General features: G+C 42.5%; 5 protein-coding genes across 22 annotated transcripts; 4 read left to right on the forward strand and 1 right to left on the reverse strand.

Moving 5' to 3' along the window:
• Positions 1–5059: 5059 nt before the first annotated feature.
• Positions 5060–6047, reverse strand: LOC139414969 (rho-related GTP-binding protein RhoB-like). The gene has a single exon (XM_071162648.1). The coding sequence runs from the start codon at positions 5882–5884 to the stop codon at positions 5294–5296; it is 591 nt and encodes a 196-aa protein (XP_071018749.1). The 5' UTR covers positions 5885–6047; the 3' UTR covers positions 5060–5293.
• An 879-nt stretch (positions 6048–6926) lies between these two features.
• LOC139414967 (pumilio homolog 2-like) lies at positions 6927–31397 on the forward strand. 17 transcript variants are annotated; one of them, XM_071162639.1, is made up of 23 exons: positions 6927–7061; positions 8581–8935; positions 9484–9552; positions 9696–9801; positions 14223–14410; positions 14651–14823; positions 15101–15416; positions 17910–18003; positions 18782–18889; positions 19060–19196; positions 19376–19496; positions 20308–20451; positions 20779–21069; positions 21257–21484; positions 21831–22098; positions 22399–22528; positions 24708–24842; positions 25273–25410; positions 26059–26184; positions 26521–26592; positions 27786–27907; positions 28209–28401; positions 28924–31397. In XM_071162639.1, the coding sequence occupies exons 2-23, from the start codon at positions 8594–8596 to the stop codon at positions 29053–29055; spliced, it is 3633 nt and encodes a 1210-aa protein (XP_071018740.1). In that variant the 5' UTR covers positions 6927–7061; positions 8581–8593; the 3' UTR covers positions 29056–31397. The 17 variants fall into 17 exon arrangements, with proteins under 17 accessions (XP_071018740.1, XP_071018748.1, XP_071018732.1 ...); XM_071162647.1 differs by having other exon boundaries at positions 6958–7061; positions 15101–15362; positions 19069–19196; XM_071162631.1 differs by having other exon boundaries at positions 6976–7061; positions 20284–20451.
• A 342-nt stretch (positions 31398–31739) lies between these two features.
• On the forward strand, positions 31740–38681 carry LOC139414970 (syndecan-1-like). Its single transcript, XM_071162649.1, has 5 exons — positions 31740–31919; positions 34705–34786; positions 34892–35034; positions 35138–35252; positions 35363–38681. The coding sequence occupies exons 1-5, from the start codon at positions 31851–31853 to the stop codon at positions 35527–35529; spliced, it is 576 nt and encodes a 191-aa protein (XP_071018750.1). The 5' UTR covers positions 31740–31850; the 3' UTR covers positions 35530–38681.
• A 2271-nt stretch (positions 38682–40952) lies between these two features.
• Positions 40953–55146, forward strand: LOC139414971 (lysosomal-associated transmembrane protein 4A-like). The gene is made up of 7 exons (XM_071162651.1): positions 40953–41194; positions 47512–47650; positions 49908–49984; positions 50908–51030; positions 52476–52571; positions 52897–52995; positions 54152–55146. Exons 1-7 carry the CDS (start codon positions 41066–41068, stop codon positions 54224–54226), a joined length of 738 nt encoding a protein of 245 aa, XP_071018752.1. The 5' UTR covers positions 40953–41065; the 3' UTR covers positions 54227–55146.
• Positions 55147–59223: 4077 nt separating this feature from the next.
• On the forward strand, positions 59224–67244 carry LOC139415521 (matrilin 3a). 2 transcript variants are annotated; one of them, XM_071163627.1, is made up of 5 exons: positions 59224–59389; positions 61679–62254; positions 64259–64384; positions 66732–66833; positions 67189–67244. In XM_071163627.1, exons 1-5 carry the CDS (start codon positions 59224–59226, stop codon positions 67242–67244), a joined length of 1026 nt encoding a protein of 341 aa, XP_071019728.1. The 2 variants fall into 2 exon arrangements, with proteins under 2 accessions (XP_071019728.1, XP_071019729.1); XM_071163628.1 differs by lacking the exon at positions 64259–64384.
• Positions 67245–71258: the final 4014 nt, after the last annotated feature.

The raw sequence follows: 71258 nt of genomic DNA on the forward strand, positions 1-71258 counted from the left end.
ACTGTCTTAGGCGTCTCACAGTACAAACATTGCAATTTGTTGCCCTGGCCACATCTGCAGTTCTCATGCCTCCTTGCCTTATGCCTAAGGCACGTTGACACAGGTGAGTAGGGACCCTGGGCATCTTTCTTTTGGTGTTTTTCAGTCAGTAGAAAGACCTCTTTAGTGTCCTAATTTTTCATAACTGTGACCTTAATGGCCTACCGTCTGTAAGCGGTTTGAGCGGTCTTAACGACCGTTCCACAGGTGCATGTTCATTAATTGTTTATGGTTCATTGAACAAGCATGGGACAGTGTTGAAACTCTTTACAATGAAGATCTGTTTATTTATTTGGATTTTTACGAATTATCTTTGAAAGACAGGGTTCTGAAAAAGGGACGTTTCTTTTTTTGCTGAGTTGAGGTTTTGGTTTAAATCAACCTGGAAATGCACAGATGCACTAATCTATGTATTATTGCAGAGATTATGCAGCGTAATGTTACATACTTTAGTTTGTTTCCTACCAATTTACTTTTGTTGATGAATTTATCTAGGACTGAGATACGAAAAAAAATTGGACAGTCCCTACCAAAAAAGTGTCCTCTACTTTGCATGTTACATTTGGGAAAACCCCATTATTGGAACATTTAAGATCGTAGTATCCGAAGGCAGACTTCCTCAATTTGGAACCAGACCCAATAGCTTTCTTTAAACTTGTTTTAACCATGAAAACCATGTTTTCTGCCTATCCTTCAGGAAGAATTAAATCATACATGATTATATATGGAAAAAGGAGAAAGGAAGAAATGTTTATATGAAAGAGATCCAGTGGGTACATTGTGTCCTTTCCTGAACGTAAACAAAGGGTCCAGCAACAGAACTCTATAGTAAAGAATGTGACTTCTAAGTAATTGCAAATGAAAAAAAGCAACCCTTTGAGAACCCCCCCCCCCCCCCCCAACAAGATCGTTATGTTACACAAAAGAGCCCAGCTGTCCTTGGAGGGGGTCGAGGGAAAGGATAGAAAGAAAATTGTATGTCTCCAATGGATGCTCCAATGCTGTCATCTGTGGAGACCCTCCCAGGCTCCCACCACATACAGCACAGTAATGTCACAGCCATCTGAACACAGCATCATTTAAGTTTTACTGGCCAGTGTGTGTCTCCTATAAAAAATTAAGTACTACTTGGATATACAGTACCAGTCAACATTTTGGGCACACCTACTCATTCAAGGGTTTTTCTTTATTTGTACTATGTTCTACATTGTAGAATAATAGTGAAGACATCAAAACTATGAAATAAATACTGTATGGAATAATGTAGTAACCAACCGTTTTAACAAATCTAAATATATTTTAGATTCTTCAAAGTAGCAACCCTTTGCGTTGATGACAGCTTTGCACACTCTTGGAATTCCTCTCAACCAGCTTCACCTGGAATGCTTTTCCAACAGTCTTGAAGGAGTTACCAACATATGCTGAGCACTGCGGACCAACTCATCCCAAACTATCTCAATTGGGTTGAGGTCAGGTGATCGTGGAGGCCAGGTCAACTGATGCAACACTCCATAACTCTCCTTCTTGGTCAAATAGCCCTTACATAACCTGGAGGTGTTTTGGGTCATTGTCCTGTTGAAAAACAAATGACAGTCCCACTAAGCGCAAACCAGATGGGATGGCGTATCGCTGCAGAATGTTGTGGTAGCCATGCTGGTTAAGTGTGCCTTGAAATCTAAATAAATCAGTGACAGTGTCACCAGCAAAGCACCCCCACACCATCACACCTCCTCCTCCATGCTTCACGGTGGGAACCACACTCGCAGAGATCATCCATTCACCTACTCTGCGTCTCACAAAGACATGGCGGTTGAAACCAAAAATCTCAAATTTGAACTCATCAGACCAAAGGACAGATTTCCACCAGTCTAATGTTCATTGCTCGTGTTTCTTGGCCCAAGCACATCTCCTCTTATTATTGGTGTCCTTTAGTGGTGGTTTCTTTGCAGCAAATCAACCAGGAAGACCTGATTCACACAGTCTCCTCTGAACAGTTGATGTTGAGATGTGTCTATTACTTGAACTCTGTAAAGCATTTATTTGGGCTGCAATTTCTGAGGCTGATAATTTATTTTACCTTTATTTAACTAGGCAAGTCAGTTAAGAACAAATTCCTATTTCAATGACGGCCTAGGAACAGTGGGTTAACTGCCTGTTCAGGGGCAGAACGACACCTTGTCAGCTCGGGGGTTTGAACTTGCAACCTTCCGGTTACTAGTCCAACGCTCTAACCACTAGGCCCCAACTCTAATGAACTTACCCTCTGCAGCAGTCCTTCTGGGACTCCCTTTCCTGTGGCGGTCCTCATGAGAGCCAGTTTCATCATAGTGCTTGATGGTTTCTGCACTTGTAGAAACTTTTAAAGTTCTTGACATTTTACGGATTGACTGACTTAAAGTAATGATAGACTGTCGTTTATCTTTGTTTTTTGAGCTGTTGCCATAATACGGACTTTGTCTTTTGACAAATAGGGCTATCTTCTATATATCACCCCTACCTTGTCACAACACAACTGATTGGCTTAAACGCATTAAGGAAAGAAATTCCACAAATAAACTTTTAACAAGGCACACCTGTTAATTGAAATGCATTCCAGGTGACTACCTCATGAATCTGGTTGAGAGAATGCCAAGAGTGTGCAAAGCTGTCTTCAAGGCAAAGGGTGGCTACTTTGAAGAATCTCAAATATAAGATATATTTAGATTTGTTTAACACTTTTTTGGTTACGACATGATTGCACATGTGTCATTTCATAGTTTTGATGTCTTCTGTTTTATTCTACAATGTAGAAAATAGTAAAAATAAAGAAAAACCCTTGAACGAGTATGTGTGTCCAAACTGTTGACTGGTACTGTACGTGGTTACTAAATTGTAATAACAATGTTTTCTGTGGACATATGACTAGTTGACCCCCAAGTATCATTTCACACATTATACACGTGGATATTTGTACTTTTTAAAGATGTGAATCACAATTTCTTATAGTTCTCAAAAACTAGATTACTGAGAATTAAACAGCTGAAAATAGGTCCCACCCATCACCTGTGTGTTGATTCAAAGGCTATTTTAACATGGTACTGTAAAGGTAGAGCACCAAAAACATCAATAAAACACTGGGTTTGTTGAGACACTGACAAAGACATATCAAGATATCTTGTTAATTAACTGAGCGCCTTCTCAAACATTCACTGTGCAACTCATTTTTGTTGCTTTAAATGTAATTCCTTTCACCTTCCTCTAACCTGGCTGGGCATCTAAGAAGTGTGCTACAAAAGTCCCCCTCGTGTTTTTCATGCGTCATTTTTTTCATCCCTCCTCCACTGCACTGGTTTTTAGACAAAGTAGCTTAAAAATTACAGTGTAATATCCTGACAGTTCTCTTGATAGAAACATCGCAAAATAATCCATTTTAGAAACACACACTTGCTATCTTATCTCCCTGGTTTAAACCAATAATGGAGTCAGAGAATAGAAGGGGACAGAATTGTGTGTCATTATTGTCCTAAACCACTAAGCTGACCGTCACATTTAGCAGGCCTACCAGTGCTTCCAGTCAATTGTGTGTGGTTGGGTTGTGATGGAAAGCAGTCTCCCAGTCTACCTGTTCGCCCAGTTCCCCCATATTACAACAGTGCCTTTGTGTTTTCTGTCCTCATGTCATCCGCTTGTGCTGTAATACTAATTTCCAATATATATTTACTGTATTATAATAGCTGTTAAAATAGCTTTCCATACCACCTAGCCCATTTCTGCATCAGAGGTAGTTTGTGTTGTCCTGAATTGTGATGCTATTTATCCAAAACAAGGCTGTGAAAATATGCAGGATGTGGGTTAACTGCTGCTATCAATAAGCTATAGCTGCATTACATAAGTGGATTGCTTTGTGACCCTGAACAACACCAGACCCATAAGTCAGGGGTGAGAGATCCTTTTCACATTTTAATGCCCCTGTAATGGTGACCTTAAAATGCCTGACTTGCGTTAATTATTTATATGATGATCCACTATGAAATTTCCCATGTGGGACAGATAATTATGCAAAAAGTCAAATAATTAGGTTTTCCCATGTGCATTTACAGTTTACATCCACAGCAGCAGGCCATACAAATACAATTCCATTGGCAGTAGGCTATACACATTCTAATCATATCTTTATTATTTAAAAACATAAAACAATATAAACTGACAAACTTGAAACTAAGACAAAATATTGCACTATGGGGATCTTTTTTGAACCTCCACCATATACAGTATGTGAAATAATAGCATTCATGCTTTACACAGTGCTGCAGTGGTATCCCTGTCATGTTAATGCAATGATGCACAAGGCAGGATGAACAGCCTTTTAAAAACATTAGGAGAGCAACAACAAACAAACAATCATGGAAATGTTCCTTACAAGCCAGAATGTTGAATAAATTAAGTTTGAATTTATTCTACGGGTTGCCTGTGTGGTTGGTCCTTCAGCTGCTTGGAATTTGAGGCAAATAGCTAGACTTTTTAGAGTGCTGGTACTGAAGTTGAAATTTCTATCACCTGGCACATGTACAAAACCATGTAAACACCAGTTATCATGCATACATCACGTGCATGTACTTCGGTCTTGTGCACATGCCTTTGTTCATGAGCAAACATCTTGATTGCCACACACAGACCTGCGTTTTGAAGTTGGTTTAATAATACGTCCCTGTGGATATTTTGTCTCAAATGTCGACCAGCTAAAGGACCAACACCACTCACAATCGGCAGATTAAGTTGAAATATAAATTGTACTCAAAATTCGTGACAGACAAGGGAAGTGTAGGTTTTTGTCCATGTAAATGTGCGTGGAGTTTAAGGCATCACCACGTTTCGTGACTAACTAGTTGCATGTCAACAAGCCTTGACACCCGACACTCAAGTAGGCTCCTTGGAACAATATCCTCAAAGGCTACAGCATCATTTCAGGCAGCATCCGGAATGCTTGGCAAACGAATTTTTTCAGTAAATTAGAATCGCATGGAGTGTCAGTTGTTGGCTACTTGTATTAGAGTATGTATTCGCGTCAATTGAGGGATCAGGTGAATAGATCAAGATGATCCACAATCTGAGGATTATTACATTTCTCATGGCTACCGGCTCAAAAGAAAGTCTTTAGCCTAATGGGAAACAGACTTGGTCATGCATCTTTTCAAGCACAATGACAACAGGTCTTGGTGGTGTTGGCAGCCGTACATTAACGTAAGAGACATTATTGCTCACGTTAGCTGTTCATTCACAACAACAGACAGCAGTTCACACAACCGCTGGAGGGTTTTGATCTCTTCTGTAAAGAAGCACGTGTCGCAGTGTCGAACACCTCCCGAATACCATCCTTCGTTTTAGCAGAACACTCCAAATAGTCATATGCCCCAATGCGCATGGCCATGGCGCGCCCGTCCTCTGTTTTCACTGGTTCCTGTTTCATTCTGGACAGCTCGCTCCTAACATTCTCGTCGTTGCGCAAGTCTCTTTTGTTGGCAACTAAAATAATGGGCACGTTGGGACAAAAGTGCTTTACCTCTGGCACCCATTTCTCGGGGATGTTTTCGAGGGAGTCCGGGCTGTCCACGGAAAAGCACATCAGGATGACATCAGTGTCCGGATAGGATAGCGGGCGAAGGCGATCGTAGTCCTCTTGTCCAGCCGTGTCCCACAGTGCTAGTTGGACTTGCTTGGTGTCCACTTCAATGTCGGCCACATAGTTGTCAAATACAGTTGGCACATAGACCTCAGGAAACTCGTCTTTGCTGAACACAATCAGCAAGCAGGTCTTTCCACAGGCGCCGTCGCCGACTACGACCAGCTTTTTTCGTATCTCTGCCATTTGCTTCTCTTAACCGATACTTTCCCTTGATCCTAACTGTTAAACAAATATGACGTATAAACTGTCTGTGTTAGCTAAGAAGTCAAATTATGGTACGAGCCTGGTTAAACTTCCCTGAACGTAGCCGTCTGCGTTTCTCCGCTGGATTCGATATTTCTCATCTATTTGCTCCCTGTCCAGCCACTGAAGCGCTTCCTTTATAAAGAGCACGGGTGCTTTCCTAATATAGCAATCCAATCGGAAGTAGGGCGGTGAGATCATTATTTCGAAAGAAGGAGGTGATTGGATCCCAGACCTGCTTTGTCGGTAGAGGAGGGTCGTACCACGAGGATCATGTCTCGCCCAGACACTGACCTGGGATCAGCTCTATAAAATCAGAGCTCAACTAATTTGGCAATATGATTTTGGGATATTTCATACACCATAAAAAAAAATTCAGTAAATGTTTCATAATTCATAATCACATAATTTAATTGATGAAAAATAATTTGACATGGGCATATGCCACTAGTTTATCCTTCTGTCAAACACACAGGTACTGTCCTAAACTGTAGACTACAATAGGCTATATAGTACAGTGGGCAGAAAAGGCTTCGACCATACTAATACTAAACTATTTCAACTGGCCATCAACTCCCAAGATAACAATTCCATAGGCCACGTTTTTTTTGTTCAGGGCCTTAGCACGGGCAGATCTATGCTCCTCACAACCCCCCTCTCTCATTTACATAGAGATAGAAGCATAGGAACGTGTGTCTTCGTCGATTTTAGTTACACCTATAGAATTATAACAATCATTGTTATATTCATTAACCACCATGAAACATATTGATCAGCATTTACTGAAACGACTCCCTAGAATACTTTTATTGATACGGATAAATCATGCATATGCTATCACATGTCAACAATTGAGAATTTATGAGTGGGTATTATTTTATATTGTATTATAATTGCAAATAGCGGGTTTAATTGACGTACTATGCGCGGGTCTATTTAACGTACAATATGCATAATAGGCTGCAGGGAGGGCACTAGCGTGATATAGTCAAACTCCTATATATTGCATGTTCAATCCCAAATCATTAAAACACCGATCTCCACGGATACAAAACAATATACATTTATACCCCTGACATTTTGTACAAGCATCGCTCTTCTACCGAAAAGACAGCGCGTGAGTATCTTCTAAATGTCTATAATGCGATGTTGTACGTATTCTCACTATTTTAAACGTGGATTATTGCCGTGGTCGTTGAGAATTTCCCCCTTTTGTTTAGCGGGTAAGGCCCCTCTGGAACTTGGAGGGGGGCCATGTTGTTAGTGAGTGTGTAGTTACCCAGCAGCAATGGTGTTTTGTTAATGCAGCTCACCAGACGGCATTTGTATGGTTCGCTCGGTTAAAAACGTTTGATTACAACTGTTCGGCGGCGTGTGAACAACGGAGAGCTATGTTTTTATTGTATGCACTTATTTAACTACAATAGCTAGCTAGTAATTTTTGGGGGGTATTTTATTTATTTTTATTATCAAACTGAAAAGGTAAGAGGCCTTCCTTAATCTGCCTAGCTAGCCATGGTAGCATCAACAAATCTAGTTATCTGACTAGCTAGTTAAATTAGTTCATTTAACAAATTCAACGTTGAGGCTGGATTTACAGGTGAACTGTTAACGCTAGCTAGCTAGCTAACTTGGCTTCTGTCAGTATAGCTAGCTAACTAACGTCAGGTAGCTAACCGCTAATGATAGCTAGCTAACGTTGTTCACGAACGGTTGTTTTTCCAGTGAACTAGCCCGTTGTCCGGAACAGAGAAATTGTTAACTATCTCTATGTTATGTTGCCAGGAAACGTACGTTGGCGAATGTATACATTTCGCATGATAACTAACATTCAGACAAGTTTTTTTTTAAACTAGCCAAACTAATCCAACGAAGTACAGTACGTTAATTAGCTAGCTACATGCTGCCTGTAATATGTCGAAACACACACCCGACACCGAAGAGTTGAGCACTCGGTGGGCAGACATTCATTGTTCGATTGGCTACGCTAACAAGTTATTTAGCAAGCTAGCTAATTTAGCTAGCTTGGAGAGCTAGTTAACGTTATCGATCTAACGTTACCTAACATTGTTTTGATTATTATCATGAGATTGGTTTCTACGGTCTATAGCTAGTTAGTTAAATTTGACCATGTTAGCGATCGATGTTACCTATTATGGCTAAGAAGGCCAAATTGCGTATTACACGGACTTTCGGACACTGCATATTTATTAGTTTGTTAGCTAGCAACGAGCTCAAGTTTATTAATGTAATAGCTAGCTACTTAATAAGTTAACTAGCAAGCTAGGTAGCCAAGTCAAAGGAAGGGCAGGTAACGTCCCCCGAGAAGATTGTTACCTTAGATTGACACTAGCTGCTAGTGCTTTATGCTGAAGTTCTACAGACCTTTCAGTGTGTCAATTTACAATTGTTATTGTAACTTATGAAACAAAGCAAGGAAACTCTCTGTTAGGGACCAAAGAAAGACTGTGTGTGGTTGGTTCAATAAGCATGCATGGGGGATCCCTAATAAATACAAATACATTCGATATCAGAAACCTCAGGTTAGTGTATGTACATGATGTTTGATAAGTGCTATCCATATGCAATGTAAAGCAACTCTACTCACACATGTTCTGTTATTTCCCCCTCCAAAGGTTTCCCCGTGGAATGAGCGTTCCATGCAGCATCCTAGGTATGAATGACGTGGCCTGGCAGGAGACACGAGGCGGGATGCTGCACACAAACGGTGCTCCTGAAGCCGGGGGCGTCAGAGTTCACGGAGGGGGATCCCTGGCTGCCATGGGGGTTGCAGGTCAGGGTCCCGGAGGGCCACACCGTCTGCAGGGACCCAACCCCATCCCAGGTACCCCACAGCCTCCACTAAGTGGACGCTCTCAGGATGATGCCACAGTGGGCTACTTCTTCCAGAGGCAGCCTGGGGAGCAGCTGGGAGGTTGCACCTCCAGCAAGCACCGTTGGCCCACTGGAGACGGCAACCACGTTGACCAGGTACAATGGTTTTGCCAGAGCCAAACTACTTGGCTACAAGCTTCCTGTTTGATAATAAAATATTTGAATGAAGCAGATCTTATACTTTCTAGAAACTACTTTACCACAAGAGACCCTTGCTGTCTCAGTCCAGAGCATGACATAAATTGCACCAGCCAAAGATTTCCCACTCTTTAGAAATCTACACTTGCTTCTGTTTCATAGAAATTACTTTCAACAAATATTCATTGTAGCAAGCATTAGCCTGTCAAATATCCTAGTGGTTCATTCTAATGGCTTGTTAAACTAATTTTCAAAGTTGCACGTGAAAGTTTGAAGGATATGTTCCATTCCCAGTAAACACCTAGCCTGTTGACAACAACAACAACTGACTTGGGAAGTATGTGTCTGTGTAAAGAGGGGGGGGGGGTCTCTGTCAGTGAATCAATTTGTGTTCCTCCAATTTCAATATGATGTCCAGAACTAGCTTACCATGAATGAGGATACCATTTTTGCCAGGTTGAATTGTGTATGTGCTCTGACTGAAGCCACATTATTATTTTTATCAGGTTCGAACTGTGGATGAGATGAACTATGGTTTTCAAGCCCTTGCTTTGGAGTCCAGGGGCATGGGTGAGGTAGGTTGAGATCCACCACAACATCTCACATTTCCTCCCTTTAAAACTAGGATAGATTCTGTGCTACATCTTCCATTGAAGTTTCCCACGGTGACCCAGAATGTCGAGAATGTCCAAGTAGCCATTTTGCCGTCTCTTTACAGCTCCTGCCAGCAAAAAAACTGTGGGATTCGGATGACTTGTCCAAGGATGGAAGGAAAGGGATGCTCCTTGGAGAGGAATGGCGGGAGAATGCTTGGGGATCTTCTCGTGAGTGGTTTTCTATGCCTCTGCTTGTTTGTCTGTTTGTTTTACCCTCTGGGCTTTTTGAGAACCAATTTTATTTTTATCAACCCCTTGGCTCCCCCATATGCATACATTCTTAGAGGCACTATGCAGAAATTGCACCGCAATTTCCTGGCTGCTAAAATTCTAATAGTTATCATAATTTCTGTTTTTATGTGACAAAACAGTATACTGTAGTGTAGAGCAAGGTTCCTCAACTTTCGCCGGTTGATTTTACCCCCTCCCCCAGGTTTTCTGAGCACAAACAAAAATCTCTATATAGATATATAGTGTGTGTGGAATTTTCATTGTTGGACATAAAATACTGTTAAATTTGGTTTTTTAAACACCAGGAAATCAGCTCCAAGTGATTTTTAATTCAAGAAATCTGTTCCCAAGTATTACCCACGCTTAATAAAGAGATATGACATGATCATATACAAATGTAAGCAAGGTTGAGATTGTTTTAGTCAAATATATCTGTTTGTGCTTTTTGTGGTCAATTTGCAGTCTACACATTATTTGTAATTATGTTCTGACCATCTGCTCAAGAGAGAAATTGGGCTGCGGCTGAATCTAGTTCATTATTCCTGGTGTAGAGCATCATTGTACCATCTAAACTGCTGTAAAATATATTTTTTGAAGCTGGTGTACAAAACCGTAAGTGAAAAAGACGCAAAAGCAAAACTTAAGAGCGGAAGCATAGAAATGGCAAACATTGACCAGATCTACCGCTTCTTAGTCCCGCTTTCAATGAGACACACAGATCTATTCACTATGTGAATTTGGTCAGTCACCCAAAAAGTGACATTTCAGCTTTAACCTCTTGGATGTAATGTCTGTTTAGGGGATCTGCATGGTACTGGTTCCGACTGATATTTTTGTGGACACTATATCCAGTTGGCTGGTTCCTACTGACACCATAGTATATTTGAGCCGGTGTGAAGTAGGATGTGAAATCTGAAACCACTTGAAGCTGGGATAGCCCTCCTACCATTTCTTTCGCTCTTCGACTGTCCAACTCCTGGCTGAACCCTATGTCACAAGCACTGGCAAAGCACATGCCTGCAATCCTTACATCATAGCACAGCAGGAGAGCGTGGCTTCATCGCTGTAGCACATTGAGATCGATTTATAGCCATTAATCTCAAAATTCACAGATACATTTTTTTAAGCATTGTTTGTTTGTCAGACATATGAGATGAAAGGCTAGTTCCTAACAAGTTCAGGTAGCCACGCTACAGCTCTGTGAGACATGAACAGCGACATTTGGATCAAAAGACCTTCAGAAAATATGCCCCCCAAAATTCTTACATTAAACATACAAATATGAATTTTACAGTTTATATGGAAGGTGAAATCTTATAGTTGGTCACTTTATTATTTGGTTATCCTACACTGAACAAAAATATAAATGCAACATGCAAAAAGGAAGAATTTTACTAAGTTACAGTTCATATAAGGAAATCAGTCAATTGAAATTAATTCGTTAGGCCCTAATCTAAGGATTTCACATGACTGGGGAATACAGACAATGCATCCGTTAGTCACATACCTTAAAAAGAATTTGAGCGTGGATCAGAAGCGGTCAGTATCTGGTGTCACCATTTGCCTCATGCAGTGCGACACAACTCCTTTGCATACTTGGGGCTGTGCATTGGCATGTTAAAACATGAGGTGATGGCGGTGGATGACTGGCACGACAATGGGCCTCATGATTTCGTCACAGTATCTCTGCATTCAAATTGTCCCAATTTTGATAATTGTCCTTGGCCTACGCCTGCCCATACCATAGTCCCACCGCCACCATGGGGCACTCCGTTCACAACGTTGACATCAGTAAACCACTCGCCCAGACGACAAAATACAGGTGGTTATGAGACCTGTTGGATGTACTTCCAAATTCTCTAAAACTAAGTTGGAGGCGGCTTATAGTAGAGAAATTAACATTAAATTCTCTGGCAACAGCTCTGGTAGACATTCCTGCAGGAAGCATCTGCCCGGTACAGTTGAAATCGGGTTTCATCTGTGAAGAGCACACTTCTCCATTGTGGCAATCAAAGGTGAGCATTTGCCCACTGACGTCTGTTACGACGCCGCTCTGCAGTCAGGTTAAGACCCTGGTGAGGACGACAAGCATGCAGATGAGCTTCCCTAATATTCTTCAGTTGTGCCAACCCATAGTTTCATCAGCTGTCCGGGTGACTGGTCTCAGGCGATCCTTCAGGTGAATAAGCAAGATGTGGAGGTCCTGGGCTGGCGTGGTCACACGTGGTCTGCGGTTGTGAGGCCGGTTGGACATACTGCCAAATTCTCTAAAACGACATGGGAGATGGCTTGTGGTAGAGAAATGAACATTATATTATCTGGCAACAGCTCTGGTGGACATTCCTGTAATCAGCATGCCAATTTTACACTCCCTCAAAGCTGGGACTGACGTTGTGTGACAACTTCACATTTTAGAGTGGCCTTTTATTTTCCCCAGCACATGGTGCACCTGTGAAATTATCATGCTGTTTAATCAGCTTGATATGTTGATATGCCACACCTGTCAGGTGGGTGGATGGATTGTCCTGGCAAAGGAGAAATGCTCACTAACAAGCATGTAAGCAAATATGTGCACAAATTTTGAGCGAGAATAAGCTTTTTGTCATGCAACTCGGGACCAACTGTTTACATGTTGAATTTTATTTTTAAAAAGCATACTAGTCATTTCAAATTTTAATAGTTAGAGAATACGAAAATATTATAATAAAAATAATATATTTGTATGAACATAACAAGATTCAACAACTGAGACATAAACTGAACAAGTTCCACAGACATGTGACTAACAGAAATTGTCCCTGAACAAAGGGGGGGGGGGTCAAAAGTAACAGTCCGTATCTGGTGTGGCCACCAGCTGCATTAAGTACTGCAGTGCATCTCCTCATGAACTGCACCAGAGTTGCCAGTTCTTGCTGTGAGATGTTACCCCACTCTTCCACCAAGGCACCTGCATGTTCCTGGACATTTCTGGGGGGAATGGCCCTAGCCCTCACCCTTGAGATCCGGCAACAACGTCGCCTATGCGCACAAACCCACCGTCGCTGGACCAGACAGGACTGGCAAAAAGTGCTCTTTGACGAGTCGCGGTTTTGTCTCACCAGGGGTGATGGTCAGATTCGCGTTTATCATCGACGGAATGAGCGTTACACCGAGTACTCTGGAGCGGGATCGAGGTTGAGTGTCCGTCATGGTCTGGGGAAGTGTCACAGCATCATCGGACTGCGTTTGTTGAGATTGCCTGCCATGACAACGCTGTGGTTACAGGGGAGACATCCTCCTTCCTCATGTGGTACCCTTCCTGCAGGCTCATCCTGACATGACCCTCCAGCATGACAATGCAACCAGCCATACAGCTCGTTCTGTGCGTGATTTCCTGCAAGACAGGAATGTCAGTGTTCTGCCATGGCCAACGAAGAGCACTTTTTGCCAGTCTTGTCTTGTCCAGCGACGGTGGGTTTGTGCCTATAGGTGACGTTGTTGATGGTGATGTCTGGTGAGGACCTTCCTTACAACAGGCCTACGAGCCCTCAGTCCAGCCTCTCTCAGCCTATTGCGAACAGTCTCGAGCACTGATGGAGGGATCGTGCGTTCCTGGTGTAACTTGGGCAGTTGTTGTTGCCATCCTGTACCTGTCCCGCAGGTGTGATGTTCAGATGTACCGATCCTGTGCAGGTGTTACACGTGGTCTGCCACTGTGAGGACGATCAGCTGTTTGTCCTGTCTTCCTATAGCGCTGTCGTAGGCGTCTTACTGTACGGACATTGCAATTTATTGCCCTGGCCACATCTGCAGTCCTCATGCCTAAGGCACTTGCAGCATGCCTAAGGCACATTCACACAGATGAGCAGGGACCCTGGGCATCTTTCTTTTGGTGTTTTTCAGAGTCAGTAGACAGGCCTCTTTAGGGGTCTAAGTTTTCATAACTGTGATCTTAATTGCCTACCGTCTGTAAGCTGTTCGTGTCTTAACGAGCAACGTGCATGTTCATGAATTTATGGTTCATTGAACAAGCATGGAAACAGTGTTTAAACCCTTTACAATGAAGATCTGTTTAGTTATTTGGATTTTTACAAATTATCTTAGACAGGGCCCTGAAAAAAGGATATTATTTTTTGCTGAGTTTAGTTATTGTTTATGGCCCTCTCGTGATGAATAATTACTTTTGGGGATTACTTTTAGTTATGTAGAGATAATACATAGTTGAACTGGTACCATGAAGACCATGCAAATAGCTTTTTAAAAATGTTTTTTTTAAATCTGCTGAAACTCCTATTCTTTGAGAAGGGTTGTCTCTGCATTGACCCAGGACAATCTCCATGTCTCACCTTCCTGGCTGTCTATTATTTTCCTCTGAGCAGATCACTCTGTGTCCCAACCAATCATGGTGCAGCGACGACCCGGACAGGGTTTCCATGGGAACGGCGACGCCAACTCCGTGCTCTCCCCTCGCTCCGAGGGCGGAGGCCTGGGCGTGAGCATGGTGGAGTACGTCCTGAGCTCCTCCCCCGGGGACAAGATGGATGGCCGCTACAGGAACGGTGGCTACGTAAGTCTTTCTGCCAAGGTCTCTTTCGCTCTCTGCCCTTTACGCCAATCCACTCAGAACCAACAGAAGATCTACATCGGCTTCAGTAGTGATACAAAAATTGTCAGGTCTAGAGTTATTCCAGAAATCCAACATCAAATTCTTATTGCTTAGGGCCTAGCCTCTTGTTCTCTGATGGAGCGTTGCGTCTGTTTGGAGGAACAAGCCTTCTGAATGTTTGATTTTTTTTTGCTTTTGTAGGGCGGCGGGGACGCTGACCCGGACGGGAGGGAGAAAGGTAACGCCCAAGACCAGACGTCTCCGTTTGAGGAGGACAAGAGCCCAGAAATGAAAGTGGGAGAGGAGAGTGATGCGGCCAAGGCCAATGGGAGAGGCCTGCTCAATGGCATGGACAGAGACTGCAAAGACTTCAAGTATGGGCCATTTTTAGTGGTTATTTGGGGGTGAATGGGGGGCCATGAAATTATCATTGAGATATTTTATTTACCAATCCGTCACCGCACATAGAGACCTTTATGAAAAATGAAAGTTATTTGAATTATGTCGATTTAGACATTTTAATCCTTTTGCTTCAAAGAGAAACCGATCTTGTAAGGCAGACTTTGCAGGGAGATAGTTGTGAACAAAGCCTCAAAGACCATATCGTCACATGTACTGCTCCCGTCACCCCCCCCCCCCCCCCCCCCCCAGTCCCACCCCAGGAAGTCGCCAGGCCTCCCCCACCGAGGCGGTGGAGAGGATGGGCCCTGGCCAGGCCGGATTGGAGATGATGGTCCAGCACCAGCAGCACCAACATCAGCAACACCACCTCCAGCACCAGACCATGCAGCCCCAGAGCAAGCCCCAGCAGCAGGAGGACTTCCAGAGCCAGGAGGCCCAGAACATGGGCAACATGGAGCAGCAGCAGGGTGTGGAGTCACTCCAGTTCGACTACGCCGGCAACCAGATCCAGGTAGACTCTTCCGGCACCCCCGTCGGCCTGTTTGACTACAACTCCCAGCAGCAGGTGGGTTGAACCAAGAAGTAGTAACGAGGGACTACATTTCTCTCTAGTGCATAGATTGATGTAAACCTGTCACTTTTTGGTGATATGAGCCGTTTTGATCTCCGATAGACCTGGAGATCTGAAGGAACAATGTTTTTTGGGTGGGTGGGGGTCTGTGTCCTATCAATCATTGACTGAGCACAGAAAGTTAAATGTGTTGAACTTATTAGAAAATAAGTTGTGTTGCAGTAGTTTCTCACAATTCATGAACATGTTAGGGTTTGTTTCTTCTTCGTCCTTGTCAATCATTGGTTCATTGCTGAAATTAGCATTATGACTTTTCTTTACTTAAATCATTCAAAAACCTTTAATGCAATTGCAGACAAAAGTTGACAAACAGGAACATAGCACACATGTTTCTGAGTAAGTTCTGCATCAAACAAAAGGTCTCACATTGTTTTATTAAACTGAAGTCCCGCCTTAGTGATGTCACTGACTACGTCATTACCTTTTTACTCCTGAGACCAAAACCCTGCATCCACAGCTATACAAACATAAGAGTTTCAGTGTTTATCTAAAAGCTAGGCAATAAATGTCCCCTCCCCAAAGTTGATTTATTGTGGAATGTCTGAGTAGTCTCTTATCTTCCACACTCCCCTGCAGAGTTCTGCCTGTCACACATTATAAGAGAGCGAGCAAACAACTGTGGAACAATTATAAAACTATATAATGAATATATATATTGTTAATCTGTAGTCAAGGACCCTATACATGTGAGGGAGGGGTCTTATAACCCTCTCCTTCTATTAATATAACATAAGCATAATCAATTATTCTAATACATCAAACATTTTGGTACAACCCTTTTCACGACCCCTTGGTGAACCCGACAAACAATGCATCAGTGATTCTTATTTCCTGCAACTTTCCTAAGTACCGCCTGTTTCTGTGCACCTCTGTGTTGTGTAGCCAGTTAGCATGACTTTAATGTCTGCATAATCTAGTGGCTTTCCCCAAAAAAACTTCCCAATTAAATGTTGACTGCAAAGTAGGTCTACCTTACAGAATGATATCATAAAGATTTCTATCAATCGATTTGCAAACACCGCTGCAGAAACACTGCTAGCCGAACACAACTCTTTCTGGTGTGCAATGTTTTAGTTTTTTTTAAACTTTTATTTAACCAGGTAGGCTAGTTCAGAAGTTCTCATTTGCAATTGCGACCTGGCCAAGATAAAGCAAACCATCACAACACTGAAGTGTAGGAGGTCTCCAATTTTTTTAATGGACTGGATCTTTATATATACCACTTGGGTCCTGGTTCAGTAATAATGATATCAGACCTTCTTGTTGCTTGTCTGATAATCTACCATCTATATACGAGTGGTTAGAACATGCTAATAATGGTCCTTTGAGTATATCAAAAGTTAAAAAAAAATGTTTTATATGCCATCCAGCCCTGGAGTTTTCCCATCCTTAAAGGCCCCAATTGCATCAAGTAGTTCCTCCTCTGTAATTTAGTCCTTCAATTTCCTTTATTAATATGGACTCTTGATCTAAATTGCTTTTGTTTTATAGATGAGTACTGAATTGCATGGCCTCTAAAGGCACACTTAAAAGTGTCCTATGTTATGTCTGAAAAAGTCAGTTATAAATTAATCTGTCCTAGTTCTAAACAATTTATCATCTAGTAGGCTTTGATTAAATTTCCAATATCCTCGCCCACGTGGAAATTCTGTAAGAGTAATATATATGTAAATTATGTGATGATCCGACCGCATTCTGTCCCCTATCAACACTTTTTAAACATTTGGTGCCAGAGAGAATGGCATAAGAAAGTAATCAAGACGACTAGCTTGATTAAGCCTCCGCCAAGTATATCTCACTAGGTCAGGGTATTTAAGTCTCCATATATCCACTAATTCCAATATATCCATGACATTCATGATTTCCTTAAGTGCCTGAGGGTGTTAGTTTGTAGTGTGATTTCCTTTCCGGTCCATAGAGCTATTTAAGACCGTATTAAAATCTCCCACCATAATAATACAGTCTAGTGTTAAATTCTTATATTTTCAAAGAAGCTTGGATCATCATTATTCGGACCGTATAGGTTAATAAGCCATATCTGTTTATTGTCCAATAACATATTTAAAATAATCCATCTACCTTGAGGATCTGCTTCTTGGACCTGCTTTTAATGAGTGACAGATCTATAGCTCACTTTTTCTTTGTGTCGACTCTTCCAAAAAGTGACGTACTGTAGCTTTAAACCCAGACCAAAGAGTCCAACACCCCCCCCCCCCCCAACCCCAGGACAATAAAGTTTATTGTGGTTTGGATAGTTAGGAATATTGAGATTGATCAAATGTGTATTATTTAAAAAAAATCTGAAATGCATGTTTCTGTGCAAGTAGTTTGTCACCTTTTTGGGTCCTTACCAGTTTGCTTCCCTGTCCCTGAGAGTAGTGGAAGCTTGGGTATTAATGTGTCTAACTTGTTCTGTTTGTTGTCCAGTTGTTCCAGAGGTCCAACCATCTGACTGTCCAGCAGCTCACTGCTGCCCAGCAGCAACAGTATGCCCTGGCTGCTGCCCAGCAACAACACCTTGGTAGGTTCTAGATGTTCTACCCTGGCTGCTGCCCAGCAACAACACCTTGGTAGGTTCTAGATGTTCTACCCTGGCTGCTGCCCAGCAACAACACCTTGGTAGGTTCTAGATGTTCTACCCTGGCTGCTGCCCAGCAACAACACCTTGGTAGGTTCTAGATCTTCTACCCTGGCTGCTGCCCAGCAACAACACCTTGGTAGGTTCTAGATGTTCTACCCTGGCTGCTGCCCAGCAACAACACCTTGGTAGGTTCTAGATCTTCTACCCTGGCTGCTGCCCAGCATCAACACCTTGGTAGGTTCTAGATGTTCTACCCTGGCTGCTGCCCAGCATCAACACCTTGGTAGGTTCTAGATGTTCTACCCTGGCTGCTGCCCAGCAACAACACCTTGGTAGGTTCTAGATGTTCTACCCTGGCTGCTGCCCAGCAACAACACCTTGGTAGGTTCTAGATGTTCTACCCTGGCTGCTGCCCAGCAACAATACAAGCACCCCCTGAATTATGATTGTAGTTTTGATTACTATATACAGTAATGTACTGTGGATTTATTCATTATTTGGCTCCAAACTGCACACACGCATATTTGTGCCAGATTGGGTAGTATTACCTTTTATTGGTGTGGTATTACGTCTGAATGTTTTGTACGTAAAAATGTCCTGAATGCCATACTTAAAAATATATATTAAAAAAAAATGTCATTGTGGTTTTGATGGCAATTTGATATCGGATGATGTGTTATTCGATTTGAACACACTGCTAACTGGAGGTTTTCTTCAGCCGGCCTTGCTCCCGCGTTCGTGCCAAACCCATACATCATCAACACTGGACCCCCCGGAACCGACCCTTACACCGCTGCAGGACTGGCCGCAGCAGCTACACTTGCCGGTTAGCACACACACACACACACAAACTGTATTCATACATAGCACCTCTTTCACAGTGGGTACTGTCATCAAAAGCTGCTTTACTGCTTCGTGAGTGTATAATATTCTGTATTGAATTGCAAGTTCATACCACAGGTTTGGTAGTAGTAACTGAGGACTCCCTTCCCTTAGGGCCTACAGTGGTTCCTCCCCAGTACTATGGTGTTCCTTGGGGCGTGTACCCTGCCAACCTCTTCCAGCAACAGGCTGCCAGTCACAACGCTAACCAGCAGGGATCCAATCAGGGACCGGGGCCAGGACAGCAACAGGTAGGCATTTCACCAATTAACAGCAGCTAACTAGAGAATTAATTTAAGGGTTAGGTGTATTGGAAGTGACCATGATATATCTTGTACATTTTCCCTCAGATGACTCAAGTCATTTTAAGTTCGGTTGTGGTGTAACCCCTTGATCTTCTCTCTCCCTCTCTCTCTCTCTCTCTCTCCAGGTGATGCGCCCCGGGAACAACCAGCGCCCTCTCACCCCTGGTCAGGGCCAGCAGAGCCAGCAGGAGTCTCTGGCAGCAGCTGCCGCCGCCAAACCTGCCCTCGCCTACGCTGGTATGCCAGGTCAGTGACTGAGTAGTGTTAGTTGAGCACACACAGGTTTTTACCTACATTTACAAATAATCTCGACTAACCGGTGCCACCGCACATTGACTCTGTACCCCCTGGTAACAATAACATTGCTATTGTTATTTTACTGATGCTCTTTATTTGTTGTTTTTCTTTATTGCGTTGTTGGTTAAGGGCTTGTAAGTAAGCATTTCACTGTAAGGTTGTATTCGGCGCATGTGTATTTGGAGCAAAAAAAAATTGATTTGAACACTACTGAGCCAAACCAAGCTCTACTGAGCAGGCCTGGTTAAGCAGCCACATAATTGCAGGAACAAAGGACAATGTCAAAAGAGGATATCCGAGCAGGCAGCGTTTGGTTTGGGTCGGTGCGGTAGTGTGAAAAGTACAATACAGCCAGTCGTGTACAGGTCTGGAGTTTACCCAAGGGGTGAGAGGTGAAGAGTAGCATGTGAATATATTATACTGGCTCTCAGCATTATGTGCATCTATGCCACTCTTGAAGCCTTCCAAGGCATGTTGAGGTTTCCCTTTAGCCCCTTCTAACAGGCTTAACAGGTCTGTGTAGTGCTTTAGTTGGGGGGGGGGGGTAATTTGATATGAAAGCGTGTCTCATATTCCCTCTGGAATACGTTTGTGTACATACTCTTTCAAACTGCCTTTCCCTTCTGATTCTGGTGCAGTAAGATAACACGTCTTCAGCCCTTTCGTAGACCACACGCAACTTCATAGACCAAACACACACTTGCCAGGCTGGTTTTCACAGTGTGTTTCCCCTCAGTTTGTCTGTCTCCTGCCCACCCAGGTTACCAGATGCTGGCCCCCGCCGCTTACTACGACCAGAACGGAACCCTGGTGATGGCCCCTGGGGCCCGCGGAGGTCTGGGAGGGCCCGTCCGCCTGGTCCAAACCCCGCTCCTCATCAACCCACAGGCCGCAGCGCAGGCTGGTGAGTACCACTGGCTGTCTGGCCCAGTGTTCTCCTAATGTTTGTGGGAAATTGTGTTTTGGGAGGCGGCTTAGCAGCTAGTGGAATGAGTGCCATGTTGATAGTGTGAACACAATATTACTGTACTTTGCTTGTGAAAGTTGAGCAAGGCTTTATAATCGAATCTCAATCTTACAATGATGTGGATGAATTGCTCATACCAACAGGGCTATCCAGCAGTTTTAATAGTGCTCACCCCACCCCATGTCTACTCCAAATAGGCACCACACTGAACCGTGGTGACCTGGTTTTTCTTTCCATCCCTCTTTCTCCCCTCTGTCTATATAGCGGCTGCGGCGTCAGCGTCCGGCTCGGGCAACAACATGTCAGGCCCCCAGCCCAACGGCCTGTACCGCTCCATGTCCCAACCCCAGCAGCAGCCCCAGCAGCAGCAGAACCAGGGCCTACCCTCCAGCTCCTTCTACGGCTCTGGGTCGGTGCCGGCCAGCTCCCAGAGCAGCTCCCTGTTCTCCCACACCTCCCAGGCTCCACCGCCCACCTCGTCTCTTGGATTCAGCGGTGCCGGCGGCTCCCTGGGCGTGGGACTGGGCTCGGCGCTCGGAGGCTTCGGCTCCTCAGGTTAGTGGAGAAGGAACCTTCAGGTTCATTGTTCATATGGCAAAAAGCATACATAAGATGTGATGTCATGCACTCTTGACAATTAATTGCATTTTCCAAAGATTCTGTACCCCCCTCCTTGGATGCCCTGCTGTCCTCTTTCTCTCCCGTCTCCTTATTTCCCCGTCTTCATCTCTCTCTCCCATAGTGTCGAGCTCCACCAGCAGCAGTGTCTCTCGCCGGGACTCCCTGCTGGCCAACTCGGACCTGTACAAGCGTGGAGGTGGTAGCAGCCTCACCCCCATTGGTCAGCCCTTCTACAACAGCCTGGGCTACTCCTCGCCCAGTCCCATTGGCCTAACACCGGGCCACTCCCCCCTCACACCCCCACCCTCTCTGCCCTCCTCTCACGGCTCCTCCTCCAGCCTTCACCTGGGTAAGACCAGGTGTAATAAATGTGTTGGAGAGCATAGACATGAACATAAGATGGGCAGGCAGATAGAAAACTTCATGCAGTGATACACAATTAAGTTTTGTCGCCACCCTGTCAGTCACTCTTCAAAAGATGAAATGGTTTTGCACCGTATGGAGATCTCTCTCTCTCACATATAATCTGTCTAGTTCACTGTACTCAACACCACTCTAAGTGGATGGCTAGACACACATAGAAATAGTGACCAGAGGGGGAATTCCCATTCAAGCTACGTACTGAGGGTCGAAATTCTATCTCTATGGCAACACCCCCTCATCCTTTGTTTCCTCCCGGTATTCCCGACCTCCAGGCGGCCTGACGAACGGCAGCGGGCGCTACATCTCGGCGGCGCCCGGCGCGGAGGCCAAGTACCGCAGTGCGGGGGGCACCTCCAGCCTGTTCAGCTCCAGCAGCCAGCTGTTCCCGCCGTCTCGGCCCCGCTACAGCCGCTCAGACGTCATGCCCAGCGGGCGCAGCCGCCTGCTGGAGGACTTCCGCAACAACCGCTTCCCCAACCTGCAGCTGCGTGACTTGCCCGGCCACATGGTGGAGTTCTCCCAGGACCAGCACGGCTCCAGGTGGGTGACGAATAGACGCACGGCTGAATGGACACAGTCTCTCACATACTATGAGCTCGTTTTCTCACACCACACACACACACACACAAAGTCTCTCTCACGTACACAAGCTCACTCACATAAAATGAACATGCATTTTCTCACGCCGCATGCACACACAGTGGTACACAGACTCACACAACCTCTGCTGCATATTATGCCCTCCAACCATGCTGTTGAAAAACAACACTTATCACTGTAATGCTCAGGTTGCTCTTAACTCCTCTTCTTCCTTTTCTTTCTCTTGCTCCCTGTGTCCAGGTTCATCCAACAGAAGCTGGAGAGGGCCACCCCAGCAGAGAGACAGATGGTGTTTGGGGAGATCCTGCAAGCAGCCTACCAGCTGATGACAGACGTGTTTGGCAACTACGTCATCCAGAAGTTCTTTGAGGTGGGAACTGTGGTCAAAGTTGTCGGGTTAGATTCAATGCCACTCTGGATACTTGTGATATCATTGGCTCATACCATACCAACTAGAGGTCGACCGATTATGATTTTTCAACGCCAATACCGATTATTGGAGGACCAAAAAAAGCCGATACCGATTTAATCGGCCAATATTTTGGGGATTATTATTCGATTTTATTTTTTTTGTAATAATGACAATTACAACAATACTGAATGAACACTTATTTTAACTTTAATATAATACATCAATAAAAATCTATTTAGCCTCAAATAAATAATGAAACGTGTTCAATTTGGTTTAAATAATGCAAAAACAAAGTGTTGGAGAAGAAAGTAAAAGTGCATTATGTGCCATGTAAGAAAGCTAACGTTTCAGTTCCTTGCTCAGAACATGAGAACATATGAAAGCTGGTGGTTCCTTTTAACATGAGACTTCAATATTCCAAGGTAAGAGGTTTTAGGTTGTAGTTCATATAGTATTTATAGGACTATTTCTCTCTATACACACACTTGTATTTCATATACCTTTGACTATTGGTTGTTCTTATAGGCACTTTAGTATTGCCAGTGTAACAGTATAGCTTCCGAACTGGGAACACATCGACAACAGCCACCCTCGAAGCATCGTTACCCATCGCTCCATAAAATACGCGGCCCTTGCAGAGCAAGGGGAACAACTACTCAAATCAATTCACATTTATTTATATAGCCCTTCTTACATCAGCTGCTTTCTCAGTGCTGTACAGAAACCCAGCCTAAAGCCCCAAACAGCAAGCAATGCAGGTGTAGAACCAAGTCTCAGAGCGAGTGACGTTTGAAACGCTATTAGCGCGCACCCCGCTAACTAGCTAGCCATTTCACATTGGTTACACCAGCGAAGAGCTGCTGGCAAAACGCACAAAAGTGCTGTTTGAATGAATGCTTACGAGCCTGCTGCTGCCTACCACCGCTCAGTCAGACTGCTCTATCAAATATCAAATCATAGACTTAATTGTAACATAATAACACACAGAAATGCCAGCCTTTGGTCATTTAATATGGTCGAATCCGGAAACTATTATTTCGAAAACAAAACGTTTATTTCAGTGAAATACGGAACCGTTCTGTATTTTATCTAACGGGTGGCCTCCATCAGTCTAAATATTCCTGTTACATTGAAGGTTGTACAATGTTATAATTACGTAAAAATGTGGGCAAATGAGTTCGCAACGAGCCAGGCGGCACAAACTGTTGCATATACGCCGACTCTGCGTGCAATGAACGCAAGAGAAGTGACACAATTTCACCTGGTTAATATTGCCTGCTAACCTGGATTTATTTTAGCTACATATGCAGGTTTAAAAATCTATACTTCTGCGTATTGATTTTAAGAAAAGGCATTGATGTTTATGGAGAGGTACACATTGGAGCAAGGACAGTCCTTTTTCATGAATATGCACCGCATCGATTAAATGCAATGCAGGACTCGCTAGATAAACTAGTAATATCATCAACCATGTGTAGTTAACTAGTGATTATGATTGGTTGATTGATTGTTTTTTATAAGATAAGTTTAATGCTAGCTAGCAACTTACCTTGGCTTACTGCGTTCGCGTAACAGGCAGGCTCCTCGTGGAGTGCAATGAGAGGCAGGTGGTTAGAGCGTTGGACTAGTTAACTGTAAGGTTGCAAGATTGAATCCCCCGAGCTGACAAGGTAAAAATCTGTGGTTCTGCCCCTGAACAAGGCAGTTAACCCACCGTTCCTAGGCCGTCATTGAAAATAAGAATGTGTTCTTAACGGACTTGCCTTGTTAAGTAAAGGTGTAAAAAGAAATCGTCCAAAAATACCGATTTCCGATTGTTATGAACTTGAAATCGGCCCCAATTAATCTGCCATTCCGATTAATCGGTCTACCTCCAAATCCAACTGTTAGTGTGCTTTCAACCAGCACGTGTCTGATAATTCGATTTTTACTAGCACCGATATTGCAGCTTGTGGCTTACTTTTTCAGGTTCAATATTAATCGTGTATTATCTTAACCGTACAATAAGTGTATCCCACTAAAGTAGGTATCTGGATAAGAGCATTTTGTTTTAAATTACTGGACATTATATAATGCAAACAATCAAAACGAACAAACTTTCAAGTTGCTGTCATTGAAGTATTGTTTGTCTCTGCAGTTTGGCAGTGCGGATCAGAAGCTGGCTCTGGCCACGCGTATCCGCGGCCACGTGCTGCCCCTGGCTCTGCAGATGTACGGCTGCCGGGTCATCCAGAAGGCCCTGGAGTCTATCTCCTCTGACCAGCAGGTAATTGTAAGTGGGATCTTCACTTCTCATTAGATTTATTTTATTGCTTCTAGGATGCATCCCAAATGGCATCCTATTCCCTTTTCTAGTGCACTACTTTTGACCATGCCGTAGCCCTAGGGTTATCAGTTGCTGTCTTCTGATAAGTTCTGATAAGACTCTCCGGTAAGCATGGTGGATGGATAGAAACCTGTGTAATATGATCCTGTGACCTTTTCGGTCCACTTTGAAAAGCCTTAAGCTTCTTTGAAATTGCCCTTGACATTAAGGACTATGGTAGAAATTAGATTGTTATCAATGAGCCATTAGAAGGAAGAGAATGGATGTATGTACCGTAGAAGCAGAATAATAGAATGACTCAATTTCTATGGGAATGACCCATAGAATGGATAGATGGATGGATAGATGACTCCTCTTCCTCTATCCCCTTCCTCAGAGTGACATCGTACGAGAACTGGACGGCCACGTGCTGAAGTGTGTGAAGGATCAGAACGGGAACCATGTGGTGCAGAAGTGTATCGAGTGTGTCCAGCCCCAGGCCCTGCAGTTCATCATCGACGCCTTCCAGGGCCAGGTGAGAGCCCATTCAATAGGGCATGCAATGGGAAAAACATTTTGTAACAGAAAATGAGAGATTCTGTTGGCAACAATTTGTTTGTTTTTTTGCTGATGTTTACTGACACGGCCATATTCAATGGGTGTTGTGCGTTTGTAAATTCATTAGTAATTCTGTGCGCTGGCACACTCAGACGAGAGTGCTCTGAAATCGGAGTACATAGCCAGAGTGAATTTACAAACGCACCCGTAGTTATAGGTGTAGCTAGGCTCGTGTTCAGCTGGGCACTCCGCAGCAACACTTTTTACAATTGGAAACTAAAATCTGTTATTTTTGGACCAGCTCCAATAACAGTACCTGCCCGTTTCAGAAAAATCTTAATCTGTTGAAAATTGACCCAGACGCACAGTAGAAATGTTTTCTCCTTAGGATTCAATGTATGGACTGGCCCATTTGGCCCTTTTCAAGTGTTTTTTGTTTTTTTTAATTGAACAAATTTTCACATATCGACATTGAGTGCCAGTTAATGACAACATACTCTACGCTTTAATCAATGTTCTGCTTAATTCCATTTGTCTGAAGCGTTACTTTATTTTGCACTTATCTAGACCTGAGGGATCCTGCCACCCATTTTGTTGAGGTGTGCTGTCTGTCTCTTCCCTGCAGGTGTTTGTGCTGTCCACCCACCCTTACGGCTGCAGGGTGATTCAGAGGATCCTGGAGCACTGCACCCAGGAGCAGACCCTGCCCATCCTGGAGGAGCTGCACCAGCACTCTGAGCAGCTCGGCCAGGTAAGTGCAGCCAGTTAAGCCCCTGGTCTCCTCATAACTAGGCCCAAGTCACCCAGATACAGACAATGTGATGAGCTTTGTGTGTGTGTTGTAGTTCTTGTGACGTTTTTATTGTTAGTGTTGCTGTGTAGCCTGGGTTGTGTCTGCTTTCTCTTTGGACAAGTCCCGGCAGTCCCTCCCTGTTTCAGTAGGTTTTCTTCCCTTTGGTGCCTAACGAACATGACTGTGAGCCCTGTCAGTTAATGATAGATAAGGATAAGTGTATGAATGCTGTCAATGATTTCTACCTCTGACCTATGTTAATTTTACCCCCTCCCCCCCACTTATTCCATCTAGAAATATCAAGGCGTTTCATTGGAGATGACACCCAAAACCTATTATACAGTGTCCAGCGACGCACTGTTTAAGGTCAGAGCAATTCGCCTCCCTCCCACGCGGACGTTGTCCTCGTGTCACCTCCCTCCCCTTTCTCTCTTTCTCTCTCAACAACCAGTGTGCTTTAACACAGTACAGGCCTTTTTACCGTCACTAAACTCTCTATCCCTCTTTTGCAGGCCTCTTTCCTCCTCTAAACTCAGAGCACGCCTCTTCCTCCCTCGCCACTTTTTTTTTTTCTCCTTTGCTTCTAAACAATCTGTTCTGTCACGTAGAGGATACACAGCACCCCACTTCTCGGCTCTCTCTGTTTAGATAATCCCTCTCTTAGGTCACGGGCGCCTCCTGATTCTTCCTCTTTCCCCCTCCCTCCAGCTCTATTCTCTTCCTTCTCTGATGTTTATTCCTCACTGCTTGGTAGAAAGACTCCCTAAGTCGACAGCATTTGTTTTGCCACAATTTGGACCCCCCTCCCCCAACATTGACATGGATTGTCTGATAGGCTTTGAACTCAATTGTGGGTTCTTGGAACTTAGGGGTAAAGTCCATCAGACCATGTAGAGCAATTATGCCAAATGATGGGGGAGGTTTGTAAATCAAATAGGGGGGGGGGTGGCATTTCCCCCCCAAGAAATCAGGACAAAACATGTACTTAAAAAAAATATATATGTTGACTTTATATTTGACATTTGTATCTTAAAGCATTAGTGAGAAATAATGAATTGAAGTTGTAACATTTTGGCATTTATCTGTTTTCGTGAGGAATTGTCATCATTTAAGATTGTCAAATGTTGGCACTATTGATGTTTATTATCTGGTCAGGTGAGTTTCAGTGTCTGTCTTCCTGCACAGGTTTAGGTGTATTGGGTTGTTTTCCCTCACAACCATAACGGTTTTATCAGCCATCCCTGAAGGGACAAAGATGCAGCTGTTTGCTCGTGAACCTGTATAGGCCTGTGTCCCATACGAATCACTAGCCTCTCTCTGGTCTTTTGACCTTAATCTGTAGTAATGATGTGGTGCTATTGATACAATTCTGCGGGGTTGTCATGATCGATTTCTGTCAAAAGAAAATCTGTCTCAACTGTCTGTAAATGATTGAATCCATAGTGGGGGTGAACTAAATGCCGTTACAAGATTATGTAATTGATTGTTTTCCTTTGTGGGGAATGGGAAACGTGATCCCAAACACGCTCACTGTCTTCTGTTTCCATCGCCCTCTGCAGGATCAGTACGGCAACTACGTCATCCAGCACGTCCTGGAGCACGGCAGACCCGAAGATAAGAGCAAAATTGTGGCAGAGGTCCGCGGAAAAGTGCTCCTCCTGAGCCAGCACAAATTTGCAAGGTAAGGCAAAACCCTTTCATTCTCCCATTACTAATCACAGGGCTGTCTTCATTTTATATACAGTTTCATAGTTGGTGGGAGTGAGATCCATAGAGATGTGCTTTCCCTTTATTTCATTCCAGCCATTACAATGAGGCCATTTTTAAAGTGACACTAGCCTCCACTGAGTGAGACGAGTCACATTCTGAGACTTCTAGGGGTGGTTTTCAATGTAGATTCTCCAGTGAGTTGGTTTTTAGTTCAGGACTAGGCTGACTGTGTCCAGGACACCGGCCCATGTAGCCTCTCGTCTCTCCTTCAGTAACGTGGTGGAGAAGTGCGTGATCCACTCGTCCCGTGCCGAGCGGGCCCTGCTGATTGACGAGGTGTGCTGCCAGAAGGACGGCCCCCACAGCGCCCTGTACACCATGATGAAGGACCAGTATGCCAACTACGTGGTGCAGCGGATGATCGACATGGCCGAGCCCGCCCAGCGCAAGATCATCATGCACAAGGTGGGTTGCCATATACAATCGTCTCTGAGGTGAATTCATTAGTGCAATACGTTTCTCAACGGGAAACATTTTGCTACGAAAATGTGTGTTTCTCATTGGAGAAGTTCAGGTTAGTCCTGTTTTGGCCTGTTTGCTTGGCTCCTAGTTCCTAGTTCCTAGTGAGCACATCCCACGTCTCCTATTCCCTGTTCATTTAAATCAGAATAGTTTAAGCCAGGTTAATTTATTGTCATACAACCAAAGGTTGGTGATTTTGGGTACAACATGGTTAGGATACTCTGAAGTTGTTCTAATTGTTAGCCATAGGAGTCTCTCCTAATCACGTGCTCTGAAGTCCAGTATTATATGGAATGTTGACCAGACTGCTCTCCCATCATTTTTTATGTTTTAGCATCCTTCAATGGCAGACTTTTTAAGTGGAAGGCAGACTGCATTGTTTTTAAAACGAGAACAACTTTTAAGCCTCATTGGTCCAGTCCCACCAAAAATTGTATAATTAATCTTTGCTCTCTGCTCCCCCAGATTCGGCCCCACATCGCCACCCTGCGCAAGTACACCTACGGCAAGCACATCTTGGCCAAGCTAGAGAAATACTACATGAAGAGTAGCTCTGACCTGGGGCCCATCGGAGGGCCCACCAACGGCCTCATGTAGTCCTGCCTTCTGTGTCCACTGACTAAAGGCCAGAGTAGGAGCTGCCCCCCTCACCTTATTTCTAGTTATGTAAAGAGGTGCTCCTGAGCCATCAGGGCTGACCTTTGACACCCTCTGAATTACCAAAAAGATTTAAACGTCACCTGTGAAATGCTGTGACATCTGACCCCTGCCACTCTAATGCTACCCTCAGCGCTTTTGGCCACCATGGAGGGTAGCAGACAGTTTTGCAGGCAATCTCTTGGGTAAAGCACAGCCCCCCCCCACACACAATTTGTTTATGATGTAACTGGCTGGTTTTTCTTATATAATCCTGTACATTTAGTTTTTTTACCTTGTAAATTCTCTGTAGAAAAAAAAAAAGAACCGCATTTGCTGATAATGTACAATTCTTACAATTACACCAGCAAGTGACTTTATAAGGCCGAACTTGAGTGATCCTTTTAAACAATTTTTCATTTGTTTTTGTACCCAGACTTACTACTATCAGCTGTTATAATTAAAAGCCAGGTGTTTAAATATATATATATATATATATATATATCTCATATTTCTACTACCACAAAATGATCCCAATGCCAAAGCAGCTGATGGATCCATTTCTACTTCTTGCACTGCATAGTATGGATAGATTATGAAACCCATCTGTCCCACTGACGATTACTATGTCTCTCGTGCCAATGAGTTAGTCATCCACTGGTCTCTACTTGAACACCTACAATGCTTTGTGCTTCATTTTTAGTGGAGTGTCATCCACTTGCCGGCTTGTGATCGCCTCGATAAAAAAAAAAATGCCTCTGTTTTTCCACAGACTGGCCTACACTCTCTCTCTCACACTGTTTGCTTGATTTGACTAGTCGGCTCCGGGCGACAAATGGCATGGGTATTCAACAGTGATTCCACTAAATCCCACCTATACGGTCTTTTTCTTTTCCTTTCTCGCAGATCATTCAATGGCTGCTTGGGCTTACAGCAGACACGGGTAGCGTGGACGTTTTATTCTCTTTCAGAAGCAGAGCACAAGGTTGGGTTGTATAGTGGAAGTGTAACTTGGTTGTAATCTTTACAGTAAATGACCGTAGCGTGTGTGGGTGGGGGGTAAGCATAGGCATGCTGTAACAGGTTTTTAATAACTTGACTGATTTCTTTATCATGTTTTGTGGAACATCTATTTGTCTTGTAGTTTTGAGATGAACACTGCCCTAGAAGCGGTATCTTTATGTACTGAATATTCATCTCTTGCGTAGAAATAGTTTAGCAAAAATGTATAGCATCTTTGTGTATGAGTAAATATTAAATGGTTGCTTTTTTGGCTAGGGGGCTTGGGGTAAGAGTTTTTATTTAATTTTTTTTTTTGAAGTGGCTCATCCCAAGTATGTAAAGCGGAGGGTAGAATTGGGAATGAAATTAGGAAAAATAACAGGATGGTTTTATGCGAGACCGACCGTCATGAGGTTGTTTTAATTTAGTTATTCCTAATTTAAATTTTTCTTCTGGTCTGAATATTCAAGTGAATTAGGTGGGGTGAGTAGTGGGGCCATCTAAAAAGCTATACAACTCCTCTGTGACGCTAGTAGTAATGGCTTTTGCTTCATATGAATAATTGTAGAATACGTGTAGTATATGTGCAGTTGATAAGTGTGTAAGTTTAATTGACAAAAGTCTAGTTGTGGTGTTTGACAGGCCTTGATAAATTGGTAGTGATGCTTTTTTATTTTGTCTGTACAGTTGTACATTTGTAAACGTTGATGCTGTAAATGGATGTCTTTTACACTTTTGGGGGAAAAAATTGCCTAAATGTGCATTTTGATGTATGTGTGTGTATATTCATCACTCCTTTCCCCTCAAATATAATGTATACAGTTTTATTTGATCAAGCGTTATTTTAAAACAATCTTTTTATGGCTTCTCGATCTGACATGGTTTTGTTTTAAATCTGTTATGAGAATGGTCGGCCTCGTTTTGTATGCGGAGCTTTATAACGTCTCCTGTTTATATTGTCTTTCTGACGTGTGACAGTTTTAAAGGAACACCAATGCTCTGTACTTAAAATGAGGCTGCTTCTGGTCCCCTCTGCTGCCATGGAAACTTCACAGGATATGACAGAATTATTTTTGTACAGAAGAGTGCTGTATTTTGGAACAGCTACTACCTTGTAAGCAAAAGAAATGTAAGATATTGTCAATTATATAAATATGAACATATGAGTTTTGTCACACTGTCAAAGTCTTGTACATTTTCAGGTGGCCTTATGTACATTTCCAGACATTTAGATGAAGAAAAAAAAGACTCATTTTTTGGAAGCAGAATTGTGGCTGTATGATTAAACCGTTCTAACATTTGATAATTTATTTCTGTGCCTTTTTTAAACAATTTTCTTTCAATATCTTCTTTTAGGAAGTTGGTGTTGCGCAAACTACAGTACTTGAGTTTGGAACATAAAGTTGGATTTAACTGACCTGCTTATCACCTGTTTTGAGCAGTAGATGGTGCTTCTTGCCAGTCTCCAGTTTATACTCAAGACTATCAATTGTTTTAAAGTAGTTTCTAAACCGGTTGCTGAATGTCTGTCTACATTCTGCAGAGCACACAATTTAATTTGAGTCAAGATTTTTCTTACTCTGATCCTGTGTGTCCGACTCTGACATTCTCACTATTTGCCTCTGTAAACAGAGGGCGGGGCCTTGAATCCCGCCACAGGTAGGTTTAACGTACACCTGTACTACTATGAGACGGAAAATACATTTTAAGACCTACACTGGTAGTAATAAAATCATTGCAGACGACAAGATACAATGAGGACTTTAGTGATTTCCACTTTACTGTTTGCTATGGGCGCATGTTTACCTGCAATAACCACATCGGTGAGTAGACTGGTATACTTCTCATGTCAATGTCATTTACTTGTCATTAATGTTTTTGTGCAGTGTTCTTTTCTTGGTCGCCTTTGCTACGACTGCAGTGAATGAACATAGGCTTTGGGATATATATGCAGCTTGAAATATGAATACCGTGTGATCGATTGCTTGTGAATTTTATCAAATCAAATTTTATTGGTCACACACCGAATACAACAGGTGCAGCCTTTACCTTGAAATGCGTACTTACGATCCCATTCCCATCAATCCAAAGTTAAGAAGAAAGTATTTACAGTATGTATGCCATTGGAATTGTATCATTAGACCTAACACCAATTATGCATTACCTGATAAGATATCAGGCAGTTGAACTTCATTAAGATTTTGATAGGCTAGGGGATCAGCTCTCGGATAGGCTTTCAAGGGATGGAATTTGAATACAACCTTTTGACCAAGCCTAACAAAGTATGGACTCCACTCAATCACATACACATTTTAGGTGAAAAATGGTAAGATTCCGATCTGAAAAGTACATCTGTTGTCATTTTTCTTCTCAATATGCAGGATTACTGTTACATTTTAAGTGTTTGTTCATGTGTGATGATACTGTCATGGATTAAACTGAGTGTACATCACTAACCATTATTGTGAAGAGATTAATTTCACAGGGCTGCAGGAGTGAAGGTGGTGATGTCACCATGATACTGAGAAAATCCTGGCCTAATTCTATATCTTCAATTAGTAAAACAATGTCATAAGAAACATCAAATTAAACATTTTATTTTCCAAATTGATGCCCCTATTAGTTCTAGGCTCTAGCCACTCAGTCGATTCTGTCTGACACTTCATGGGGGTTTCTGTTGTGAATCACTCTTCTACCAACCATTTCCTGGCATACAAAAGATCCAATGTTCTGTTTGTTATCTTACTGGGTTAATCTGTAGTGTGTTGACACTCATTTACATTGTAAAAATCCAGCCACTGCTGTTGTCCCTACAGTCTCTGTATTGTCCCCTCGGGGTGTTTTTATAGGACAGTGGCAGCTTGCCGGCAGTGCCTCATCCTGAGTCATTACGTATCGGCCATGTTGTGTTGCTGGTGGGGCGACGAGTTGTTGGCGTAGCACTGGACTTCAGACCTCATGAGTCACTGGCTGACTCACAGCTCTGTGTTATTGAGACAATATTGTTTTAGCCTTTCCTCTTGCAGTCCTTAATCTAGTATGACATGGTTTCAAAGGGTTGCATGAAAGTTAACCCTGTAAATACTATTCAGCCAGTAAATCATTAAAACTACCATGAAAATGTCATAAATACTCCTTGTTTTCTGTTTCTGTGACAATCCTCCTCGCCAGTGAGAGGTAATGATACAGAGCAGTGATGGGGAGTCTACTCTGAAAGTATAGTTTACCAAACTACCAATTACTTCACACTGGAAGAAGTTAAGCTACACTAAAGCTATCCTAAAGAAACATATAGTTTACTTCACTAAAGTGACTATGAAAAAGTAGTTCACTACTTTCTGAAAAATTATATGTAAATCTAAAATGTCAGACTACAAACCACAAGAACAGATCACTTTGGGGTCATATGTTAACAATGTGGAATTTAGCCTATTAAACACTGTTTCAAGTGATAATTATGCAAATCTAAGCAACAAATAAAGAATTCTTGCCTACTTCACCCATATTTTGTTTTTGCAAAAAAAAGTGTGCATAGTTCTTGTAGTTAGATACAGTGCATTCGGAAAGTATTCAGACCTCTTCATTTGACACATTTTGTTACGTTACAGATTTATCTAAAATATATTACATTTGAAGAAAAACAATCTACACACAATACCCCACAATGACAAAATGAAAACAGGTTTTGGGATTCTTTTGCAAATTTATTTTAAAAACAATCTTATTTAAACTTCTTGAGTATCTGGAACATCAGCATTTGTGGGTTTGATTACAGGCTCAAAATGGCCAGAAACAAAGACCTTTCTTCTGAAACTCGTCAGTCTATTCTTATTCTGAGAAATCAAGGCTATTCCATGTGAGAAATTGCCAAGAAACTGAAGATCTCGTACAACGCTGTGTACTACTCCTTTCACAGAACAGAGCAAACTGGCTCTAACAGTGAAGAGCCGACTGCAGGATGGTGGCTTTCTAGGCAGAGTTGCAAAGAAAAAGCCATAACTCAGACTTGCCAATAAAAAGAAAAGAGTGAGATGGGCAAAAGAACACAGACACTGGACAGAGGAACTCTGCCTAGAAGGCCAACAAACCGGAGTCACCTCTTCACTGTTGACGTTGAGGCTGGTGTTTTGCGTGTACTATTTAATGAACCTGCCAGTTGAGACAGTTTGCGCTGTTCTGTGACGGGAGTAGTACACAGCTTTGTACGAGATCTTCAGTTTCTTGGCAATTTCTCACATGGAATAGCCTTGATTTCTCAGAATAAGAATAGACTGATGAGTTTCAGAAGAAAGCTCTTTGTTTCTGGACATTTTGAGCCTATAATCGAAAGTCAAGGGGTCTGAATACTTTCCGTATGCACTGTACACCGTTACATGACAAAGTAAATAACTAATGAAAACACAACCTAGAATTTAATTTAGTTCAACTACCACCAAGCTACTGTAAAATGTAATTAAATGACTAGTTGAACTACATAGAGTTTATTACTCCACAACACTGGTATAGAGGTACACAGTAATTGGCTTCTATGGACACTGGCCTTATGTTGGACTTCTGGGGTCATTTCCACACTGAAGTTGTACGTGTATTGTTTTTCCTTGTACTCAGTATTCTATTCCTCCAGAAGACCTGGATGGATCGGGACATGATCTGGAAAGTTCTGGCTCAGGTTCAGGGGAACGGGCAGAAGGTAATCCTATTCATTGTGTGTGTCAGGGTGTGTGTGTGTGTCTGTCTGTCTATGTCTGTGGGTTTCACATTTCTTAGTAAACATTTCTGCTTCCACTCCCTTCAGTGTCCAAAGGCTCAGTGAGGTTTACCACTATCTCAACATTTACAATGACAATGAGTGAAGATGACTTAATGTTCAATGCCATTGATGAAGAGGATAAAACCGTCCCCATTATAATGACAGACAACACCAGAAATAAAATATCAGTAGGTCATTTTAGTCTTTTAAGAATTCACTATGAGCAAAATATGTTCTCTCTTGATAGAGGTGAAAAAACGTGTGAGTATCCCATCTTTTTTGTGTCTTTAGGAGGACTCAGACTTGACCTTTGACAAGAGGCCTAAGCTAGATGACAACAACGGATCAGCCATTGGCAATGTGGCAAAGAGCGGGGGTCTTCTAGCAAACAAAGAAGCTCTTGCAGGTAACATCCAACTTATTGAGTATATTATTTGGTATATTATTTCCTCCATATCAACTGACAGATGCGCTGAGGTACAAGTAGCCCAACCTTCTTATTCTTCCTCTTTGCAGCTATTATTGCAGGAGGAGTGGTGGGACTGGCCTTGGCTGCCTCCCTGTTAACACTCATGGTCTATAACATGAAGAAGAAAGATGAGGGAGGCTACACTGTCAACCAGAAAAACACATCTAACGGAGGATATCAGAAACCGAAGACCAAGGAGGAGTTTATTCCGTAACTTCCCCTCAAAGACAAAATAATGTCTCAACCCAGCAGATTTGTTTGAAGAGTTCATTTTTGAGAGAAAGGAGTTGGTTGGGTTTGCGCCAGGAGAAAATTCACAGCAGAAAATGCAAACTTGTGGTGTATTCGAGGTTTAAAAAGACGGTAACACTTTACTTGACACCCAGCATCATAACAGATAACATGGTCATAACCATGTCATAATACGTCATAACAGCTGACATAACTTGTCATATGGTCACAACACTGTCATGACACATAATAAACAGCAAAAAAAGAAACGTCCTCTCTCTGTCAACTGCGTTTATTTTCAGCAAACTTAACGTGTAAATATTTGTATGAACATAAGATTCAACAACTGAGACACAAACTGAACAAGTTCCACAGACATGTGACTAACAGAAATTGAATAATGTGTCCCTGAACAAAGGGGGGGAGGTCAAAATAAAAAAATAACAGTCAGAATCTGGTGTGGCCACCAGCTGCATTAAGTACTGCAGTGCATCTCCTCCTCATGAACTGCACCAGATTTGCCAGTTCTTGCTGTGAGATGTTACTACACTCTTCCACCAAGGCACCTGCAAGTTCCCGGACATTTCTGTGGGGAATGGGCCTAGCCCTCACCCTCCGATCCAACAGGTCCCAGGCGTGCTCAATGGGATTGAGATCCGGGCTCTTCGCTGGCTATGGCAAAACACTGACATTCCTGTCTTGCAGGAAATCACACACAGAACAAGCAGTATGGCTGGTGGCAATGTCATGCTCGTGGGTCATGTCAGGATAAGCCTGCAGGAAGGGTACCATATGAGGGAGGTGGATGTCTTCCCTGTAATGCACAGCGTTGAGATTGCCTGCAATGACAACAAGCTCAGTCCGATGATGCTGTGACACACTGCCCCAAACCATAACGAACCCTCCACCTCCAAATCGATCCCGCTCCAGAGTACAGCATTCGGTGTAAAGCTCATTTTTTCAACGATACACACGAATCCGACCATCATCCCTGGTGAGAAAAAAACGTGACTCATCAGAGAAGAGCACATTTTGCCAGTCCTGTCTAGTCCAGCAACAGTGGGTTTGTGCCCATAGGTGATGTTGTTGCCGGTGATGTCTGGTGAGGACCTGCCTTACAACAGACCTACAAGCCCTCAGTCCAGCCTCTCTCAGCCTATTACGGACAGTCTGAGCACCGATGGAGGGATTGTGCATTCCTGGTGTAACTCGGGCAGTTGTTGTTGCCATACTGTACCTGTCCTGCAGGTGTGATGTTCAGATGTACCGATCCTGTGCAGGTGTTGTTCCACGTGGTCTGCCACTGAGAGGACGATCAGCTGTCCTTCTTGTCTCCCTGTAGCACTGTCTTAGGTGTCTCAGTGCGGACATTGCAATTTGTTGCCCATGCCACATCTGCAGTCCTCATGCCTCCTTGCAGCATGCCTAAGGCACATTCACGCAGATGAGCAGGGACCCTGGGCATCTTTCTTTTGGTGTTTGTCAGAGTCTGTAGAAAGGCCTCTTTAGTGTCTGAAGTTTTCATAACTGTGACCTTAACTGGTCCCATGTTTCATGAGTTAAAATAAAAGATCCCAGAAATGTTCCATATGCACAAAAAGCTTATTTCTCGCAAATATTGTGCACAAATCTGTTTACATCCCTGTTAGTGAGCATTTCTCATTTGTCAAGATAATCCATCCACCTGACAGGTGTGGCAGATCAAGAAGCTGATTAAACAGCATGACCATTACACAGGTGCACCTTGTGTTGGGGACAACATGCCACTAAAATGTGTGATTTTGTCACACAATACAATGCCACAAATGTCTCAAGTTTTGAGGGAGAGTGCAATTGTCATGCTGACTGCAGGATTGTCCACCAGAGCTGTTGCCAGATAATTGTATGTTAATTTATTTACCATAAACCGTCTACAATGTCATTTTAGAGAATTTGGCAGTACGTCTAAATGGTCTCACAACCGCAGACCACGTGTGGCGTCATGTGGGCGAGCGGTTTGCTAATGTCAATGTTGTTAACAGAGTGTCCCATGGTGCCAGTGGCAACAATCAGAATTGCATTTTGTCGTTGGCAATTTGAATGCACAGGGATACCGTGATGAGATCCATTCATCCACTACCATCAAATCACCTCATGTTTCAGCATGATAATGCACGGCCCCATGTCGCAAGGATCTGTACACAATTCTGGAAAGCTGAAAATTTTCCTGCATACTCACCAGACATGTCACCCATTGAGCATGTTCTGGATCGACGTGTACAACAGCGTGTTCCAGTTCCCGCCAATACCCAGCAACTTCGCACAGCCATTAAAGAGGAGTGGGACAACATTCCACAGGCCACAATCAACAGCCTGATCAACTCTATGCAAAGGAGATGTGTAATGCTGCAAAACCAGATACTGACAAGTTTTCTGATCCACGCCCATACCTTTTTTTAAGGTATCGGTGACCAACAGCATTTCTGTATTCCCAATCATGTGAAATCCATAGATTAGAGCTTAATTCATTTTTTTCAATGGACTGATTTCCTTGTATGAACTGTAACTCAGGAAAATCTTTGAAATTGTTGCATGTTGCGTTTGTTTTTATTCAGTGTATATGTCACAGCAGGTGTAAATATATGAGTCATGACAGTGTCATGACCATATGACAGGTTATGACAAGTTATGTCACCTGTTATGACATTTTATGACATGGTTATGACCGTGTCATAACATGTTATGACACTGGGTGTCAAGTAAAGTGTTATCAAAAAGGTTTCTAAAGTTTTAATTTCAATTTTAATATATATTTGCCCTTACTAAAAATGAATCAATCTCAACAAATATTTCTTAATTATAATCCACACAATAACTCAGATTTCCTTTTGCTTAAGGTTTATTTTCCTGCTGTGAGAAACTGGTCACATTAAGATCCTACACATGTAATTACAAGTTTTTTTTAGAGTAAGGAACAGGTTTATTTAAAATCAAAGTACATTTTGTATTACTGTTCCACATTTGTATTATGTTATCTGTAACATGTGTGCGTGTACTGTGTGGATATTATACACCTTGATGTAATGGACACTTTACATACAACTGTGTTGAATGTAATTAATATAGTGTGGCCTTGAGACTAAAGTGTACCTTGTAGTTGTTTGTCCTATGTCTAATCCCTTATTGCTTAAATAGGAGCGGAAATTGACCTCCCTAACACAATACACTCCTTGTGTTGCAACAGTGAGAAGCACCTTATCACAAAGCAGAGCCATATAATAACCATCTATCTCTCTGACTCTGAATCACCGAGGTCATAAAGAAGTTTCTATGTTTTATATTAAGCAAACCAAACAGCATAATTGTATTTTTAAAATTTAATTTACGGATAGCCAGGGGCACACTCCAAACTTGGAAATAATTTACAAATTAAGCATTTGTGTTTATTGAGTCCGCCAGATCAAAGGCAGTAGGGATGCCCAGAGATGTTTTCTGGATAAGTGTGTGAATTTGACAATTTTCCTGTCCTGCTAAACATAAAAAATGTAACTAGTACCTTTAGGTGCCAGGAAAAATATGTGGAGTAAAAAGTACATTATTTACTTTAGGAATGTAGTGAAGTAAAAGTACAAGTTGTCAAAAATATAAATAGTAAAGTACACATACTACCCCAAAATACTTAAGAAATAGTTTAAAGTATTTTTACTTAATTACTTTTCACCACTGAACAAATTGACCTGATAACACATTGCTGCCTCTGACTTCAGAGTTTGTCTTGAAAACCTTGGTCTCACTATTGCTGTCCTGCCATCTAGGGCTCAAAGTAGGAATAATCTGACTGGATCTCAGTTGAATTTGTCACATGTAATACCCTTAGTCTGGCATACATGGTCTTTGTGCTACATACAGTCAGTGCCTTCAGAAAGTATTCATACCCCTTGACTTATTACACCCATCTACACACAATAATTCATTATGACAAAATGAAAACATGTTTTTAAAAATGTTTGCAAATGTATTGAAAATGAAATAACATAACATGATGCAGCCACCACTTCGCTTGAAAATATGGAGAGTGGTACTCAGTAATGTGTTGTATTGGATTTGCCTAAAACTTAGCACGTTGTATTCAGGACAAAAACTTGATTGCTTTGCCACATTTTTTGCAGTATTGTTTTCGATCCTTGTTGCAAACAGGGTGCATGTTTTGGAATATGTTTATTCTATACAGGCTTCCTTCTTTTCACTCTGTCAATTAGGTTAGTATTGTAGAGTTACTGCAATGTTATTGATACATCCTCAGTTTTCTCCTGTCACAGCCATTAACCTCTGTAACGGTTTTAACATCACCCTTGGCCCCATAGCGAAATCTTTGAGCGGTTTCCTTACTCTCTGAAGACTGAGTTAGAAAGGACGTCTGTATCTTTGTAGTGACTGGGTGTATTGATACACCATACAAAGTGTAATTAATAACTTCACCATGCTCAAAGGGATATATTCAAAGTCTGCTTTTTAAATGCCCTTCTTTGCGAGGCATTGGAAAATCTCCCTGGTCTTTGTGGTTGAATCTGTTTGAAATTCACTGCTCGACTGAGGGACCTTAGAGATTATTGTATGTGTGGGGTAAAGAGATGAGGTAGCCATTAAATGCAACTCATTATGTGACATGTTAAGCACATTTGTACTCTTGAACTTATTTAGGCTTGCCATGACAAAGGAGTTGAATATTTTGACATAAGACATTTCAGCTTTTCATTTTACATGAATTTGTAAACATTTCTAAAAACATCACTCCACTTTGACAATATGGGGTATTGTATGTAGGCCAGTAAGACAAAATCTAATTTTAATAAATTCAAAATTCAGGCTGAACATAACAAAATGTGGTCAAGGCGTGTGAATTATTTTTGAAGGCACTGTAGTTCATTGTTGTTTTACCATTTATCCATCATTCCATCATTGCAGCATTAACTGGGATACATGGAAACAAAAACAACAGCAACAATAGCCAAACACACCAAAAGACTTCTGCATTGCCCTGCCATTGACCTGAATACTGTATGCAACTATGCATCCACTTTAGTTATGGATTCTATTCATGTTTATAGATTCTCTGCATATTGTAACTCGTTTAATCACCAAAAAGCAGAGGTGAGAGATGTTAAGTGTGTAAGGGTAGAACAATAACATTTTCTGAATAACAAAGAGCAGTTTGTTTTATTTTTTGGAGAGCATATCGTCTTTTAGAGATGGGAAACTGATGTGAGAGAATGGAAACTGATGATGGTGTTGTATTCCCTCCCCATCATCACCCTCAACCCCTGGGCCACAGGGGACAGTTCTGAGTATTTGTCAGTGTGAGCTGTGGCAGCTGATTTGTTGATGTTCACCATCTCAGCTCTACTAATGGCCAAATTGTCTGTCAATCAAAACAGGGTATAGTTTGTGTTTTCTTTCACCACGCCAGTCATATAAGTGGGCGCTTCATAACACTGTCCGTTGTTGATGGTGCAGGCTTTCTTCATAGCGCAGCTTCAGCGATGTTTATCCCTACTTTAGAGGAAGACATGCACCATTTTAAACCGAATCGACACAGGCGCTACACAACGAGATGCTGTGGGTGTTGCCATGTCAGGACGGGAACCATCATTCTCGGCACTTGGTACATGGTACGTACTATACAAATGGTCGCCTTGCTTTTAGATTGTGCTAACGTTAGCTTCGTTGCAGTCATGTTGCAGTACCCCATCGTTGCCATTGCACTGTCGATAGTAGGCCGTTGTACTAACTAACTAGCTAGCTTGTTACCAGTAAGTTAAACCGAAGCTACTATTTGTCGAGAAAGTCACTTTGATATCTGAATGCGTGCCCTACTTTGGAACATATTGTCAACTAGATTATGTAACTGTTCCTGTATTAGCTAACTAACTAGCACATGTAATCGGATAGTTAACTAACGTTAGCTAAATTAGTTAATTAGCTAAGTGTCAACGTTACCCGCTAGGGACTTTCAGCCAATAGTGTGATTGCGGCACGCAATTCGGGCAGGGCTGACAACTTTTGAAGAAAACTGGAGTGAGATTTGCTAAATGGATTTCATTGCCCCTTGACAGAGTCCCTAGAAGGGGGACTGGGAATATGTTACTGTTTTAAAGCTAATTTACTGCAATTCTGCGTATTGGGTTAGGCCTATGACCAGGGTGAAAAAATAAAAAACACAGATCAGGTGTATTCAGGATGCTTTGAACATTAAATGAACACTCAACATTCGACCACTTTGAGGGGATGAAATTTTAAAGTATGCAAAAAAAAATTCTAACATTTTTTTTTACATTGTTTGAGAAGTATTCAGACAGTAATGAAATTAGCTAGGGAGACTGTAGAAAAAGTGGGAAGATTGGAAACCGGGCTTGATCCCTGTTCTCAGGTAGAAAGTTGTGTGTAGTGCTCTGCACAGGAGTTAAAACATTATTTTTTAAACCTCTCAAGGATCGGAACCTTTCTTTAAAAAAATTTGCCTAGAATGACATACCCCATTTCTAACTGCCTGTAGCTCGGTACCTGAAGCAAGGATATGCTTGATACCATTTGAAAGGAAACACTTTGAAGTTTGTGGAAATGTGAAATGAATGTAGGAGAATATAACACATTAGATCTGGTAAAAGATAATACAAAGAAAAAATGTGTTTTTTTGCCACTAGATGGCAGCTGTGTATGTGCAAAGTTTTATACTGATCCAATGAACCATTGCATTTCTGTTAAAAATGGTCTCAAGACTGCCCAAATGTGCCTAATTGGTTTATTAATAACTTCAAGTTCATAACTGTGCACTCTCCTCAAACAATAGCATGATATTCTTTCACTGTAATAGCTACTGTAAATTGGACAGTGCAGTTAGATTAACAAGAATCTAAGCTTTCTGACAATATAAGATAGGTTTATGTTCTGGGAAATGTTCTTGTTACTTACAACCTCATGCTAATCTCGTTAGCCTACATTAGCTCAACCGTCCCGTGGGGGACCCACCAATCCTGTAAAGGTTGATGGCAAAGGGTAGCCAAATCATAGATTGCAGTCTCCTTGTCCATAGACTGCTTTCAAGGTAAGGACACAAACATCTTGTAATTTGGGTGAACTAGCTATCTCTTTAAAATAGGTCTGGAAGAAAACCCTGCTTGCTATCCAGGAGGGTTGGTCACCCCTGATCTATGTTTTCCAAGTGCTGGGTGTTCAAAAATGTTCTTGTTATAACAATTCATTTCTCAATCACCCAACCTTCAAGAACATTTGAAAGAATATCAATATTTAGGAGGTTTATGTCTACTAGTTGAATATCCTTGACATCCTCTACATAGACAAAATATGTATTTATGAGGTGAGTCCCCCTACCATCTCTGCCTAGCATGTGCACAATACTAAACTGTAAAAATTATATTTAATTCCTGGAGTATTTAACATCCTTTTGCTTATTTGTATGACTTATTCAAAACTGTCACTGAATGGCTACAATAATACATAATTCGTTTTGAAAGACACAAGAGGTATATCATATTTCAAATGGGTAATTCCACTAGCAAAATGGAATAATACAAGTTTGGGGAATAACAGTAGTGTTCTTGCTGACAAGCACAGTAATTATCCTGTATTTTAGCCCATTGTTAAGAATTAGAATTGTTCTACTGATCAGACTAAATAAATTGATAATAAAAAATAAGACATACATCTACCACTACACCCTAACCAAATTATTTTCCATCCTCTTTAGAATCAAACGTACACTTTTGGGTTCACAATCTGACACAATTATTGTCATAGTTCCAAATCAGGTCACCCTACCAAACTTCCCTGCTACAACATACTGTAGGTCTGTCTGCTCCCATTTTGTTATCTCAGCCTAAATGCCAATAGGCCGTCATTGAAAATAAGAATTTGTTCTTAACTAACTTGCCTAGTTAAATAAAGGTAAAAAATAAACAAACGAGGGAACTAATGCAGGTGCAGGTTAAATTGACGTTAGTACATGCTGTCAAAAGGCTGCATTCTGCAATAGATTTATGGACGGGAGTAACAACAACTTAATTCTGTTGACATTTGATATAAAACACAGCTACCATGCTGCTCTTTTTACAGTTTAATAAACTCAGCTACACTCTAATCTTGAGGGGTGTTTCTTTAAAACATGCATCCAATCCCCTTGATCCTTCACATAACTATACCAATCATTTGCTTCAATGTGCTGTGGTTCACAGTGCTGTGGCAAGACAGGACGGTGATAGTGGTCCCGCTCATGATGTTAAATTGTAGGCGCAGATGCTTTGATTTCCAAAAGATTTGGAGCACAGTTAACGCGCTAATGTACAAATTAGGAAAATAAATGCAGTTGTTTTCAATGTGTGAGATATTAGGTGTGGCTTGAAGAGGGTCAAATGTGCGTGTCTCACAGCCAATGTGTGAGAATTGGCAGCTCTGATGTAGGCACACCTTGAATTTCGGTCTGCAATTACACCCGTCTCCTTTCAGCTCCCTCCCATGCACATCTGGTGCCGGTGCTGTAGCTAGTGCTAGCGGTAGCTAGTGCTAGCGGTAGCTAGCTACCAGTACCTAGTTAGTTAGCTACCAGTACCTAGTTAGTTAGCTACCAGTACCTAGTTAGCTGGATACACTGAACAAAAATATAATCACAACATGCAACAATTTAATATATTTTACTGAGTTATAGTTCATATAAGGACATCAGTCAATTGAAATACATTGATTAGACCCTAATCTATCAATTTCACATGACTGGGAATACAGGTATGCATCTGTTGGTCACAGAATTTTTTTTTATGCCTTTAAAAATAAAGTAGGAGTATGGATCAGAGAACCAGTCAGTGTATGGTGTGAACATTTACTTCATGCATTGGGACACTTCTCCTTTGCATATAGTTGATCAGGCTGTTTATTGTGGCCTGTGGAATGTTGTCCCACTCCTCTTCAATGGCTGTGCAAAGTTGCTGGATATTTACTGGAACGCGCTGTTGTACACATCAAACCAGAGCATCCCAAACATGCTCAATGGGTGACTTGTCTGCTGAGTATGCAGGCCATGGAAGAACTGGGACATTTTCAGCTTCAGCTTTCAGGAATTGTGTACAGATCCTTGTGACATGGGGACGTGCATTATCATGCTGATACTTGAAGTGATGGCGGTGGATGAATGGCACGACAATGGGCCTCATGATCTCATCACCGTATCTCTGTATTCATAATTGCCGTCGATACAATGCTGTTGTGTTCTTTGCCCGTAGCTTATGCCTGCCCACAGCATAACCTGCCCACAGCATAACCTGCCCACAGCATAACCAATGTTCCCTCAAATGTTTTTCATCACTGAGCAAGATTCAGGTCTGCCGAGCGCAAACTTGAACATTTAAAATGCTGTGCAACTTCCTGTGAACACTGTGGTTGTACCCACTTTAAGTTAGTTTTAACAGTGATCAAGTAGGCTACTGGGGCTATTTGATCATAATGTAGGCCTACCATCAAAAACAATGGAGAAAATGCATCCCATAACATTTTAACATGGAAATAGCTGTTCTATCGTTAAGCCAACAGTAGCAGTGTGGTGGTCAATGTAGGCCTACATTCCTTGAGACTTTGTGAAGAAACAAAACATGCAGGGCTTGACATTAACCTGTTTATCCACTTGTTTTTCAGACAAGGTGACTGAAAATGTTGTTCTTTGATGAACGAAAATGCATCATAATTCCCATACCATTATTACAGAAAATCAGACAAATGTATGCTACCCTCCGCCTATTGGCTACTTAGCTTATTCAAGCCTGCCTCAAAATACAACACTGTCCCTTTTTATGACAAAAAAAAGCTATGACTCGCTTCAAAGATGTTTAGAAATGCACACCTTGTGCCCTTGTAGGAGGAGGCAAACACTCCCACATTGCTGACTACAAATGATGTAATAACTCACTAAGTAGCAAAGGATATGTACAAATGTGCACACCGCTACATGTAGCTGTCGCTTTGCTCTCAAAACAAGCACATCTACTGACAACCGCTCATGTTGTAAACACAGTCCAGTTCAAAGTGAATGGCACAGATCCATATATGGCGAAGTGCCTTTTGCATATAGGCCCGACTGCAGCTCTTATTTGTTATGGTGCACTGATTTGTGTAGAGTATGGGCCTGAGTCGTGCCAGTCAATGCAATAGAATCCTACTCCGATGCGTTCTGCCTACAACAAAATCTCTTGCATTGTTAATTTTGCATACTAAGTCTTGCATAGTTTTTTTTTTTTTTCAGTATGTAGCATTGGAACTGGCTATTGTGTTGTTTTGATCACAATTCCCACAGTAAAGGGAAATGTTGATAGTGTTAACTAATGGGGAAAACTTGAGAAAGTTGAATGAAATGCAATCTCATGTTTCTCTGTGTGGGCTGATGTTTCTTCTGCCTGGCAGTCCCATGGAATAGGGCAGGAACATTGACCATATTCCTACTGCCACCATGGGGCACTCTGTACACAACGTCGACATCAGCAAACCGCTCACCCACACGATGCCATACACCCTGTCTGCCATCTACTCGGTACAGTTGAATCAGGGATACATCTGTGAAGAGCACACTTCTCCAGCATACCAGTGGTCATCAACGGTGAGCATTTTCCCACTGAAGAAGCTTAAAACGCCAAACTGCAGTCCGGTCAAGACTGGTGAGGACGATGAGCACGCAGATGCACTTTCCTGAGACTGTGCAGAAATTCTTTGGTTGTGCAAAATCAGTTTCATCAGGTGGCGATCCCGCAGGTGATGAAGGCGGATGTGGAGGTCCTGGGCTAGCGTGGTTACACATGGTCTGCAGTTGAGGACAGTTGGACGTCCTGCCAAATTCTCAAAAATTATGTTGGAGGTGGCTTATGGTAGAGAAATTAACATTAAATTATCTGGCAACAGGCCACCACTCTACAACACAGTGAGTATTTCTCCTTTGCCAAGCTAATCCATCCACCTGACAGGTGTGGCATATTAAGAAGCTGATTAAACAACATGATAATTACACAGGTTCTGGGAACAATAAAAGGCCACTTTTTAAAATGTGCAGTTTTGTCACAAAACACAATGCCACAGATGTCTCAAGTTGAGGGAGCGTGTAATTGGCATTCTGAATGCAGGAATGTTCACCAGAGCTGTTCCCAGAGAATTGAATGTCGCAGACCAACCACAGACCACACTTAAGCACTCCAGCCCAGGACCTCCACATCCGCCTTCTTCACCTGCGGGATTTTCACTTTCTCCGTCTCGTGTTTTTTTTAAACATTTTTAACACTTGATATATGTATTATAAGAAGTGAGAATTACAGAGGGATCGTAACCACAAGTGTTAACCTCTCTTGGAGTGTTTTGTTTTGCACAGTGAAGATGGGTAACAGTGCATCATGATTTAACATCAACAGTTGACAAGTGTAAAAAGACCCATTTGATCCATCTGTCGTCATTCACAACGGTTGTTGGCAAAACCTCTGGATACATTGATGACCGAGGCCTATATCACAAGTCTAATCATTAAATATATTATGCAATGTGTGAGAGGGATTTATTTTAAATATAACATACACTTTGACAGGGAAAGTCCATTAAACAGATTAGGGGAAAAGGACTTCTAGCAACCATACAAACCACCTGGTAATAATAACTATTATTTAGGCTCTTCCTAATGAGAGCGACTTGTTTTTTTCAAATAAAATGAAGTGTAATTTGTTGCTTATCTGTGGAAACAGAAACCTAGTATGTCACAAAATATCAATGTTCTCATCTACAACAGACTGTATCCTAGCCTGGTTTCAGATCTGTTTGTAATGTCTTGACAACTCCTATGGTCATTGTCACTCACGCCACATTATAGGAGTTGGCAAACCAGCACAAACCGATCTAGGGCCAGGCTATGTGTTGAAGGACATAGTGTAACAATGCCTTTCTGTCTCTCCAGGTGGTGAACCTGTTGATGGGCATTCTGCTGACCGTGGCCGTGACCCACCCAGAGAACGTGCCCACTGTGGACCTGCAATATGAGGTTATCGAGCACTACTTTAGCCACACCCTCCAGGTGGAGGGGAATGTCTTAAAGGGTTAGTTCATTGTATCTTCATGTTTGGTTCAACTTGAGTTGTCTACGTAGGCCAGTAGTGACAGCATCCACGATAATCTATGTTTATCTTCCCAAAAGGCAGTAGCTGGCATGATTTAGCATAGTCTCCCGATGTTGGTATTTGTTAGCAAAGCTGCAGTACTTTTTCTGGACTGGTACCTCATAGCTCTCTCACACACACACACACACACACACCAATCTCCTTCTCATCCAGCATTGATAACTTTAGTCAAATGCCTGCTTCTTTAACCTTTCAGCCCTATACGACGGACTGATTTAGGTAGAACTTTTATTTTGTCACAGGCTCAAAGCCTGTAAAATCAGGATTTTAATACATAACCTGGAGCTGGGCAGCGCTGAGCTGTGCTCTCTGTGGCTGGCTGGCTGTTTAGTTTATTCGGTGCGGTTACGTTGTTTATTTGGCTTGGTTGCACAAGGACTCTTCATTTCCCAGAAAGTGACTCAGTAAGAGCTGAAGGGGCTTGGTGCTTGTGGGCAGCGCCTGAACCACCTCCACAACACACGCGCACACACAGAGCAGGGCTGTGCCAAAAGAAGGGGGGAGGGGGGGGGGCTCTATGTAAATCCAAAGCCTGGCACTGCTGTGGCTTCATGGGTGCCATTTCTAGACAGCCTCTTCCCACTTGGTTGACGTGTTTTTAAGAAGGTTGCGAGCCAGTTTGGAGCTAACACAGACGACTTCGGACAAGCAATGGTATGACATCGCACCGCGTTAGAGGTACGAATCCCTGGTATGACACTTTCAATGCTGTCTATCCTTTTCTAGGACTCCCACCTACGGTCTAAATAAAGGATATTGTTTACAGACAAAACATGAGGGACTGAACCGCCGTGACCTGCAGTGTGATATTTTTGTGATATCAAAGTACAAGGTTTGTTAGAGGGCCCCTGTTAGAAGAGGGCTTGAAAATGCATCTTTCCTTTCTTGTGTCCTTGTGGTAAGCACAAATCTATAAGCAATTGGATCGGTATTAAACGACGTTAGCGCCCTATTACTGTCGCCAATCCAACCATTTCAGATCTGTGATTACCTCCAGGTAGTTAGGAAGGCAGGATACCTTTCTGAAGTATTCTAACAGAGCTGAAAACAAATGGAGAAGCCCCAAATAAGAGATGTTGTTCCATCCGAATACTCTTCTACAATTACCTAAAAAAAAAATATGAAAAAGTTCTGTATTTGACTACCATTTCCATCTGTTATTTTCCACTGATATCTTTCACTGTAATATCAGATATTTCACACGTGCATAGAAAGGTACACAGTTATCCTGTTGGTGTTGGCAGATGCCCCGATCCAGAATGCCTGCCAGAGGCTGATGAATGTATAGCCTGGCCTCAGACAGACATGGGACGTAATGCTAAACGATCTACTGTAATGGATTGGGCTACAGATTGCATCAGTGACGACTTTTCTGATACACACACACACACACACTATGTATAGCTTCAGAACTGAATTTGGAAGCTCCGCATGGACTACACACGCCTCTTCTCATTCAGTCACACTCAAATGCCCTACTAGGAAGGAATGGCTTGCAGATTGCATCAGTTACCGTTACGACAATCGGATATGTTACACTCTGAAGAGAAACGGCTTCCTGCACAGCTTTAGAATGACTGTCTGACTGATAGTCTGGAGTGAACCACACATGCCTCGCCTCAACTCACTTAGTGCCCAGCACGAGGCTGTGAGCTGTTAGAAGCACTTGACCGACGCAGCAGATGGCAGGCCTATTAATTAGCCTAGCGTAGCCTGTGTTGTTGTGCGTTGTCTTCACTGATGCTACTGAGTGCCTGAGTGGGAGAAGCTAAGGGCTCCCCAGAGCACGCTAATGCTAAAAGAGAGCGAGTTAGTAGGCAATGCATCCCTGGAGACGCTTCAGTTACACACAAATCAATTGGGCCTCTGTAGTAACGCTCTCACTGACAGTTGCATGAATGCACTCTGTGGGGCCCCATCGTGGGATGCAACTGGCCCAGACCAGGCAGCCATGATGGCTCACAAGGACAATACCACTATATTCAATTGTTAGTTATAGATAATTCAACATTTGGGTTAATATTTTTTAGATTTAGGAAATTATTTTCCCAACGCCTTTGACTGACGTTAATTTCAAGACTTACTACAAGTTGAGTTTGTAGTTGAATATTCAAGTATTTGACCCTAATGAATGAACTCTGTTAGTCTCTCTGACTTTCTCTCTCTGTGCTTATAGAGAATGCCTGTGTGGGATTCGCAATCTCTCTGTTGATGCTCACTATCAGCGCCATGATGGTCTATGGAGCCATTACTGTAAGTTTCTATCCATCTATTTTGTATGTGTGTCAATCAAATGTCTTATATATTCTAAGCCCAGCATACAAATGTAAGTTGTGACAGCGGGGATGACAATTACCCCTGGAGGAGTGTGAGAAATAGGAAGTTGAAAAGAGAGTTCTCACTGAACTTCAACCATGGTCATGTTCATTATGGAAGAAAGCGAACTGAAACGGGGAAGAACTACCTGGAGTTATCCAATAATAAACACTCATTTTGAGCTTTGTGTTGCAAAATGTTTTAAAACCTATGTGCCCCAATGAACACAACTCTGATGGCAGTGCTTTGTCCCTTCCTGGTGTCTGAAAGGACAATATATTTGTTTATGTCTTAATGCTTTTTAACAGATTCACTGCATGCAAACTCCTTGCTTGTGCATTCAACTAGCCCCACCAGGGTGAGCGGAAAGTTTGCTACACAACGTTGTTCTAATGTTATCATCTTTACCTCACCAGGCCTACCTGATGGGCATCCACACTGACAGGTTTGATGGATATGTGACGTGGACCTGAATAGAGCTTCATGACACATTGTCTAGGTTTTGGTTGATCTTTGTGTGAGCAACGAGCGTTATGCCTTAGCTGTGAATACAGGCTCTTAGGTTACCCTTGTAGATGCCCTGTATTCAGTGTTTGTCAGAGTAGTTCCATTGCTGGCTGTAGCCTCCCTTGCTAAATACCCAGTCCTGATGACCTAAGAACAGATGTACATAGATTGATTCAATGCCTGTGAATTTTGTGACATCCTCAACATTGCTTAGAACCCAAAATGTAGATTAGTTTTTTTGCTAGGGCTAGATATGCTTCTTGCTTGACAAACCCCCAGACAAACTCTTATGTAAAAGGATGGCCATTTCACGTATGGTCAATGACGTGTGTTTACTCTTCCTCCCCATGTAGCATCGTGACGGCTGGCTCATCCCGTTCTTCTGCTACCAGCTCTTTGACTTTGCTCTGAGTTGTCTGGTGGCCATCAGCTCCCTCACCTACCTACCCCGGATCAAGGACTACATGACAGAGCTGGTGAGTCAGTCCACCACCACCAGGCCTGTCGGCTAGTCCGCCACCACCACCAGGCCTGTCGGCTAGTCCGCCACCTCCCCCAGGCCTGTCGGCTAGTCCGCCACCTCCCCCAGGCCTGTCGGCTAGTCCGCCACCTCCCCCAGGCCTGTCGGCTAGTCCGCCACCTCCCCAGGCCTGTCGGCTAGTCCGCCACCTCCCCAGGCCTGTCGGCTAGTCCGCCACCCCCCCCAAGGCCTGTCGACTAGACCGCCACACTCCCCAGGCCTGTCGGCTAGACCGCCACACTCCCCAGGCCTGTCGGCTAGACCGCCACACTCCCCAGGCCTGTCGGCTAGACCGCCACACTCCCCAGGCCTGTCGGCTAGTCCGCCACCTCCCCAGGCCTGTCGGCTAGTCCGCCACCCCCCCCAAGGCCTGTCGACTAGACCGCCACACTCCCCAGGCCTGTCGGCTAGTCCACCACCTCCCCAACAATGAAAGCAATGAATTAAACCAAAACAATATGGGTGGCTGGTTGTTGAATGAATTATTTTTACAATTTCTATACTGAACAAAAATATAAACGCAACATGTAAAGTGTTGGTCCCATGTTCCATGAGCTGAAATAAAGATCCCAGAAATGTTCCATACGCACAAAGCTTATTTCTCTCAAATAGTGTGTACATTTGTTTACCTCCCTGTTAGTGAGCAGTTCACAATTGCCGAGAGAATCTATCCACTTGACAGGTGTGGCATGTCAAGAAGCTGATTAAATATCATTACACAGGTACATTGGGATATTTTTTAGACCAGAGGAAAGAGTGCCTCCTACTGGCCCTCCAACACAGTACATCCAACCGGCCTCAAACGCAGACCACGTGTAACATTCCAGCCCAGGACCTCCATATCTGGCTTCTTCACCTGCGGCATCATCTTGGGGGGGTGCTGACAAGTATTTCTGCCTGTAATAATGCCCTTTTGTGGGCACCCCAGTGGTTGGGCCTATGCCCTCCCAGGCCACCCATGGGAAAGCCCTTGCCCAGTCATGTGAAATCCATAGATTAGGGCCTCGGGAATTGATTTCAAGTTTCCTTATATGAACTGTAACTCAGTAAAATCTTTGAAATGGTTGCCTTTTATATTTTTGTTCAATATAGTTTTATATTCAGAATAAACAAAGTAATTGCAGAATGCTTAGGTAACTTAGCTGGCAAACGTATTGGCCATACTCTGTCATACCCCCTGGAGGCTTAACAATGTGTTCTCACTACCGTCTCCACTGTCTTTACATTAGACCTGCTGCCATTATATCAGATGGATTTGACATCTGAATGAGAAATGAAAAAAACACTGGGATGTTCAATGGACTGAAGCTAAAGATGCTCTGTAGGCCCATATTTCAGTGCAATCCCTGGTTTTATGGGGTGTTTCGTTTCTGTACATGCTGAATGTGTGTTTCGTCTCAGCCAGACTTCCCCTACAAGGACAACCTACTCTCCATGGACTCCAGCTGCCTGTTGCTCTTCGTCCTCGTGTTCTTCGCCTTCCTCATCATCACGAAGGTGTGTGTTTCTGGAAAATGGACTCATTTGAATACTTAACTTATTTTCCCCCCATCCAGATACCCAAGAATATTTAGATTTACTGCACTTGTTAGTGGTAACTGAGATCTTGATCTGATTTACCCAATCCATTGGCTGAACTTTAGTAGACGGATGATAGACCTTGACTGACAGGTAGTAGATGGTTGATAGAGCTTCTGGAGATGAATCAGTGGTGTTGGAGCTGGGCTAGAACACAAGCCTGCACACTGTAGCTCTCTAGGACCAGGATTGAGCATTACTGGTTCAGGTAGAAAGACTTAACATTTTGGCTGTCCCCCCCCAGGCTTACCTGATCAACAGTGTGTGGAACTGCTACAAGTACATCAACAACAGGAATGTGCAGGAGAGTGCTGTTTACCCTACCTTCATGGCCCCTCCCCAGGTTTGTGTCTGAAAAGCCTACTCTCCAGGTCCCAAACTAATTGTCAATGACACACGTAAACAAACCTCTGAAGCATACTGTGGCATAACCAGTAGAGGGCATACCTTTCACATGCTGAGTCCGTTCAAGGATGCAAGGTGGTTTCAATTGAGTTCGGAAAATATGCAGACCCCTTGACTTTCTCCACATTTTGTTACATTACAGCCTTATTCTAAAATGCAGTTGTTTTTTTTCCCCCTCATCAACCTACACACACTACCCCATAATGACAAAGCAAAAACAAGTTTAGAAATGTTTGCAAATTTATTAAGAATAAAAAAACTGACATTTACATAAGTATTCAGACCCTTTACTCAGTACTTTGTTGAAGAACCTTTAGGCAGCGATTACAGCCTTGTGTTTTCTTGGGTATGACGCTACAAGCTTGACACACCTGTATTTGGGGAGTTTCTCCCATTCTTCTCTGCAGACCCTCTCAAGCTCTGTCAGGTTGGATGGGGAGCGTCGCTGCACAGCTATTTTCAGGTCTCTCCAGAGATGTTTGGTCAGGTTCAAGTCCGGGCTCTGGTTGGGCCACTCAAGGACATTCGGAGACTTGTCCCGAAGCCAGTCCTGCGTTGTCTTGGCTGTGTGCTTAAGGTCATTGTCCTGTTAGACTGGGATGAAGGTTCACCTTCCGAGGTCCTGAGTGCTCTGAAGTATCAGGGATCTCCAATCAAGTTGTAGAAACAGCTCAAGGATTATCAATGGAAACAGGATGCACCAGAGCTCAATTTCGAGTCTCATAGCAAAGGGTCTGAATACTTATGTAAATAAGGTATGTGTTTTAGTTTTAATACATTTGCAAAAATGTCTAAACCTGTTTTTGCTTGGTCATTATGGTGTATTGTGTGTAGATTAATGAGGGGGAAAAATGTATTTAATCCATTTTAGAATAAGGCTGTAATGTAACAAAATGTGGAAAAAGTCAAGGGATCTGAATACTTCCCGACTGTACACCCAGTCTGCCCTCCTTTCCAGTTTTAGACGGATGAAATATCTAGCAAAATATAAAATGTCTCAAATATGATTATGTCCATGGCTTTGGTCCTCTCACTGTGTGCAGTATATTTATAAATTGATTGATAAATTAAAATAATTCTCCCTCTCTCCTCAGTACATCCTGCCTACCTACGAGATGGCAATGAAGATGCCAGAGAAAGAGCCCCCTCCCCCCTACATGCCTGCCTGAAGACCCCGTGCCCCCCCCTCTCTACCCCCATATATATGTATGTGTGGGCCACCCAGAGCTCGTCATTTTGACTCCACCATGCATTTCTAGAGAGGAGGGATACTCTTTATAAAGTCTTGCTAACATTCAAACCCCCGTAATATTGTAGACAAGTGAGGGGCAGATGCCGTGTAGTGTATAAAGCGATGAAAGCTTTACGACTGTTCGTTCCTTGTCTAGCCCCGTCTTTTGATGCCTTAATAAAAAAAGGGATATTGTGAAAGTACCATCGCTTCAATGCCTTTCACCAGTCCAGCTTTAGAAAAACAATATCCTTTCCTTATAGATTGATATTATAACGCGTGAATGTAAAAAGGAATACTCTTAAGACGATCCACTTATGATAACTCATCTTTATCCTTGAATAGTTTTTTGCTTGTTAAAATATCTAGATTTGATTCAGTCTAAGAGTTTGATTGGGACGTTTGAAGCACTTTCTCTTTATCCCTTTATTTATTTAGCCTTGGACATCCATTCGCCACCTGTGTGCCATGTTCATTCTCCGCCACCGCCTTTGTGACCTTGCGTTGTTAGCTTAGTCAAGCTAGTGTATTGTGTTGCAGTTCGAAGCGTCCAGACACTGCTGGTTAAAGGGATAGTACACCAACAGTTGGCAGATGTTTTCAGACCTCAACATTTGTCCAATGTCAAGATGAAATAATAAGATTTAACAAAAGTCCGCTTTGGAGGACTGAAATCAGACAAACTTTGGTTTTGAAGTGGACTGTCCCTTTAAGGAGAGCGTAAGGTTCACCTGAAGGGAACGAACAGCTAGTGTGAACAGTAGTGGATCCATGCTACTGTTTCTTTCTGCCTTTTTCTTTACATTGTGTTTTGATCCTTGTGGGAAACAAATAGCTTCAATAAACCATTCAAAAACATTTTGTATCCATTACCCGACTGAGTCCATTCATTTTTACCTGATGTGAGCAAAGAAACATCCTTACTTTTTGTTGAGAACCTATTTAGTTCTGTACTCAGGTTAAATGCTCATACCAGTCGAAATTCCCCCCCCCCCCCCCCTTTTTTTTTGTTGCTGAAAGATGACAGCCAGCGCATAACTGATGTTGCACAATGATTTAAGTCAAAAACTTGACTTAGTCAAATTATTATATATTTTGGCTTAAAGTGACAAATCCAAACTGCCCTCTGTGTTAAAATCCATGTGAATGTGGTGTCTTTTCCTATGATATACAATTATTTTGGGACTGGATTTTATTTAAATGTTACCATCTGCCAGCATAGCATTGTTTATTAACAGAAAAAGCTGCAAAGTTATTCCTCTTTGTGACCGAGATAAGCCAAACAGCCTTGTGTCTACTTGGCCACCTGAGACATGGAGCTAATTAAAATAGGGGGGGAACTTTTGTTTTTGCACCTCCATTTGGGGGGGGGAGAATTATCATAATTGGATCATTTGTAAATTCACTTATCTTGCCATTTTATAAATTGATATAATTGCGCGATAGCAATTACTGCCCCACTGTGTCTAGAAAAATGCATATCAGCTATCTTTTGAATAGTTATCCATATTACGAGAGCGTCAACTATTCATATGGTGGATTCACGGCCGCAATTTATGGAAAATCCCAAACTTTGGAGATCAAAGATAGGTTTGTGGTTTCCATCTGTGGCGAAATGTCTTCTGGATTTCGTTGGTGGATCACATCCAACTTTTAGGTGCATGCACCGCCCCCTACTGTACTAGTGTGAGGCCATTCATTTCTGCAGTACAATTGACAACCATGGCTATGAATGCTAAAAAGCCCACCTTACTGAAGTAGATATTCTTCCATCACTCTCTCTTGGTCTCTGCTCCTCTACCACTCCCTTCACTGCTTTGGCAGACAACACTTTCTGTACTACTCTAACCCTGGCAACCTCAACCTGCCTTTTACCGGACACCTGATCTCCAGCCCCACGGACACCCCCACAGCTAACACACACAACTTTCTCCACCAACTACACATTCCTGCGTCTCATGCCCTCCTGCACACTACTCACATCTATGAATCTCCGTCTTACACACTGTTGCAACATGGCAATAAATTTGACACCTAAATCACCGTAGTATTTTCGGCGCAATTCCCGTAGTATATTTCCCACGCTCTCCACCATTTGTGTCGCACCAAACAGCGGGCATCACTAGACACCAGGAATGTTCCATTTCAACTGATCCTCAACACTTAATGCCACCCCGTTATCACTCATTTCAATGGCACCCTGCTCCGGAGAGTAAAGAAAGTTACATTTGTCTCTAATCGTGTAATCTGGAGCGCCAGCTCCCTCTGGACTGAAGAAACACAGTAAATCATCACTAATCCACTCCGTTCACCAACTCAACCGTCCCCAATCTCTTCTCCACCCAACCTGACACCACGTATGGATCAGCCAAAATTCAAGGATCCATTCTCTCCACAAACCTCTCTCCCACTGGGCCAGAATGATCCTTTCCATCCTGGGGATGAGGCCCAAACTCAGCGGTCCTCAGTGCAGGTACTACATCCATACTCCCGTCAGGTTCCATCTCTGAGCTACTAGAGCACGTATCCCTCTTTTTGCTCGACGCCAATCGTCCTCACCGCACCGCTTTCCTCTACACTCAGCTCCCGCTCATCGGTCATCACTGCACCTGCCACCAAAATTAATTCCCCCTCACTCTCGTCACATTTACTTTCCTTCTCCTGCTCTTCCAAAAGTTATATGCAGTCCTCTACTCCATATTCCTTATCCGCCATCTTCTCCTCCCAGAAGGATTCTGCAATCCCCCACTCCATATTTATTAATAAGGTTTCACTTTCTTCCTTGTACACCATCTTCTTTTCATGATCTCTGCTCTTTTTTTTTGGCGTAGTTTTTTCCCCTCAATCTATGTTATAATGACAAATCCAGCTCGAGACTTCTTCGATGAGTTTTAAAGGGCTGTTGCCATTCAATAAATGTTGCATTACCGCCACCAACTAGACTGGGGTATGAATTCCTTATACTTTGCATTGAAAAAGGGGAAAGTGATAAAATATATATATATATATATATATATATATTCCCGGACTTCAACTCCCGAGTGGCGCAGGGTCTAAGGCAAGAGGCGTCACAGCAGTCCCTGGTTCAATTCCAGGCTGCATCACGTCCAGCCGTGATTGGCAGTCCCATAGGGCAGCGAACAATTGGCCCAGCGTCGTCTGGAGTTGGCCGTCCATTGTAAATAATAATTTGTTATTTACTGACTAGTTAAATAAAAAGAGAACCATTGCTATGAATGCTAAAAAGCCAATCTTACTGAACCATATATTGCTCGTTGGCCTAACCCTCTGTGCTGGCACAGATTTACTACTGACACACATATTCTCAGGATCCCTCTCCCTTGACCCATCTTCCTCTACTTTCTTCAATGCCTCTGCATACGACAACGTCTGCACTACTTTACCCCAGGTAACCTCAACCTGTGTCTCTCGCCTCCGGACACTTCTGATGCCCAGTCACATGGGCACCCCTAAAAATATGGAAGATAGCCCTATTTTGTAAAATACCAAGTTCATATTATGGCAAGAATAGCTCAAATAGGCAAATAGTCCATCATTACTTTAAGACATGAAGGTCAGTCAATCTGGAAAAAACGTGCAGTTGCAAAAACCATCAAGCGCTATGATGAAACTGGCTCTCATGAGGACCACCACAGGAAAGGAAGACCCAGAGTTACCTCTGCTGCAGAGGATAAATTCATTAGAGTTACCAGTCTCAGATTGCAGCCCAAATGCTTCACAGAGTTTAAGAAACAGACACATCTCAACATCAACTGTTCAGAGGAGACTGCGTGAATAAGGCCTCTGTGGTCGAATTGCTGCAAAGAAACCACTACTAAAGGACACCAAGAATAAGAAGAGACTTGCTTGGGCCAAGAAACACGAGCAATGGACATTAGACCGGTGGAAATCTGTCCTTTGATCCGATGAGTCCAAATTTGAGATTTTTGGTTCCAAAAGCTGTGTCTTTGTAACTCAGAGTAGGTGAACGGATGATCTCCGCATGTGTGGTTGCCACCGTGAAGCATGGAGGAGGAGGTGTGATGGTGTGCTTTGCTGGTGACAGTCTGTGATTTATTTAAAATTCAAGGCACACTTAACCAGCATGCCTACCACAGCATTCTGCAGCGATACGCCATCCTATCATTTGTTTTTCAACAGGACAATGATCCAACACACCTCCAGGCTATGTAAGGGCTATTTGACCAAGAAGGAGAGTGATGGATTGCTGCATCAGATGACCTTGCCTCCACAATTACCGGACTTCAACCCAATTGAGATGGTCTGGGATGAGTTGAACCGCAGAGTGAAGGAAAAGCAGCCAACAAGTGCTCAGCATATGTGGAAACTCCTTCAAGACTGTTGGAAAAGCATTCCAGGTTAAACTGGTTGAGAGATGGTCAAGAGTGTGCAAAGCTGTCAAGGCAAAGGTTGGCTACTTTGAAGAATATAAAATATATTTTGATTTGTTGAACACTTTTTTGGTTACTATGTGATTCCATGTGTGTTATTTAATAGATTTGATGTCTTCACTATTGTTCTACAATGTAGAATATAGTAAAATAAAGAAAAACCCTTGAATGAGTAGGTGTGTCCAAACTTTTGACTGGTACTGTATATGTTTTAGATACTTCAAGAGGTCTTAAAATTAAAAATCAAATAGCTTAGTGATTATTGGTTTGACCTCCTGAAAACAATTCATTTCAAGGATCCTGCACATCACTGACCCTTCCAAAATGGTGTTTGGTTTGGGGAGGGGGAAAAAGCGCTCTTTTCCGTCTTGCATCTGGATTGGACAATAATTACACACGTGCTTTAGTCAGTGGTCTTCAAATTGACCCTCCAAGTCCCTCTCCTAAACATTTGAGTTTCAGACATTTGTGCTGACTGGGTAAACCGGCAAGAACTTGAACGGACGTGAGAAACATTGGTACAATGAAGTCTTTATTCGGGAGTCTCGTCTACTGCCTTTTCCTCTTTGTGTCTGATGTATACGGAACGTACCGTTTGAATGGATTCGATCCACAGCAGGTTACTGCTCAAAGTTATGCGCAACGTAGAAATATTGCCCGGCCACCGCTGCGGACCCTCGCTCCTTCAGGTAGGTTTTCAGAGAAAGGTGTCGGTCCCCCATACACCTTTCTATTTGTGTTTGTGTTTTGTGTCATGATACACACTGAATATCACTTGATTGTTTAGCCAAGTACATTTTCCGCCAAAATTGAAAAGAGCTTTTTGAATTCAATTATTTGTCTAATCCGATCAAAATCTCGTGTGCCAACTACTCGTAGTCTGTCCACGAGAGATTAATCCGATAATTTTATACTTCTCCTCATTGGGAACCAACCAAGTATCCGTGCGTAAAAATCGCGTAAAATATGCACGGAACAATTGGTTTTATTATAGCCACTCCTTGAATTGTAGATAATTCTGTCTGCTATAGGTTTTCAAAATTCCAGTAATTTTTAACCTGGTTTTCCAGAAATCCTGGTTGGAGATTCCTTTTGGGAACGTTACCAGAATTTTGCAACCCTAGTCTGCTATGTGGAAATTCTAATACGTGTACAAAGGTACTGGGACATATGCATTCCATGTTCATGCAGTTCAACAGGGCAATATCATTATAGATTTACATTGACTTTTTTTAACCATACAATTTCAAATTTGACAAATTGTACTTGATTTTGCTTTATTGGCTAAACAATGACATCCAAGTTTATAAGACTGATACCATATCTGTCAAATCTATATGTGCTACAAGACTAAATGCATGTGTAAGTAATTTACATTTTATAACATTTTATAAGTGCGATATTCTTCTATGCTGGTTCGAAACGAGCCAAGCGGCTACCAGCTCAAATGTCACTCATGCTTCAAAAACTAATCAGTATTCTCATGCTAACTCTTAAAGCAAGCGGAGTTCATTCTCACATCAACAACACACCCATAACTATAATTTATACAAACTCACATCGAAACTATAATTCATAGACTCACAGCTTTCCCATTTGCTGACTAACTAATTTGCTCTACCGCTCCTCCTCCCCTCCTCTGGTGGCCCCTAGTTCACGCCAGTGCATACAGGCATAGAGGCTATCACTACCACCACCAGCCACCAGGGATCCACCTGCCCGTGGTTTACCAACAACCTGGCCCTCTATCTCCACCCGTGGCTTACCCCAGATCCTCTGTCCCCTTACCACCTTACCAACACAGAGCGCCACCGTCGGTGTACAACCTATACCAAGACCTTTCACCTCCAGTAATTCACCACCACCCGTTTAAAGTTTTTTTTCCACCAGTGAGCCACCACCACAAATTCATAGGTAAATGTCCACACATTTTACCTCTGGTACAGCCTAAAACTACTACAGTGCCAACGACCCCTGTGGTGTACCTACCCACCACAGTTCCAACTCTACCATCAGTGACTACATTGCAACCGGTGATGACCACCTTGCCACTGGAGGTGACCACCACCCCCGTGCCGCCAACACTACCTGTCAGTACCCAAAGCGGCGTCGTCATCACCACCACCAGTGTGGAGACAGGTAGAAGCCAGGTTTCCCTTCCTACCCAACCAATTCAATCCATAGTTGTCCAGGTCAGGACTACTGTCACATAATCAACCATTCTCAATGATCATTTCATCACATAATCAACCAGCCAGAATTCATGTTATTTGCAATCTAATAATGACAAAACACCATACAATACTGGGGTGAAGCGTTCCAGGACAAGTCAAAAAATACTTTCTTATTCTCTGCAGTTTATCATTTGGAACAGAAAAACTATGAATAACTGGATATACATTTAAATACTTTTCACTGCATTAGAAGGATATATATATATATTTTTTTTTTTCTGAAAAAAACGAATCAGTTTTGACAACAGGATGATTAAAGAAGGATACTGGTATCAATTAAAATGATGCACCAGTTGGGATGTCAAAGCTTAATGAAGCCTTGCAATTCAATTTGACCTTTCACAGTCCAATCCTGAACTATTGACATAGAAGAACGGTTAAGAGGTGAAAGGATACAGTATGGCTCCATGAAAGGCATAATATACTGTAATAACTAACCTCTAAACCGTCTAACTGAAATGATGCACAACTCATGGCCTTGCAAACCCCTCTTTCATCCTATAACTCAAGCAACCAGAGTTGTGCATCCCCCAAACAACCATGAGAAATGTCATTTTTTTGTGTAGCTGAATTGTTTCAACTTTCTTCATGGACACTAATATGAATGAATGTCGCTTTTCAATCCACAAACTAGGGCTACATGTGTGTGTCAATGAAATGAGTTTGTATGAAATAAACTGGGCTTTTCAGTGTGAACATATGGCCATTTTGTTAAGAGCTGCAATGCTTCTGGTTTGCCACCAGCGACAGACAATTCGTGCAGGAGCCGTCCCCTGGACCTGGTCTTCATCATCGACAGCTCCCGCAGCGTGCGCCCTGGCGAGTTTGAGAAGGTCAAGATCTTCCTGGCCGACATGGTCGACACCTTGGACGTGGGACCAGAAGCCACCCGTGTGGCCGTGGTCAACTATGCCAGCACGGTCAAGATCGAGTTCCTGCTCAAGGCTCACCTGAACAAGCCCAACATGAAGCAGGCTATCACCCGCATCGAGCCCCTCGCCGCCGGCACCATGACTGGCCTGGCCATCAAGTCGGCCATGACCGAGGCCTTCACCGAAGAGTCAGGCGCCCGGCCAAAGTCAAAGAACATCGCCAAAGTGGCCATCATCGTGACAGACGGGCGTCCTCAGGACCAGGTGGAGGAGGTGTCAGCGGCTGCCCGGGGGTCCGGCATCGAGATCTACGCGGTGGGGGTGGACCGAGCCGACATGACCTCTTTGAGGCTGATGGCCAGCAACCCTCTGGAAGACCACGTGTTCTACGTGGAGACCTACGGCGTCATCGAGAAGCTCACCTCCAAATTCAGGGAGACCCTGTGTGGTATGACTGAGCAGGGTGGAGGAGGAGACTAGTCTAAACCGTAAACGTTGGTTTTAGTCTGAGAATGTGTAGCGTCTACAGGGGTGGTTTAATCTGTTTTCTCTTTAGCACTTCATTTTGAATCCTTAGGTTTGCTATTCAAGTGTAAATTATACGTTGACCAAATGGTAAAGAGAAAAAACACACCTCACGTGGATTAAAGGTTTATATACCCTGGTACTAGATTCCAGCCCATTGGAAAGTAGTTCGGCCATTTGTCTACTCTGGGCTTGTTTCCCCACATTTAGATTAAACCTAGTCACAGATTAAAAATCTATTTTAATGGAGAATCTCTATTGAAAGTGCCTCTTAGTCCAGGAGTAGGCTTAATCTGGGTCTGGGAAACCCGCCCCAAGAGTTTTTACCAATCTTGGTCTCTAGTGAACAGTCAGGTATGGTTCCTCACTTTAAGTAACAGACAGGATGGTCCTTCAACAAGTGCAAGGTGATCGAAGAGGTAACTGCTCATTAACGATTGACCAATGAGAAATCAAAGCGTCATGCCACACACAGATCGCTTTGAATCTGTCAATCGTACAGCTTTGTTTAAAATGATCAGAATACTGTTCTAAAATCTTCAAAGTCATTTTGAATAGTAAATTGACTTTTTTTTCATAACATTCTAATATTTATTAACTTGAATGTTGTGTACATTTTAATATTGTTTTTAAAATGTATTTATTTTTTATGTTAACTGTCCCCCTTCTATGTTTGCAATGGGCCTTGACTGAGTTTGTGTATGGTCCACCAGCTTTCCAGTCACATTAGGTGGCCTTCAGTGTATAGCTGGCCTTATTTCAATAGTCTATTGATATACTTCCATACACATTTTTGAAGCTTGGAACTCAGACAATACAACACACAGTCTTTTGCGTCTACAATTTCATCAAACAGGCTATGGAAAAATGTCTCTAACTTCTGCACTTACACGCACATGCTCAAAAACATGTCTTAGTTCATTTTGCTATGGTATCTATACTTGTTATGCTATTTATACTATATACAGAAATGAGGTTTTCTTAGAGAAATTAGATTATAAATGGGTTATAAACGACCAGCGTTTATATATGGTAAGTATGTTTGATAATATGGCTTCTTCAGATCACTTTTGAATGCATACAAGCTATAACCGTTCCAAACTTACCAGCCTATGAAATTGTACCCATGCTGCTTTGTGTGTAGCTTGATGGTGGCTTCACTTAACCCCAACTTATTCCAGGTTGGGACCCCTGTGACATGGGACACGACTGTGAGGACATGTGTGTTAGCAGCAGCAGCAACAACTCCTATCACTGCGAGTGTCGGGAAGGGTATCTCTTGAACACGGACAAGAAAACATGTTCCCAGAGTCAGACACGTAAACCTCCCCACTATGTTTGCAAAGGACCTTGGCTGAGTTGCATTGAAGGTGTATGGTCCAACAGCTTTCCAGCCACAGTGTATAGCTGGCACTATGTCAATATATACTTCCATACAGCTTTTTGAAGCTTGCAAATATTGCCACTGGAACTCAGATAATACAAGTGTCCTTTGCATCCACAATTTCATCAAACAGGCTATGGCAAAATGTGTCCCTATATGTGTGTGTGTGTGTATATATATATATATATATATATATATATATATATATATATATATATATATATATATATATATATATATATATATATATATATATATATATATATATATATATATATACATGTTATGGTATCTTCACAAATGAGCGTTTCTATCAAATTGCCATCCAGGAATGAAATTGAATAAATGAGTTATAAATGACCATTACATACAGTGAGGTAAGTATGTTTGATAGTATGGCTTCTTCAGAGTACTACCCCAGATCACCTTTACTTAGAATCCTTATGCATACAAACTAACAGTTTCAAATATGATGCCAGCCTATGAAATTGTACCCATGCTGCTAGCTTGTCAGCTCCTTCCCTTAACCCCGGCTTATTCCAGGTGTGGACCCCTGTGCCATGGGACACGACTGTGAGCACATATGTGTCAGCAGCAACGCGTCCCATCACTGCAAGTGTCGGAAGGGCTATATCTTGAACCTGGACCAGAAAACGTGTACTCTGAAACGTAAGAGTCAGTGGGCTAACTGTGGTTGTATTCTAAATATGCCTCCTTTATATAATTTGAACTTTATGTTGAGTCTGCTCAGATGCTCGACCCGTTATGGATGGTGATCACAGAAGATCTCTAATTTGCTTGTTTTCTTATAAGCAGCATATGATTGATAAGTCTTCATTCCGCTTTTAAAATCCAACTGGTGCACAATCAATATTACTACTTGATTCACCTTTGGTTTTCCATTTGCCGAACACTTTGTAACACTCGCTAGGTTGCTTCAACGTTGTCATAGCATTGTGTTCCTGTCATGGCCATGCAAATGGAACCAAACTCTCTGTGCTGTCCGTCTTGCCTACTAGAGAACACGAGAGCAAAACCAGGATAGGTAAGGGATTAGTTTTGGGGTATGTCTACTGCTATCAAAGAGGATCAGTTGAAAGTAGGTAAAGTACTTCTACATGGTCATGTTTAGTATGGAGAAAATGTTCCAGACACTACCTGATCTAGTCCAATAAGAACACATTTATTTTCCAGTGCAAAACACCTTTTGCTACGATGTACTCTACTGAACACAACCCTGGTCTGTAGAAGAACAATTGCAAGCCCTACTAGTATATGGAACTCAACAGTATAACAACATTAGTTGGGAGGTATTGAGTGAGAGGCTCCTCCTGTGTGGTGTTATCTACTGTACAGTTGAAGTCGGAAGTTTACATACACCTTAGACAAATACATTTAAACTCAGTTTTTCACAATTTCTGACATTTAATCCTAGTAAAAATTCCATGTTTTAGGTCAGTTAGGATCACCACTTTATTTTAAGAACTTGAAATGTCAGAATAATAGTATAGAAAAGGATTTATTTCAGCTTTTATTTTTCATCACATTCCCAGTGGGTCAGATGTTTACATACACTCAATTAGTATTTGGTAGCATTGCCTTTAAATTGTTTAACTTGGGTCAAACGTTTCAGGTAGCCTTCCACAAGCTTCCCACAATAAGTTGGGTGAATTTTGGCCCATTCCTCCTGACAGAGCTGGTATAACTGAGTCAGGTTTGTAGTCCTATGTCCTCGCACACACTTTTTCAGTTCTTCCCACAAATTTTCTATAGGATTGAGGTCAGGGCTTTGTGATGGCCACTCCAATACCTTGACTTTGTTGTCCTTAAGCCATTTTGTCACAACTTTGGAAGTATGCTTGGGGTCATGGTCCATTTGTAAGACCCATTTGCGACCAAGCTTTAACTTCCTGACGGATGTCTTGATGTTGCTTCAATATACTTTTCCTACCTCAGGATGTCATCTATTTTGTGAAGTGCACCAGTCCCTCCTGCAGCAAAGCACCACCACAACATGATGCTGCCACCCCCGTGCTTCACGGTTGGGATGGTGTTCTTCGGCTTGCAAGCCTCACCCTTTTTCCTCCAAACATAACGATGGTCATTATAGCCAAACAGTTCTATTTTTGTTTTATCAGGCCAAAGGGCATTTCTCCAAAAAGTACGATCTTTGTCCCCATGTGCAGTTGCAAACCGTAGTCTGGCTTTTTTATGGCTGTTTTGGAGCAGTGGCTTCTTCCTTGCTGAGCGGCCTTTCAGGTTATGTCAATATAGGACTTGTTTTACTGTGGATATAGATAATTTTGTGCCGGTTTCCTCCAGCATCTTCAAGGTCCTTTGCTGCTGTTCTGGGATTGATTTGCCCTTTTCGCACCAAAGTACGTTCATCTCTAGGAGACAGAACGCATCTCCTTCCTGCGCGGTATGACGGCTGCGTGGTCCCATGGTGTTTATACTTGCGTACTATTGTTTGTACAGATGAATGTGTTATCTTCAGGCAACCTTGCTCCCAATGATGAACCAGACTTGTGGAGGTCTATAATTTTTTTCTGAGGTCTTGGCTGATTTCTTTTGATTTTCCCATGATGTCAAGCAAAGAGGCACTGAGTTTGAAGGTAGGCCTTGAAATACATCCACAGGTAAACCTCCAAAAGGCTAATTGACATAATTTGAGTCGATCACAAGCTTCTAACGCCATGACATCATTTTCTGGAATTTTACAAGCTGTTTAAAGGCACAGTCAACTTTGTGTATGTAAACGTCTGACCCACTGGAATTGTGATACAGTGAAATAATCTGTAAACAATTGTTGGAAAAATTACGTGTCATGCACAAAGTAGATGTCCTAACCGACTTGCCAAAACTATAGTTTGTTGACAAGAAATTTGTGGAGTGGTTGAAAAACAAGTTTTAATGGCTCCAACCAGTGAATGTCAACTTCCGACTTCAACTGTATTTACATACATTATGTAATATTTAACACTAACGTGAAATATTGCTCTGTCCCAACATGAAGAGATTAAGGCGGTGGTGGTGGTGGAGGACCCTTGTAAGTGTGAAGCCAGACTGGCTTTCCAGATGCAGACACAGGCCGCCCTCCAGGAGATCACTGCCAGACATATCCTTTCTGTTAGTTCACAGTAGGAAAAGAACTGACCGCAGCACTCAATATAGGCTGAAGACTCAGTGGTATGCCTCCTTCAAAGCAATTCATGGGTTATCTTGAATGCCTTTTATGATTAATGGGCTGGGTTGCATGATCTACCATGACATTATGCGGTTTAGATTTGTGGAAGCAAATGCTACTTTGTCAACTGGATAATCTGATGTTGTAGATCAATTGTAAAAAAATATATGTATATGAAAAGGTTATAAATGAGTTTTTCAGATGTAACTGTTTATTAACCTTTTATTCAAGTTAGCTTATTCCTAATGTTTTACCACGGAAAAAGAATTGCCTTTACTCTTCTCACTAGCTGACATGACAGGAAGGGTGGAACAGATTGAGAACATTTTGGGACCTGTCTAAGTTGAGGAAGAAACGGTAAGTAACAATTCCCTATGAGGAAGACTAGGTTGAAACCTTCCAACTCTGACCTCTGTGTATTTGTTTACCCTCAGCAGGGTCAGCCAACCTCCGATGGCCCCGCCATCAGTCACGGACCACTGCAACACAGGCATGTACTACTACTGCTGTCCTCCATCACATCGGCGGATATCGACAACAACAGACAGTGGAACTTTGGATAAACAACACTGCAACAGCTAGAAGGAAATTATGTCAGTCCATGGTTCTTTAAACAAGCTATTGGTCTTAGGTCAGGACTGTATCAGGGAATTATGGGAGCTAATGGTGTCAGTCTGTCCATATATGAGCATCAGGTTCCCACGAAACGTTACAGTATATAACGGTATACACCTTTTAGAAATGTGCTAAATACATCTATTGTATTAATTCATTTTCATCAACTCTGCTTCAGCTAACACATTAGAAATTAGTTTTTGGAAGTTTCTTTGAAGTATATTGAGAAAAATTGAAATCATGTTCAGTAGGGACCAGTCAGTGAGGGCAGTGCTTTTAAGATTTTGTTTTATTTTAACAGATTTTAGAAACGTTATACTATATGATCATTTCCAATCTAGTAGAAATATGTCATTTGTTTTTTGTGCCCGCCATATAAGGTATTTTTGTTAGGTTGTGTCAGTGCAAAATGTTGAACGCTATAATGTGAGGATAATGTACAACCCTATGTGTGCTGTGTACGTCAGAATAAAAAAACGAATGTACTGAATATGTGACAATCAAGACCAGGAGAGGAAGTTATTTTGCACAGTACCTTTATCCATTGAACTACTTGATGAATATTAAATGGGAAGTTCAGTATTTTACAAGTTGTTAGATTGTTTCTCCCTCTGAAAGTAGTCTAGACCAGAAGAAACAGTACTCCATGGTTCAGTTTCCTTAACAGCCTCTAAAAACCTAATGAGAGGTCGACGGAAAATGGCAAGAAATGTGCAAGTTAACAGGCGGGACACAAACAGACAAATAACAGCACAATACAACAGTGGTGTGCAGAACGGCATCTCGGAATGAACAACTCGTCGGTCCTTGTCACGGATGGTCTATTGGTCGACCACACCAGGTTCCACTCATATCAGCTAAAAGCAAAAAGAAGTGGCGCCAGTGGGCACGCGATCACCAACACTGGACAATTTGAGGGGTGGAAAAATATTGCCTGGTTTGATGAATCCCGGTTCCTCTTGCCTCACGTTAAGTTAGGATTTGGTGTATGCAGCAGGAGTCCATGGCCCCTTCGTGCCTGGTGTCAATGGAATAGGCTGGTTGCAATGGTGTAATGGTGTGGGGAATGTTTTCCTGGCACACGTTAGGTCCCTTAATCACAATTGAACAAAGTTTGAACGCCACACCTTGTAGAATCCATGCCCAAAGAATTCAGGCTGTTCTGGACCCGGTACTAGATGGGTGTACCTAATAAACTGGCAACTGAGTGTTTGTGTGTAAATATATATATGACACCAACATCTCAGATTCAAAACAAAGAGTCACACGTGTTTTTAACAGCACACCAAGTTTGACCCCGCACTCTGACTAGTGACTATCTGGTGGTAGCAAGTGCATTACTTATGTACATACCGGTATTCACATTTTCGATACATACTGCTATAATTCTGTACACTACATGTAGATACAAAAGAAGCTCTATGTGGTATTTGTTATATAAACCTGAGCTCCCTACGCTTAGGTGTCAGTATAGGAAAGCAAATATTTAAGTCCCGCAACGATATTTATGTTAACACTGTGTTAAAATGTACTCTGGCTGTATGGTAGCAGTGAGACCTTTCAGAAACGTATAGCATTGGAAGAAAGGGAACGATCCTTCCATTCATGGATCCAGCAATGCAGGAGTTTTGAAAGAGTTTACAATATTCTGTTCCTGCTGAATCTCAGTGAGATGCAACTTTTACTATAACCTACAATAAAAATAACCATATTTTTGAGGTGATTCAGAGAAATAAACAAACATTCATTCCAAAGAGTGCCTTCGGAAGTTTTTGGCAATGGTCAAGGTGCAAACATGCCGTGAACCAGTTCAATTGAAGAGGACCCAGTTCAAATAGAGATCACATGCGGTTGAAGTGTGGTTGTACAATGGAATTTATAATTACCTTGTTCTGATGGACTAATTTAGCACAAGTGCCTCCAAATACCTTATTTCAACCACATGTGACCTCTATATTTGAACTGCGGCTCCTCCTCAATGGAACTGGGTCACCGCATGTTCTTTTGGCAAATTGCTCATCGCTAAAAGAGCTGAAGAAGGCGCTGAAGATTTTCTGTCTGGAATGAGTATTTGTTCATTTGTCTGAATCACCTGAGAAATACAGTTGATCTGTCTGTTATGTCTGTGTGAGGTACTCAGTCAAACATTTACCTCAGGTCTAGTTTGGATTATTTTACTAGCCAGCTGTTTTCTGTTTGCTTGCTATTTCAGTGGCTACACGGTCTACAACACAGTCTTTGTTCAAACAGTGGAAACCGTAAAAATGTTTCCCTTATACTTAGGTGGGAGGGAACGCACATACATACACCCACATGCAAGGACACACACACATACACCCAACTTTGGAAACGTTTTACGACAGCCATGGGTGGTGCAGCACAGATCTCTTTAAAATCTAGGGGAAACACTGACATGGAACCCCTCAAAGACACGACCTTCAACCTTTGACCCACATATACCCAAACTAAGCCAAAGCCCGATACCCCTAAGTAGAAGCCTGCTCTCCCCTGTCTACTATTCAAAACAATACAAAGTGCAACGCCTCAACCAGTCATCAACGATGTCATGCAGGGTTGAGGTCAAATTAATTTCAATTTTGGAAGTTAACTGAGTTTCCAACTTGAATTAAAATAAAATTGACCTCAACCTTGATGGTAAACATAATTTGTATTTCAAAACCATAATGTAAGTATTGCTGATTCTTCCTGTCCTCATTCAACACGTCTAACAGTTCGTCAAACAGTTTACAGCTATGGCTGGATGGTAAGTTGTCAGTGATAATGATTTATAACGCAGTTCTTTGATGGTGAGGGGCTGATTGATGCCTGCCCTGTTTCTGCCAGACCATGAGTGGACTTTGACACTCTGTGTTAATTCTCACAGCAAACAACAATGTTTGGGGCACTGGAAAAATGCACCAGTTGCCGGGTGCCCCACCCCACACACACACATATCCTTCCTTATGGTGTAGACTGAGGCCAACCTGCAAAGAGCAAATATGAAAAAGGTGATGGCTGAATGAGCATCGACACAGCATTTGAAAGTAGTAGTATAACTACTTTTCTATCAAGGTAGTGTAACGTCTGCTTCCAACTCACACTCTCAAACACAGATCCCTTGAACGCAGCTCATTTTCCAGCCCACTTTCCAGCTCACATTCTCAAACACACAGATCCCCTGAACAGAGTTCACTCTCCAGATCCCAAACACCTGAATTCTGATGACCTGTTCACACACCTGTATGTCATTATCACACACTATTTAGTTCAGTTCTTTGAACCACATCACTGTGAGGTATTGTTTGTTTTGTGACACACTTTAATTTGGAGGGCTGGTTTTCATTGTAATTTAATCCTCCCGTGTATGATAGTGTTTGCCGGCCTCACTTAACGACACCTATTCCCTGCCAAATCAGATTTCCTGTTATCAGCCTATTGCCTGATCTCCCTGACAACATTACTAGCCTTTTCCCTGACTGTACTGTTGCCTTTTTGGACCCCTCTGTATGACCTTCTGCCTGCCCCTGGACCCAGCTACCTGCCTCCTCCTGTGTATGACCTTCTGCCTGCCCCTGGACCCAGCTACCTGCCTCCTCCTGTGTATGACCTTCTGCCTGTCCCTGGACCCAGCTACCTGCCTCCTCCTGTGTATGACCTTCTGCCTGCCCCTGGACCCAGCTACCTGCCTCCTCCTGTGTATGACCTTCTGCCTGCCCCTGGACCCAGCTACCTGCCTCCTCC

The sequence above is a fragment of the Oncorhynchus clarkii genome, chromosome 8, assembly GCF_045791955.1.
Source record: "Oncorhynchus clarkii lewisi isolate Uvic-CL-2024 chromosome 8, UVic_Ocla_1.0, whole genome shotgun sequence".
NCBI classification, from domain to species: Eukaryota; Metazoa; Chordata; class Actinopteri; order Salmoniformes; family Salmonidae; genus Oncorhynchus; species Oncorhynchus clarkii.

Coding starts and splice junctions, on each gene's coding strand:
- LOC139414969 (XM_071162648.1), bottom strand. CDS start 5,884: ATGGCAGAGATACGAAAAAAGCTGGTCGTAGTCGGCGACGGCGCCTGT.
- LOC139414967 (XM_071162631.1), top strand. CDS start 8,594: ATGAGCGTTCCATGCAGCATCCTAGGTATGAATGACGTGGCCTGGCAG. Junction 8,936..9,483: donor ACGGCAACCACGTTGACCAG/GTACAATGGTTT, acceptor TATTTTTATCAG/GTTCGAACTGTGGATGAGAT. Junction 18,004..18,781: donor TGCCCAGCAACAACACCTTG/GTAGGTTCTAGA, acceptor GGTTTTCTTCAG/CCGGCCTTGCTCCCGCGTTC.
- LOC139414970 (XM_071162649.1), top strand. CDS start 31,851: ATGAGGACTTTAGTGATTTCCACTTTACTGTTTGCTATGGGCGCATGT. Junction 31,920..34,704: donor TACCTGCAATAACCACATCG/GTGAGTAGACTG, acceptor CCTTGTACTCAG/TATTCTATTCCTCCAGAAGA. Junction 35,253..35,362: donor AAACAAAGAAGCTCTTGCAG/GTAACATCCAAC, acceptor TCCTCTTTGCAG/CTATTATTGCAGGAGGAGTG.
- LOC139414971 (XM_071162651.1), top strand. CDS start 41,066: ATGTTTATCCCTACTTTAGAGGAAGACATGCACCATTTTAAACCGAAT. Junction 47,651..49,907: donor GGAGGGGAATGTCTTAAAGG/GTTAGTTCATTG, acceptor CTGTGCTTATAG/AGAATGCCTGTGTGGGATTC. Junction 49,985..50,907: donor TGGTCTATGGAGCCATTACT/GTAAGTTTCTAT, acceptor CTCCCCATGTAG/CATCGTGACGGCTGGCTCAT.
- LOC139415521 (XM_071163627.1), top strand. CDS start 59,224: ATGAAGTCTTTATTCGGGAGTCTCGTCTACTGCCTTTTCCTCTTTGTG. Junction 59,390..61,678: donor GCGGACCCTCGCTCCTTCAG/GTAGGTTTTCAG, acceptor GTTTGCCACCAG/CGACAGACAATTCGTGCAGG. Junction 64,385..66,731: donor GAAAACGTGTACTCTGAAAC/GTAAGAGTCAGT, acceptor CCCAACATGAAG/AGATTAAGGCGGTGGTGGTG.